Here is a 72,089-nt window from a genome sequence, read left to right on the forward strand (position 1 = left end):
AACTTTGATAACATGATTGGATGTAGAGTATAGGTGTCACACATTCGTCTATATGATAATGACCAAAAATGACACCTGACTGGAAAAAGAAACAGATATGTCGCAACGAATAGTTGTGTGCGGCGTGCTCGATCATTTTGTCCAAGTATTCGTTCTTAAAAACTAGCTCCATTGTAATCCGCAGTACACACACACACACACACACACACACACACACACACACACACACACCGTACGATAAATTAATTACGACGCAATCTATTTGTTTTCGGTGTTGTCTTGTGAAAACTGGCAGCTCATCAGGTATATAGCTTCCCAAATCTAGGCTCATAGGCGATGGATCACAACAGAAGTACATTGAAACGTTGGTTCGAATGAATATTTACTTTTATAGACGCCTGCGAAGTACACGCTATAACAATCTATCGTCATAGCAACTTTTAGATACGACAGATTGCGACTGACAGGTCTGAATATAGATTAAAAGTAATATGGCTCCAATTGACTGCACACATTGTTTAGGAAAGGATTGATATCGTTGCTACACCAGTAAGAGCTACATTATAATTTCTTCATGCGCATGTGACGGGCAAGTTCACATTGTTTGTTAATGGATCTTCTTTTACACGGTCCAAGAGCGTTTCCTGCAATAGTACTCAGCGCAGAATTCTTTCTCGAAAACCTTGACCAACTCTCTGCGACAACAGGGTTAGTTTTCTTCCACAACGATATTTTTTTCCAATTAGGACGACACCAACTTCAAACTGGTTTCTGTACATTTATACTGATTTAAAGTCGCTTCATCATGCTGCACCGTACATTAAATTCGTCATAATGCAGCTTTAAACTCTGTTCCCGTCTTTGCAAAAAAATGGTTCAAATGGCTCTGAGCACTATGGGACTTAACTTCTGAGGTCATCAGTCCCCTAGAACTTAGAACTACGTAAACCTAAGTAACCTAAGGACATCACACACATCCATGACCGAGGCAGGATTCGAACCTGCGACAGTAGCGGTCGCGCGGTTCCAGACTGAAGCGCCAAGAACCGCTTGGCCACTCTGGCCGGCCTCCCGTCTTTGCACAAAATAGCTAAAAATAATTGGATAGAGCACGTCTTGTTGCAAGAACTTATTTTATTGTTTTGTTTAAACCACCTTAAGTTTTTTTGTTTTATTGCTTCTGAAATATCGTAGCCATGCATGAAAATTTTAAGTAGAAGCATCAGATTTTGTTGTTGTTTATATGACGTATGTACCTTACTTCCTATTAAATTGTGTGTGCACTATGGCTACAAAAACAAGTAATGCAATCCATAAATAGAAAAGCACGCCAAATAGTTTTCCAAACCCAAACCTTAGTTCATCAATCTCCACAGGTCATTTTAAACACAAAAAGAAAAACAAGACCACATTTAGCAGGCAAATGAAAACTAAGTACTGCTCAGAATGGGTCAGCTGCACTAACTGTAAGGACCGGAATATATAATTAAGAGGTTATAGTATTAATAAAAATTTAGTTCAGATGTTGCCCCAACACCACTGTGTAACATATGACATGCTTTATTAATTTAGACTTTCAGGCCTGATTTCTGTTGACACACGCATACAAACGTTATCACATGTAATATATAAATGTGACCTAAAAAACAAAATCTTATGTTAACATATTTCTCATCTACATAAAATTTATAAGCGTATATTTCGGAAACAGAAAAAAACTTGAATATGCCACATGTGTGTTGAAATATGTTTAGGGGTTAAACAAAGCAAAAGAATTTCTTATTGTAAGGATCGTGCCACACACACAAGTCGGTGAAGCAGGCCGCTGCTTGTTACGAAACGTAAGTTAGATTTACGTTCCATAGATCATTTCTACAATTAAATCTAACGACGTGGACGAATTTTAAATTCATATTACGCATTCATATATAAATAAGGCTACATGCTGACCATTTATATTCATTTTTTTACGGAACAGTAGTTAAAGAGAAACGTTTTCATTTTTTTTCCAATAAAACTTTCCTGTCTGTCAGACGTTTTATATAAGTGATCAGAAATATCGGTCGCAACAGTGTGCATCCCTTTTGCGGATAAAGAAAACCATTACGTGGAATAATGAATGTAATTTTTCCTTTTTTTGGGTCATCTGTCTTCTGATTGGTTTGATGCGGCCCGCCACGAATTCCTCCCCTGCGCCAACCTCTTCATCTCAGAGTAGCACTTGCAACCTACTTCCTTAAAATAATTTCTTAATACGTCCCATTTTTCAGCCATTTCGTATTTAAATTCCCTTCAGTTTCCTTAAATATTGCAAGTACATGTACTTATGTCATATTTTCTGGCCTTAAATACCGATCGTAATGTGATCAACTCTAATAAGAGAAATATATCAAATGGTTTTGCTTTACACTGTTAAAAAACCCCTGTTGTCAATCTTACCTTTAGAACTGCCTGTGTTTTTATTGGTGCAAAAGTGTATACTGAGATACAGCGAAGGTAACCAGTACATCTCAGTCATGAATCATTACACAACACGTGTTTCCCATATAACGTGATTGATAGTTTTTAATATCTGTTTTACGGATTTAAAAGAAATAACTGCACCTTCATCCAAGAATTACAACCTAATGGCAATAGTTTGTAGAGAAGCATCAGTACAAACTGCATGACGGTCTCAAGTGAGGGATCAGGTCTATAGGAATTCACCAGAGACTAACAGCACCAGAATTCAACCAGGTACGGTGTCTCCGCGCCAGTTACGTTTTGGTGTATGTGAGTTATATCTTCTCATTACTGGAATATTGCAACTATTATTATTACAGTAATTATTAAAAAGATTAAGATTTGTGGCATTTTGTGCTGTACGCAAACAAACAGTAGTAAAGTTCTATGTACTGACTTGGCAGAAAATACTAAGAAATTTTGGTCTTATGTCAAAGCGGTAGGTGGATCAAAACAAAATGTCCAGACACTCTGTGACCAAAATGGTACTGAAACAGAGGATGACAGACTAAAGGCCGAAATACTAAACGTCTTTTTCCAAAGTTGTTTCACAGAGGAAGATTGCACTGTAGTTCCTTCTCTAGATTGTCGCACAGATGACAAAATGGTAGATATCGAAATAGATGACAGAGGGATAGAGAAACAATTAAAATCGCTCAAAAGAGGAAAGGCCTCTGGACCTGATGGGGTACCAGTTCAATTTTACACAGAGTACGCGAAGGAACTTGCCCCCCTTCTTGCAGCGGTGTACCGTAGGTCATCCCCGTTTTCAAGAAGGGACGTCGAGCAGATGTGCAGAACTATAGACCTATATCTCTAACGTCGATCAGTTATAGAATTTTGGAACACGTATTGTGTTCGAGTATAATGACTTTTCTGGAGACTAGAAATCTACTCTGTAGGAATCAGCATGGGTTTCGAAAAAGACGGTCATGTGAAACCCAGCTCGCGCTATTCGTCCACGAGACTCAGAGGGCCATAGATACGGGTTCACAGGTAGATGCCGTGTTTCCTGACTTCCGCAAGGCGTTCGATGCAGTTCCCCACAGTCGTTTAATGAACAAAGTAAGAGCATATGGACTATCAGACCAATTGTGTGATGGGATTGAGGAGTTCCTAGATAACAGGACGCAGCATGTCATTCTCAATGGAGAGAAGTCTTCCGAAGTAAGAGTGATTTCAGGTGTGCCGCAGGGGAGTGTCGTAGGACCGTTGCTATTCACAATATACATAAATGACCTTGTGGATGACATCGGAAGTTCACTGAGGCTTTTTGCGGATGATGCTGTGGTGTATCGAGAGGTTGTAACAATGGAAAATTGTACTGAAATGCAGGAGTATCTGCAACGAATTGACGCATGATGCAGGGCATGGCAATTGAATCTCAATGTAGACAAGTGTAATGTGCTGCGAATACACAGAAAGATAGATCCTTTATCATTTAGCTACAAAATAGCAGGTCAGCAACTGGAAGCAGTTAATACCATAAATTATCTGGGAGTACGCATTAGGAGTGATTTAAAATGGAATGATCATATAATGTTGATCGTCGGTAAAGCAGATGCCAGACTGAGATTCAGTGGAAGAATCCTAAGGAAATGCAATCCGAAAACAAAGGAAGTAGGTTACAGTACGCTTGTTCGCCCACTGCTTGAATACTGCTCAGCAGTGTGGGATCCGTACCAGATAGGGTTGATAGAAGATATAGAGAAGATCCAACGGAGAGCAGCGCGCTTCGTTACAGGATCATTTAGTAATCGCGAAAGCGTTACGGAGATGATAGATAAACTCCAGTGGAAGACTCTGCAGGAGAGACGCTCAGTAGCTCGGTACGGGCTTTTGTCAAAGTTTCGAGAACATACCTTCACCGAAGAGTCAAGCAGTATATTGCTCCCTCCTACGTATATCTCGCGAAGAGACCATGAGGATAAAATCAGAGAGATTAGAGGCCACACAGAGCCATACCGACAATCCTTCTTTCCACGAACAATACGAGAATGGAATAGAAGGGAGAACCGATAGAGGTACTCAAGGTACCCTCCGCCACACACCGTCAGGTGGCTTGCGGAGTATGGATGTAGATGTAGATGTAGATGTAGATTTCTTCTTATTATATGTTACCTCAAGATCACCACAGTGGCTAAATCGGCGCTAGCTGGATACAATAAATATGCCTGTGGCTGAGAATAAAGGTTCAATAGATTTTTAAGAATATCCTCATCTATTTTACAGGGAAAGGAAATGCAACGACCTTGACACTGTATTCGTATTCGGGAAGAGCGGAGTTCAAATACACCAATGTCCAAAATTAAAGCAACAGACCGCTGTTTACCCGTACTGTGTCTAATTCACGAGATAATCATACAAACTATCAACAGGTGTTATGCACGGAAGATGGCATTCAGGTTAATAGCCAGCCACGCCAATGACGACGTCGGTGCACCTATTATACGGGATAGTGTTTGCCGGGTGGTTCCACATTAACAATCGCCGTTTACACAGTCACAGACGTTGCAGAATGGCACAGAGAACGTTCCTACCAGACACTCTGTAGAAGAGGGCCATAGGTAGAATGAAAGCGCGACAGTCGCAACCTGATGTGGCCCGATGGCTTAATGTGAATCGTTCTGTTGTTTCTCGGATGTGGCGACAGTTTGTAGAGACCGAAACTGTATTCCGAAGACCAGAACAGGGCCGACTATGTGTGATATCAGAAAGAAAGGACCGTTATGTGGCTGTAAAAGCGCGACGGTACCGCCTTAGAACCGCACGGCAACTGGCATCTAACCTCGCAACATCCACTGGACGAGTTTTATCGACGCAAACGCTGAACAAAAGGCTTCCACAGAGTGCCCTTCACGTCTGAAACCTGCTGTATGTGTACCTCTGATGCGTCTTCACAGAAGGGAAGTCTATATTGGAGTCGTCAACATGCCACCTGGACTGTGGAACAGTGAGCCAATGTTATTTTCACAAATGAGTCCCGATTTGGCCTTGAGAGCAATTCTCGACGGATTCGCTTCTGGAGAGAACATGGAACACGATTTTGGGACCCGAACATTGTGCAAAGAGACCGATATAGAGGAGGATCCCTAGTGGTGTGGACAGGGATTATGTTGACCACAAGAACGCCTCTTCATGATATTGTACGAGTGAATCGTAAGGTTTAGCTTGTCAGGTATCGTGAAGAGATCCTGGGATTTCATGTGTGACTGCTGCGATGTGCTATGCCACTATGGGCTCCGTGTTGCTGGGCGATAATGCTCGACCTTACACGGCACGGGTGGTTAATGTTTTCTTGGAAACCGAAGATATTGCAAGCATGCCGGTGGGCTCCTCGCTCTCCCGATTTAAATACCATAGAGTATATCTGGGATGCACTAGGAAGACGGATTGCATCACATCAGCATCCACCAACCACACACCAAAATTTGCGAGCAGCTCTGCAGGAAGAATAGGTGCTATTGCCTCAACTTGAGATTGATGACATCGTTCACAGCATGCACCATCGTTGTCAGGCCTGTTTTGCTGCTAGAATTGTTCACACCCTTTACTGAACACATTAACCGGTTGTTGGAATGTGTGTGCAAATCTCTTAATTTGGAAAAAACGAAGAGCATTTTTGTCTGTCATTGCAAGTTGCAGTTGTTTACGTTCTATATTCTTTACATTGTTTCTTCTTTACTATCACCTGTTTATACTATTTTGTGGAAAAATAAACGCTAACTGGCAAAATTTCCGTTTGTTGCTTTGATTTTGGACACCAGTGTAATTCTCCTATCATCCAGACTTAAGCTTTTTGTAGATCCACGCAAGCCGAGGTGCTTCCTTTAAAAACAGAACCAGTGGAAAAAGACAGCAAAGCACACAGCATATTGCTCGTCTAGCCCTTACCACTTTCTGCAACATGTTTCGTCTCTAACAATCTCGTTGCGAATGGAATGTTATATCATAATCTTACTTTCCAGATTTCGGTATAAACTCCGGCATTTTTGCGCAAAATTCTATTCTAAAGAAAAGTAGATTTCAAACCTCTCTTGCTAAGTTGTCAATTAACTTGTCTGTTAGGACGAGGACTTCCTTTTTTCCCCTTCTATTTGACGTCGGGGTAACTCAGACTTCATTAAGGTCGGTTCCCAGTCTTGCGCCCGGAATGCGTGAAGTGCCAGGAATAGGGACCACAGCACGTTGCTGGGTAATGGATTGTCCTCCGTTGTAACGATGATACTCCCCAGCGGCAGGTGTGTGATCCACGGCTTAGCGTCGGCTGCGCTCGCTAATTACACTAATTGCTGCGCATAATGTAATGGGAAGTGCGTCACACTCACGCATGCCGGTCCTCCTGCCGCACAAAAGCCTGCGAACCGCACAGTCGTTAATGCCAGCAGGTTCGTCCTTGTCGGGTTGACAGCTCTCACGGTCTAATGGGGCAGCGGAAAGACGCGAAACAAGCGGACCACATTACCGAACCTGCCAGCTGGGATTTACACCAGTCACCCTCTAGTTTGTTACGGACCACATTAAATTCTGTGTCACCTTATTCGACACAATACACTACGACACAGTTTTTCTTGACTCTAGTATCAAGCAAAATATTGAATCAAAAATGGACTTTTGGAATGATATACATTTGAACGGCATTCGAAATTCCTTAAAAGCACAAGACAGTGATAACACTTGTTAATGTCGCCGTCTAAACTTTTAATAAAAAATCCGAAAAAGTCAAAGTGGTCAGAATCAGAAATAGTGGTGTAAGCACGACCAAGTACCAGGCTCCGTTGTTAGATGCTGCCAAATTCGCTCAGTGGAAGATGGGTCAAAGTAAGCGAGCACATGTCTCAGCTTACTCTTAGATAAACAGTCTGGAACCGCGCGACCGCTACGGTCTCAGGTTCGAATCCTGCCTCGGGCATGGATGTGTGTGATGTCCTTAGGTTAGTTAGGTTCAAGTAGTTCTAAGTTTTAGGGGACTTATGACCTCAGCAGTTGAGTCCCATAGTGCTCGGAGCCATTTTTTACTCTTAGATACTTGGCCGCTCTATGAAGAGAGTTTTCACCGCAATTTATATGCCTTTTAGCGCTTTTGCAGTTGAATTGAAGCGGCCGCGAAGTGTCCAGCGTCGAGATTTTGCACTTCTCCGCCCCGTGTTCGAAACCCGATTCCTTTTATTTCGTTTATCTACACTTTTTCGCAGGAAGTTACTTCACAAATGTTTCATATCAAAATAGGGGATACAATGGCGTTATATTAAAGGTAAAATTACAACTAGGCTTCACAAGAAGTGACATACATGTGTGTGTTGTATTTTCAGGGGTCACAATCTTTTTAAATTCTCATAATCTTGTACTTCATTCTTATATCAATACTTACGTCCGTTCTTATATTTTTCAATACTTACGTTCAAACTTATATTTTTTTCTTACGTTCATTCTTCAGGAAGATTTGGTGCATTCCCGTGGATGCTATCGATCGTAGAAACATTCGAAACACATAAACTCCAAATATCACGAGCACCACACGAAGGCAAGTTTGTCACAGTGACATATCTTGATATGAATGTCAGTTGGGAAAGAAACGTCGTCAACATTGCTGAAAATTTCACGCATTTCACAAATGATGTCGGGGAAAACCACACATAATGAGTCATTTTTTCCGAAAATTGGCCCTTGCAGTTGGTTATGGATCAAGATACACCATAGGAATTTCACCGGAAGCTGTTTTAAATAATTTTCTCGTTCTGTTATTTATTTATTTTTAAATTCATTCTCCAGGAAGACAATTTAGACGAATAAGGACAACTTGATTTCAACGTACACTGGAAAACATTCGTGTAGTAACCTTCCACGGACATGGGCAGATAATGAAAAACAAAAACGTAAATAAAAGCAATAATCGGGTTTCCAACACGAGTGTAAAACAGCGAGACCGTGACTCTATCCACTGTGTCAACACTTCCGTACAAAGCATCATGAGCTAAAAAGCACATTGAGTAACCCGAAAACTATAACCTCCGCACCATATATGTTTCTGTACGAGATTGTAGCCCTTTTTTACTTCCCACCCTATAGAAAGTCTACGTAAAGCAAAAACTATGTACTCACAAACTCGTCTGCCAACCTTTGGATGGACAAAACTTAATTTGAATTGAACTAATCAAAATGTCCACTTACCTCGCGTCTTGACAACATTGTTGCAGATGTCTCAAAAACACAACAACATTAGCAAGCAAGCTGCGACTATGTTAGATTTCTATTTCAGAATAAAATTTCTGAACCATACACAAACTGTTGCATACCACATGGTGCAGTGTGGCAATGCCACGTCGCATTTAAGCTGTAGCAGTGGCCTCAAACGGAAAGTTTATATCGCGCTTCACGGAATGAATCTTCCAGAAAATCGACACTCTGCGGCATATGTAAGCACTAATCTTTTCATTCTTCATAAATCCGAAAAAAGAATTTATATAAATACCTTAGAGGAAATAGAAATCTACAGAGATTTGTTAAAAAATCCAAACAACTTTTGAAACGGAAGAAATAGAACTCACAAATAAATATATTGAGGACGACAAAATTCTTATCAGTGGTAGATATGACAATCTTATGTTTTACATACGATCTGAAATGATTTTCATCAAAGATATAAATTTCATAACAAACTACGTCTTTGACAAATAAATCGATAATCTAAATGTCATGCCACCGTCTAACACACGCACAAATAAAATAACTAGATTATAATTGATAAATAAGATTTTACAACGTAAGTAAAGATTATAGATACAGCCAAAAATTGTATGTATGCTGAAAATAAGTAATAGACTAAAATTCACCAAAGGTTTATAACTATGAAGAACTTTTGTACAAAACCATTCTGAGAATATTTGTTTCACATGCAACTTGAAATGCCATATCTACATGCAGTATTCGCTCCTGGACGAATGACGATAGAAAAATTCCTCGACTGGTGTTTGACTTTTACCATCGCGACATAATCAGCCTGAATGCAGAACTACTGATTGTTTTAATTTCAAGTTTAACATCAGGTAACAAATTACAAAACCACTCCGTATACAGGCCACAAGTGGCCCATCGGGACCATCCGACCGCCGTGTCACCCTCAAGGGTCGATGCGGTTAGGAGGGTTGTGGGGTCAGCACACCGCTCTCCCGGTCGTTATGATGGTATTCTTGACCTAAGCCGCTACTATTCGGTCGAGTAGCTCCTCAATTGGCATCACGAGGCTGAGTGCACCCCGAAAAATGGCAACAGCGCAAGGTGGCCTGGATTGTCGCCCATCCAAGCGCCGACCACGCCCGACAGCGCTTAACTTCGGTGATCTCACGGCAACCGGTGTATCCACTGCGGCAAGGCCGTTGCCTAACAAATTACAAACGAAATATTTTTTCATGTGATATGATCACAAATTAACAGCTTCCGGATTTTTTCCTTTACTTGTACTGTGAAACCTTACCTCTTTGCAAATTTCATCATTGTAGATCAATGGAAAATATCATACAGGCTCCGATGAGTGAGTTTGCGAGTATTAAAGTATGTGACGTAAACGGCCGTAGATCTCAGTATGCGACATAAATTTCACCTTAATACGTGTACTCGTTCCTGGGAGAAAGAGTTTTCAACAGTTGGACAAACAGACAGACGGATTACAAAGCGATTCTTTAAGGGTTCTGTTTTTATCGAATGAGACAGAGGACCCCAAGAAGCAGTCTCTGGTGGACTGTTGTTAGAATAGCATCCACTCCATACAACGACTGAGAAAAACTTCTGTGTGAAGTTTCGTGGTAAGGTCGATTTTGCCCGAGGCCAGTGTCTTCATCGAATTTGAACTTGAAGGCCTTGATCTTTCTGTCTCAAGAAGCGCCCATTGTGCAAAATAGCTCAGCCACGCAACGGAACACGCGTCACCAAATGCACGCCAAACTATTTCTGCGTCACTTCCCCCGCTCATATCATTGACTGGTTTAAAACTATCTCTGTAAATACCTAGTATTGCTTCATTAGCTCACTTCCAGCTTCTTAGTAATGGATCAAACTCTATGATCACTACAATTCTGTACAGAGTAAACCCTAACACGGAGGCTTGAGGAACTTATTTACTTAGTGCTACCCCCGTACTTGGCAGCTGCGTTTAACACAGTTTCGCGCCACCGTGTACCAGTATTATGCGTGGGAGGTGGCGGTCCTTCACAAATCACGAGACGCCCCCTCCCAGGCGTGTATAAATCAGCCGCAAGACCACACGGGCGTCCCTGCTCTCTCCCTGATTGCTCCCTACCGTTCCAGAGGCAACAGCCATGGACAATGCGCGCTCCTTCTTGTGTGTTTGACTAGCATTCCTCTACGTCCACTGTATCGAAAGGGCAGGGATGTGGCCGTAAATTCTGCTTCGTTACCATTATGTCCTAGCCTTTTCTGCCCCGCCACTGTATGTTTAGAAGCCGCCTGTGGGAAGCCACGTGCATCGTCAGCTCTTTCTGAGAGCCGTCGAGCATTAGCCACAATATTTACTGCTTTCGTACTATAATATTTTCCAGTATCTTTTTAGATCCGTAGCAGAACGCGTTTCGAGGGTTCATTCACTAACAATGCAGGCTTTAAAGACCGGTATTTGCGTCCTCGGTCAATTTTCTTTTGAGAGGATTAGGCCATGATCCAACGCACACATATATGCCTAACGTTTCGTCTACATCAATATCTACATAGATACTCCGCAATACACAGCAGGGAGGCGACCCTGTACCACCACTTGTCATTTCCTTTCCTGTTCCACTCGCAAACAGAACTAGCGGAAAACGTCTATATGCGTCCGTATGAGCCCTAATTTCTCGTATCTTATACACTATTGGCCATTAAAATTGCTACACCAAGAAGAAATGCAGATGATAAACGGGTATTCGTTGGACAAATATATTATACTAGAACTGACATGTGATTACATTTTCACCCAATTTGGTTGCATAGATCCTGAGAAATCAGTACCCAGAACAACCACCTCTGGCCGTAATAACGGCCTTGATACGCATGGGCATCGAGTCAAACAGAGCTTGGATGGCGTGTACAGGTACAGCTGCCAATGCAGCTTCAACACGATGTCACAGTTTATCAATAGTAGTGACTGGCGTATTGTGACGAGCCAGTTGCACGGCCACCGTTGATCAGACGTTTTCAATTGGTGAGAGATCTGGAAAATGTGCTGGCCAGGTCAGCAGTCGAACATTTTCTGTAGCCAGAAAAGGACCTGCAACATGGGGTCGTGCATTATCCTGCTGAAATGTAGCGTTTCGCAGGGATCGAATGAAGGATAGAGCCACGGGTCGTAACACATCTGAAATGTAACGTCCACTGTTCAAAGTGCCGTCAATGCGAACAAGAGGTGACCGAGATGTGTAACCAATGGCACCCCATACCATCACGCCAGTATGGCGATGACGAATATACGCTTCCAATGTGCGTTCACCACGATGTCGCCAGATACGGATACCACCATCATGATACTGTAAACAGAACCTGGATTCATCCGAAAAAATGACGTTTTGCCATTCGTCGTTAAGTACACCATCGCAGGCGCTTCTGCCTGTGATGCCGCGTCAGGGATAACCGCAGCCATGGTCTCCGAACTGATAGTCCATGCTGCTGCAAACGTCGTCAAGCTGTTCGTGCAGACGGTTGTTGTCTTGCAAACGTCCCCATCTGTTGACTCAGGGATCGAGACGTGGCTGCACGATCCGTTACAGTCATGCGGGTAAGATGCCTGTCATCTCGACTGCTAGTGATACGAGGCCGTTGGGACCCAGCACGGCGTTCCGTATTACCCTCATGAACCCACCGATTCCATATTCTGCTAACAGTCATTGGATCTCCACCAATGCGAGCAGCAATGTCGCGATACGATAAACCGCAATCGCGATAGGCTACAATCCGACCTTTATCAAAGTCGGAAACGTGATGGTATGCATTCCTCCTCCTTACACGAGGCATCACAACAACGTTTCACCAGGCAACGCCTGTCAACTGCTGTTTGTGTACGAGAAATCGGTTGGAAACTTTCCTCGAATCAGCACGTTGTAGGTGTCGCCACCGGCGCCAACTTTATGTGAATGCTCTGAAAAGCTAATCACTTGCATATCACAGCATCTTCTTCCTGTCGGTTAAATTTCTCGTCTGTAGCACGTCAACTTCGTGGTGTATTAGTGGTCCTTACGCGCAATGTATGTTGGCGGTAATAGAATCGTTTGGTATTCAGCCTCAAATGTCGGTTCTCTAAATTTTCTGAAAAGTGTTTCTCGAAAAGAGCGTCGTCTTCCTTTGAGTTCGCAAAACATCTCTATAACATTTACGTGTTGCTTGAACCTACCTGTGACAAATCTAGCAGCCCGCCTCGTAATTCCATGTCTTCCTTCAGTCCGACCTGGAAGAGATCCCAAACACTCCAACGGTATTCAAGAATATGTCGCACCAGCGTCCTACGTGCGGTATCGTTTACAGGTGAACCATTGTCTCCTAAAATTCTCCCAATGAATCGAAGTCGACCATTCGCCTTTCCTACAACACTTCTCATGTGCTCGTTCCATTTCATATCGTTTTGCAACGTTACGCCCAGATATTTAAACAATCTGACTGCGTCAAGCAGAACACTAGTAATACGTATCCGAAGAGTAAAAGTTTGTTCTTTCTACTCATACGCTTTAACGTACATTTTTACACATTTAGAGCTAGTTGCCATTTGTCACAGAAAACTAAAATTTTGTGTAAGTCCTCTTGTATCTTCCTACAGTCACTCAACTTCGACACCTTACCGTAAATCACAGCATCATTAGCAAACAACCGCAGATTGCTGTCCACCCTGTCCGCCAAATCATTTATGTATATATCGAGAAACAGCGGTCCTACCACACTTCCCTGGGGCACTCCTGACGGTACCCTAGTTTCTGGCTCATAGTGCTGGAGACATCATCGGGAGCTATAAAGACATACATAGCAATTTCAGAGTAAACATGCTAAGCAAGTCGAAAATTGACAAAGTGACACCGTGGCTGTGTAAAAATAAAGGTTTAACCTCAGAAAAGAAACTAAAAACAGCAAGCTGATACTTTTAATAATGCTCTTTGTTAGGAGAAATTAACATTTTGGCCGGTTTCGGACTGACAGGTTTATGTTTAATGCTACATTTAGCTTATGCCGTTCACGTTTGTGACGATTTTTCACGGCGGAGAAAATTTTTAGGATCGGGACGTTGGTGCTACATCATACTGATAAGTTGGAAGATCTTCCGGTTCTCTGTAAACTTGGCTTGATTTTGTAATCACTGTAATAAAATCACACACACTCTGAGTCTATGAAGTTTCATTTCGTTTCCTCCATCTCGTCTGAGTGTTTCATTTTCTTTTTTGTCAGGTAGCGGTACATTACAACTTCTTTTAATGATAACATTACAGGGACTGAGATTGGTAAATGATGTCTCATATGCAAATTTTTTTTAGTAAGTCTGTTGACATTTTCTTCCTGTGTATGCAGCCAAAGAAATTGTGATTTCTTTTCTCGTTTTCGCTGTACTTGCATGAAGATCGTATGACGTTGATGTGATGGAGTGCAGACGCTGTTTCAAACGTCGCCGTCTCCAGGCTTGAACCGACCACCTGCCAATCGAGCGCCCCAACAAAAATGGTTCAAATGGCTCTGAGTACTATGGGACTTAACAACTGAGGTCATCAGTCCCCTAGACTTAGAACTACTTAAACCTAACTAACCTAAGGACATGACACACATCTATGCCCGAGGCAGGATTCGAACCTGCGACAGTAGCAGCCGCGCTGTTCCGGACTGAAGCTCCTAGAACCGCTCGGCCACTACGCCCGGCTGAGCGCCCCAACACCGACATGCGTTAGCAACTTCTGCTACAAGAGCGAGAATCACCGTTCACGCCCAACAATCATGATACACTCTGGAGATAAGCATTCAACGCATTTTCGCGTACTTCGCGTCGTGTCACAGAAGCACCAGACTATAGAAACGAGGAGGAAAAGGGAATTCATCGAGGCTGTTGGCGCGAAGCCAGTGGTTGAATGGGGTTGCCAGGAGGGGGTGGGGGGGAGGGGGGAGAGTAGGGAATGGAGGGGGCACCGCACGCTTCTCACTTCTCCCTCTCCCCCACACCAGCCACAAGTATTTGCATGCAAACGATGCCGGCATGCTTCAAACAACGAACACGACTTTGCGGAAGGCACTGGAGGATTTTTTTATATATTTTTTCGTGACAGAAATTATGCAACTCTGTGTTGGGAAGTCAAAACGCAGGAGTTGCATATCTGCAAATGAAAAACAGAAATGTATTCAAGGCAAAAAGTATTTGGTAGAAAAAAAATATGAAAAGCAAATAAGAAACAAAATTGTATATTTTTGCATAAACGGAACGTGTTCTGATGCTGTTTACTGCAGCGGAGGCTTCCTCTTGGAAAATATTGTAAAGGGAGTATCGCAGTGGGAGAACACTGTTTCGCTGTTCATCCTCGAGTGATATTTCTTACATATTCATTATTAAGCTTCTTTATTGCGACTTTTTGTGGTGGAACACATTTTTGTACAATAAGGAGGTGAGATATTGGTATTACCAGCACAAAAACTTCTTTTATAACCTCTTAAGTTCATGGGAAAAAAATGGCTCTGAGCACTATGGGAATCAACTTCTGAGGTCATTAGTCCCCTAGAACTTAGAACTACTTAAACCTAACTAACCTAAGGACATCACAAACATCCATGCCCGAGGCAGGATTCGAACCTGCGACCGTAGCGGTCTTGCGGTTCCAGACTGCAGCGCCTTTAACCGCACGGCCACTCCGGCCGGCTAAGTTCATGGAACCATGGCATACCTCCATGATGAAACATTTTATGTGACCTCAGAGTTTTCTTCAAATTCTGATTCATAAAATGGCAAGTGTTTTGCTTTGTGGTTAATAAGTGACAGTACTAACTGCCAGGATACAGGATATGAAAGTAATTACGTTATCCGTCCGAAATCTAGCGACGTAATTTACACATAATTCGGTAGCCATAAAGGAGCGTTATAGTTCTGTGACGTTTGATAAAGATCTTAGTGAAACCTTTCGCAAAACGTAGTACGTGTGCTCTGTTCCCTGTTGTTTACGCGGCTGGGGCAACACATCTGCTTGAATCAGCTGTACTATATATAATAGTTTTGGTGAAAAATTTCGCCGGAAACTCTCAGTGTCAAAGTTAAGAGTAATTTCACACTGCTGATTTTGTAGTGTGATTCTACTGTTCCACATGTGGTACACAGCTCGAATGGTTCCTCATACTATAGCGGTTTTGTCGAGGAACCAGTTACGTAGCGACCAAACAGCAGTTTTTACCATGAAAAGAGCATTCCTCTCTAAAAGTGACTCTCATAGTATCAAAAATTGACCTTAAGTTGAACAAGAAGTTTCAATGTACGTTCAGAGTACAGCATTGTACGGAAGTGAATCATGTCCGATTGCAAAACCGGAAAAGGAGAGAATCAAAGTGTTTGAGGTATGGTGCCGTGTAAAGGATGTTAGACATAAAGAGAACTGTTAAGAAATTAGAGAGTTCTCTGAAGAATTATGAAGGAGAGGAAAATATGGTAAGCATGAAAAAGAAAGGACAGTATAACAGGATATGTGTTAAGACAACAGCGAATAATTTTCAAGGCACTTGAAGGAGCTGTAGAGGATAGAAACTGTAGCATAAGAGAGAGATTTGGATATATAGAACAAATCATCGAGGACGTGCAAGTGCTACTCAAAAATGAAGTGAAGGTGCAGGACAAGATATCGCCACAGCCGGTGTCAAAATAAATAGGAAGGCTGATGACACCCAGAACATGAGTTGTGGACAAATCATCTACATTGATTCATATTTCATCACCGGCTTGGTAATAATCGATCGCAAATAATGGATGTTGTTTAACATCGAGGTTGAAAGATCAGTGGCTTAAAAAGCACTAAATGACCATCGTATATTGCGTGTACCGTATTTACGAATCATTAAGTACAGGAATAACAGCATTACGAATTACAAAATTTTTGTCTGCGATTGTGAAAGTTAAATTTTTTAAAGAAGTTTCCCTTTCAATCAAAGTACATCCCACAGTACTGCAGTGCCTGTGTTATTCTGACGAAGATGCACTGTGGCGACCACAGCCGCTACGAAACGTATCAGATGAGTTCGCATAAATTGTAGATGGCATGATGACAATGAAAATTTGTGCCGAACACTGAAGAGCCAAAGAAACGGGCACACCTGCCTAATATCGTGTAGGCGAGCACGCAGAAGTGCCACAACACGACGTGGAATGGACTCGACTAATGTTTGAAGTAGTGCTGGAGGGAATTGACACTATGAATCCTTCAGGGTTGTCCGTAAATCCGTAAGAGTACAAGGGGGTCGAGATCTCTTCTCAACATTGGAAGGCATCCCAGATATGCTCCATAATGTTCACGTCAGGGGAGTTTGGTGAACAGCGGGAGTGTTTAAACACAGTGAAATGTTCCTGGAGGCACTCTGCAGCAATTCTGTACGTGTGGGGTGTCGCATTATGCTACTGGAATTGCAAAAGTCTGTTGCAATCCACAATGGACATGAATGGATGCAGGTGATCAGACAGGATACTAACGTACGTGTCTCCTGTCAGAGTCGTATCTAGACGTATCAGGGGTCCTATATCACTCCAACTGCACACGCCCCACGCCATTACAGAGCCTTCACCAGCTTGAACAGTCCCCTGTTGGCATGCAGGGTGCACGGATTCGTGAGGTTGTCTCCATACCCGTTCACGTCCATCCGCTCGACACAATTTGAAATGAGACTCGTTCGACCAAGCAACATGTTTCCAGTCATCAACAGTTCAATGTCGGTGTTAACGAGCAAAGGCAAGGCGTAAGGCTTTGTGCCGTGTTGTCATCAAGAATATACGAGTGGGCTTTAGGCTCCGAAAGCCCTTGTCGATGATGTTTCGTTGAACGGTTCGCACGTTGACACTTGTTGATGGCCCAGCATTTGCGGAAGGGTTGCACTTCTGTAAGTTTGAAAGATTCCCTTCAGTCGTCGTTGTTCCCGTTTTTGCAGGATCTATTTTCGGCCGTAGTGATGTTGTAGATTTGATGTTTTACCGCATTCCTCATATTCACGGTACACTCGTGAAATGGGCGTACGGGAAAATTCCCAGTTTATCGCTACCTCGAAGATGCTGTGTCCCATCGCTCGTGCGCCGACTATAAAAACCACGTTAAAACTCACTTAAATCCTGATAACCTGCCATTGTAGCAACAGTAACCGATCTAACAACTGCGCCGGACACTTGTCTTACTCAGGCGTTGCCGACTAAGCGCCGTATTCTGCCTGTTTACATGTCTGTATTTGAATACGCATGCCTATACCAGTTTCATCTGCGCTTCAGTGCAGTACCAAAATGTTATTCTTGTCTAACGTAACTGTTCTGCAAGAGGAGTGGTCAAGGACATCTAAAATTAATGACAGTCACTACGTGCTAATCCACCGTACGATTCTGTGAGTACCATCCATAAGGCATAAACATCACCGAGATTCACGAGTGTTACAGAGTGGCTGAAATTTAATCATTGGAAGTTCGTCAAACACTTACATTGGCTCAACCTTAAGCAAACCATATATTTGTACAAAGTATTTGGGACACGTATCACATAAACGTCCTTGCAAGTTATCTTCGGGCTCTTGATCATCACTTCCAAAGCAGCTTCCAAACCTTGTTAGTATCCAACGACGTAGCAACGTATAAGCTTACTGTACGAGTTCGTAAACAGTGCCAACATCAAAATATAGCTCCCTGCACTGCTAATCTAATGTTCTGATGCCAACCATAAGCCAAAACTGTGACCTGGGGCTTTGTATCGATTCGAATTCATATCCCTTGAAGGTGGACACTAGCCAGAACATAAAGGAGAAGTGAGCTAATAACAAATATTTACGGTCATGGTAGGGGAAGACCAAAAGCTCAATTACCTGACTATATTCCCACATGCTGCTCTGCAGAAGATGCTGGAACGCACAGCCGCTAAATGTATGTCACTATGTACCTCGTATACGTACCTGTCTGAATGCTGGTGTATCTATCCTTGTGGCTGTAATAAACAACTCAAGTTCTTGTAAACCGTCTTAGTGGCCTATAGACTTGCAAAAATATTCAGTTCTGTATCCGCAGCTTTTGTAACAATTCTCATAGCACATACAAAGAACATTTTATGGTTAATTTAGACATGTAGTCATTAATACAGCCTGAACTGGGAATGTCCCAAATGCGTACCAATTGGGATTTACCATTTCTTATTGTGTTACCTGTAGGATTTTTATACTACACTACCACTGCGTATGCTGTGTTCCATTTTCGTCTTGTTTACTCGTTTTAATAGATTCTGATTGTAAATGTTGCTTTATGTTGACTGAGTCCTATGTCACTTCTTACCAGGGTATTACTCAAAATAATATCTACCATGAATTGTCAAAAAAATGTAACATTTCCTGTGTTGAGATGGCTATACGGGTAAGATCCGGAAGCCAACAAATTTTTAAAAAGTTTTCTTATCCTGACCATAAGTATTTGTTATTGGCTCACTTCTCCTTATGTGGTCCGGCTATGTCCGCCTTCGAGGGACATGAATACGAATCGAGACAAAGTCCCTCGTCACAGTTTTGGTTTATGGTTGATATTAGTAACTTTCATATCTTTGGATATCTGCATGTGGTGCGGGAGCACGGTGAAGCGAGTGTTATTTGCCTGGTCCCCCATTTCCGAGGGTTTTGCTTCAAGTACCCATCTGGCCATATAGATTTAGTTTATGCGTGGCTTTTCTAAATCCATTAATGCAAATGGCTGCATCGATCCACGGAAAAGGGGAAGGATGATCTCGTTCCTCATCGTTCCTAATCCGAGCTTGTGTTCCACTTCTACGAGGTGCATTCAAGTTCTAAGGCCTCCGATTTTTGTTCTGCGGACTGGAAAGAGATAGAAACATGCGCATTGTTTTAAAATGAGGCCGCGTTCATTGTCAATACGTCCCAGAGATGGCAGCACCGTATGGCAGATGGAATTTTACCGCCAGCGGCGAGAATGAGAACTGTTTTAAATACTTAAAATGGCGACGTTTTCCTTACTTGAACAGCGTGCAATCATTCGTTTTCTGAATTTGCGCGGTGTGAAACCAATTGAAATTCATCGACAGTTGAAGGAGACATGTGGTGATGGAGTTATGGATGTGTCAAAAGTGCGTTCGTGGGTGCGACAGTTTAATGAAGGCAGAACATCGTGTGACAACAAACCGAAACAACCTCGGGCTTGCACAAGCTGGTCTGACGACATGATCGAGAAAGTGGAGAGAATTGTTTTGGGGGATCGCCGAATGACTGTTGAACAGATGGCCTCCAGAGTTGGCATTTCTGTGAGTTCTGTGCACACAATCCTGCATGACGACCTGAAAATGCGAAAAGTGTCATCCAGGTGGGTGCCAGGAATGCTGACGGACGACCACACGGCTGCCCGTGTGGCATGTTGCCAAGCAATGTTGACGCGCAACGACAGCACGAATGGGAATTTCTTTTCGTCGGTTGTGACAATGATGAGACGTGGATGCCATTTTTCAATCCAGAAACAAAGCGCCAGTCAGCTCAATGGAAGCACACAGATTCACCGCCACCAAAAAAATTTCGGGTAACCGCCAGTGCTGAAAAAATGATGGTATCCATGTTCTGGGACAGCGAGGGCGTAATCCTTACCCATTGCGTTCCAAAGGGCACTACGGTAGCAGGTGCATCCTACGAAAATGTTTTGAAGAACAAATTCCTTCCTGCACTGCAACAAAAACGTCCGGGAAGGGCTGCGCATGTGCTGTTTCACCAAGACAGCGCACCCGCACATCGAGCTAACGTTACGCAACAGTTTCTTCGTGATAACAACTTTGAAGTGATTCCTCATGCTCCCTACTCACCTGACCTGGCTCCTAGTGACTTTTGGCTTTTTCCAACAATGAAAGACACTCTCCGTGGCCGCACATTCACCAGCCGTGCTGCTATTGCCTCAGCGATTTTCCAGTGGTCAAAACAGACTCCTATAGAAGCCTTCGCCGCTGCCATGGAATCATGGCGTCAGCGTTGTGAAAAATGTGTACGTCTGCAGGACGATTACGTCGAGAAGTAACGCCAGTTTCATCGGTTTCGGGTGAGTAGTTAATTAGAAAAAAAATCGGAGGCCTTAGAACTTGAATGCACCTCGTAATAACCTCTTCCTTGACGTCAGCCTGAATAAACTAACTCCGTGACTGACAGACTGCTGTGGCTTGGGGCAGGATAGGGGGCGGACGGCGGTTCTGTTAGCGTGCAGTGAGTCACGCTTTGCATGGCTCTACACGAACCTATAAAAACACGGAACACAGGCAGCAAATAGCGTTGGATAAAGAATTAAGTTTGGCTGGCGACTGATATTTGCCATTCCACTCGCTAAAACGTCAATCACATAGTTATTTGAATAAAAATTTAATCTTCTTTTCTTCCTTTGCTTCTTCTGGTGGCCGTACGGACTGGCCGCCCAGTTAGAGGCGCCATGTCACTGATTGCGCGGCCCCTCCCGCCAGAGGTTCGAGTCCTCCCTCGGGCATATATATATATATATGTGTGTGTGTGTGTGTGTGTGTGTGTGTGTGTGTGTGTGTTGTTGTTCTTAGCATAAGTTACTTTAAGTAGTTTGTAAGTCTAGGGACCGATGCCCTCAGCAGTTTGGTCCCTTAGTAATTCACACCCATATGAACATTTTTGAACATTCTTCTGGTGATAGATGACGAATCTTGTGTATTAGAACACAGCACAGTCGGCCAGAGACCTAGTTGCACAAGTCATGTGCACAGCAGAAATCAGTGAAACAGTGTAACAAAAGTTTCTGGCTATACACATTTTGCGTAACGAAAACAATATGGGGCGTATCAAGCACCTTTTGTAGTTAACTGCACGTGAAATATTAATTTTAGTACTAAAGTTAAAAAGTAGTGCCTCTGATTTCTTTTACTCTGTTATCAATATTGGTTGAGGATTTACATGTCATGCGTATTACTCGGTCGACTTTTCTGCTCCGCTGACAAAGTTGCAACCCCCTACCGCTAGAGGTCTCCGAATTGTAATTTACAGTATGGCCGTGTGTTATGTAACTACACCAATGGAAAACAAGAGTTGTGCGGCATAAACGAAAGTTGGTAGGCTTGTTTCTAGATCGAAAGATGATGTCTATTCAGATTTCGTGCCAATCGCATAAGATTGGCGCCAGTAGTGCCACTATAACTTTGCAAATCAGATTTGCTGTAGATATACACTGAAATGGTCGTGAGCGGTAGATTTTTTGGAAATTTGCGTTAAGGTCCTATGGGACCAAACTGCTGAGGTCATGGGTCCCTAGGCTTACACACTACTTAATCTAACTTACGCTAAGGACAAAACAGACACCCCTGCCCGAGGGAGCACTCGAACCTCCAACAGTGGGAGCCGCACGGACAGTGACAAGGCTCCCAAGATCGCTCGGCTACCCCGCGCAGCGAGCATTAGTTGCCTTTGAGATTTGACGTATGAGTTGATCCTCGTCAAAAATCCCTTTGAGGCACAAAGATTTGGCTGGAATGTTGCTACTCTCGTACATGAATGCTGTCGGTGGTGGTCTTGAGAAAGTACAGTTGGTAGAAGACCGGGCTCCGGATGGTCATCTGACACTGCCGAGAGGGAAGACCATCGTGTTAGGCGCATGGCTCTGGCGCATCGTATTGCACCAGCAATATGAGCGGCAGTTGGCACCACAGTGCCACAACGAACTGTTACAAATCGGTTACTTCACGGACAGGTCCGAGCCGGGTGCCCTGTAGCATGCATTCCACTAACCCCAAACCACTGCCATATGCAACTTCAGTGGCATCAAGCGAGAGCTCATTGTGTGACAGTCTGCTGCATTTTTTGATGAAAGCTGGATCTGCCTCGGAGCCAGTGATGGCCAAGTGTTGGTTAGGAAGAGGCTGGTTGAGAGCCTGCAAGCAACCTGTCTCCTATCTGATTAATTCTTCTCGGGTTATCCACCGAGTGGTGGCGTCGTCTTGTCGCAGCGTTTCAATGAGTTTCATACCCATCATCTTCTGGCGACGTTGAATACACCGAGAAAGACTGCAATCGCGTAAGTCTCCTACCTGCGTGCTAGACACACTGGACCTGACCTGAAGTTATGGTCAGGGTTGCGACTTGGTATAACAGTGGGAGCAGTCTCATGGTTAGCCCAGCATTCTGACTGGAGAGTTGTGCGTCGGTCTGGTGATTCGACCTGTTGTGCTGACATTTGTGAACAGTATACCAGGAGGCGTTTTCCAACACGATAACACTCGCCCACATACCACTGGTGTAGTCCGACGTGCTTTACAGAGTGCAGAAATGCAGAAAAATGCCACATATCAGCGGATAGAGTGTGTCTCCAAGTTTCCATTCTTAATACAGGCCGTGATGTAGTCGCACAAGAGAGAGACTCGTCAGAACTTGTAGACCAATCATCTGCTCCGTGTTGTTGCATCGAAATAATTCGCGCCTGCGTGAAAGCAACCCCATGGACAGATTTCCAAACCGGGCTGCTGCCGTTGCGTCTTCCAGGGCAGCAATGAATCTCACGTACGTGATCTTCCGCCTGCACTGACGTTTGCTGCATCACAAAAATATGTCTTGTCGAACACCTGTAACGTGAGTTAGAAAACGTGGTGGGATTCACCATCCATTGCTATGTTTCTATTTTCTGTAGATTTCGCGCAGTTTTCTTCTTCGTTGCGGCGGAATCTTCTCACGAAATTTCAGTCAGCAACTTTCTCCTCCGAATGCGAAAATATTTAATGTAAATAAGTTATACAAAACTGCATCCACTCACTTTTTTGAATAATTATGTTTTATTCGATGAACCGGTTTTCGAACCTTTTCAGTTGCATCATTATGCTAGCAATAATGATGTAACTTCCTGAAACCATCTGAAGATGAACCTGAAAAGGTTCGAATCAGGAAGTTACATCATTATGTTAGCAATAATGATGTAACTTCCTGAAACCATCTGAAGATGAACCTGAAAAGGTTCGAAAACCGGTTCATGGAATAAAACATAATTATTCAAAAAAGTGACTGGTTGCAGTTTTATGTAACTTATTTACACTCAATATTCAGTCACGGTTCTAAAATATCCGTAATGAATAAGCATAAGCGAAAATATTTTGTTGACGCCGACCTACATAGGAAGAAACGATCGCGATAATAAGGGAAATCAGCGCTCGCAAGGAAAGATACAGGTGGTCGCTTTTTCGCACGCTGTACGAGATTGGAATAATAAAGAACTGTGAAGGTGTTTCAATGAACCCACTGCCAGGTACTTAAATGTGATTTGCAGAGTATCCATGTAGATGTACATGTACTTGTGAACCACCCTGTACATCTACGAATATACCCTGTCTTCCCCTGCAATGTTTTCCTACTGCGGCTACTTCTAGGACCATGGAAGTTATTTCCGCCTTTCGTAATACAAGCTCAATCATCCTATCTTCTTCTTGTTATTGTTACGCACATAGTTCTTTCCGTCTCAATTCTATGCTGAATCTCCTCATTTATTACCTTTTCAGTTCATTTAATTTTCAGCCTACTTCTGTAACGCTATACTCCAGTACTTCCCCGGTTTCCTTAATTCCATTACGTCAGATGAATTGCTCAACATGATCTACATCTACATCTACATCCATACTCCGCAAGCCTCCTGACGGTGTGTGGCTGAGGGTACCCTGAGTACCTGTATCGGTTCTCCCTTCTATTCCAGTCTCGTATTGTTCGTGGAAAGAAGGATTGTCGGTATGCCTCTGTGTGGGCTCTAATCTCTCTGATTTTATCCTCGTGGTAGGAGGGAGCAATATACAGCTTAACTCCTCGGTGAAGGTATCTTCTCGAAACTTCAACAAAAGCCCGTACCGAGCTTCTGAGCGTCTCTCCTGCAGAGTCTTCCACTGGAGTTTATCTATCATCTCCGTAACGCTTTCGCGATTACTAAATGATCCTATAACGAAGCGTGCTGCTCTCCGTTGGATCTTCTCTATTTCTCCTATCAACCCTATCTGGTACGGATCCCACACTGCTGAGCAGTATTCAAGCAGTGGGCGAACAAGCGTACTGTAACCTACTTCCTTTGTTTTCGGATTGCATTTCCTTAGGATTCTTCCAATGAATCTCAGTCTGGCATCTGCTTTACCGACGATCAACTTTATATGATCATTCCATTTTAAATCACTCCTAATGCGTACTCCCAGATAATTTATGGAATTAATTGCTTCCAGTTGCTGACCTGCTATATTGTAGCTAAATGATAAAGGATCTTTCTTTCTATGTATTCGCAGCACATTAAACTTGTCAACATTGAGATTCAATTGCCATTCCCTGCACCATGCGTCAATTTGCTGCAGATCCTCCTGCATTTCAGTACAATTTTCCATTGTTACAACCTCTCGATATACCACAGCATCATCCGCAAAAAGCCAGAAGGAATTTCCGATGTCATCCACAAGGTCATTTATGTATATTGTGAATAGCAACGGTTCTACGACACTCCCCTGCGGCACACCTGAAATCACTCTTACTTCGGAAGACTTCTCTCCATTGAGAATGACATGCTGCGTTCTGTTATCTAGGAACTCTTCAATCCAATCACACAATGATCAAGGTTGTATCTTGTCGGTTTTTGTTTCGGTAATGGTTTCATGTTCTTAGTGACTTCATCCTCTTGTTCTTCCTAAGACTCGTACCGCCACTATATTGATGATGTCATCGGTCTATCGACACGGTATCGCGTGGTTTACTAGTTCCGTTTAGTTGCATGGAAAACCAGTCAGGTGCGAGAGTCGTTTATCACAACTTCTCCGGGGCATGAGTTAAGCGACACACCTCCTTCTAGATGTTGTGTAAAGTTGGTGGCGCAAGTTTTAGCTGGAGTCTGCAAAGAGAAGCAAAGCAGAACTGGAGCCGCCTGGTGTAAGTGGAGAGTGCGAAGGCCCCGAAACAGGCCGTTTCTCAGGGCCAGAGAACTCCGACATGGGAGTGCCTTGTTTTGTCAGGGTCCGTAGGCGGAGTTCTCTCTACACAGTGCGCGCTTTGCGCTCCATCTTATCCTCGCCCCAGCTACGCCGATCACTTACGCAGTTTATGGTAAGTTTGCAGTGTACGCTATTTACTTAAGCACTACCCGCGTTTCTGACCTATATTGCTTGAGAATTACTAAAAAAGAACGGGATTTCTGCGTGCGTCGCCGTATACACAGAAGAAACGCGATAGAGACGAAAACGCAGGCGGATGACGCTAGCGAGGGTAAATTACTCACCGCCGGTCTGTAGCACTCGTCCCGGGAATCTATTGATATTGTTCTACTACCGCGCTGGAGGGCTGCCGCAAAGAACTATCAGAGTTGTTTCTTTCGTTGAAGATTGTTCCTCCATGAGCTGTAGTCTCACCAATGTTGCGATGGCAGTGGAGAAAAATACACAGCAAAAAACCGATGAACTCGGAGCAAGATACAGGACGCTGAACTGGACAAAATTTTGCAGATAAGCATAGCGCAGAACTACAGCCTTATGTAGTTTCATCCATAAAACGGCAAATAATCGGTGAGGAGAGAGCAAAGGTGTATGCATCAAACCAAGCTTGTCCCAAGATAATATTTGTTTTTCCAAAGAGCGCAGTTATTGTTTAAACTGTTTCAAGACAATTACTTAAAATGAAGAGACAGACCTAGGCAAACTTTAAAATCCTAATAATGTCTTGTTGCGTTGGAAGCGATTTTTCGGTAATGCTTACTGGGTAAGGATTTACCATTAAAAAAACTGCACTAGATGCGGTGTCACCGCCAGACACAACACTTGCTAGGTGGTAGCCTTTAAATCGGCCGCGGTCCGTTAGTATACGTCGGACCCGCGTGTCGCCACTATCAGTGATTACAGACGGAGCGCCGCCACACGGCAGGTCTAGAGAGACTCCCTAGCACTCGCCCCAGTTGGACAGCCGACTTTGGTAGCGATGCCGAGACGACAGTTTAGCATAGCCTTCAGCTACGTCATTTGCTACAACCTAGCAAGGCGCCATATTCAGTTGCTATGTATCCTGAACAGAAAACATTGTGAATCATGTACCGTCAAGAGCGACGTTCATCATTAATGGATTAAAGTTAAGTATCAAACTAATTACGTCCGATTTCTGAATTCTAATTCCTTGTCATGTTCAAGACATCACGTCAGTGTAGTCCTTCCCTCCTCACGCCAGCCTGCGTGAGCCGGCCTCCACTAGTAACACGGTGTTGGCTCTTCTGCCAACACAACACTAGAAGTACTGCATTTCGGGTAATTTGGTAAGATAATAAACTGTAATACAGAAAAAACCCTGTAATAAGGCAGGCGGCATGTGGTAATCTGAGTTGCAATACTTTTTAAATTACGGTAACGAAAACGCAGTGAGTTGTAGTTTTCAATAGTGTAGGAAGAGTAAGTATGAACTGTTATTCCAACAAGTAGATCGGTAACTGGAAATAAATACTCTGAAAAGACAGAAAAGGAAACACAAATAGAATTTTAAACAGCCTTGCTCTTTTAAATATCTGTTTTCAGGAAATGATTCAAAATTCTGTCTCCACTATCACCACAAAGTTGTCATTGTCGAAGAAATAATTGGCGCACTCCTTGCAAATTTCTTGCGACGCTCTCTTCACAGGCGTGGACTTCTGCACAATTGCGACTGTTTGTTGTACTACAGCTGCAGCTACTCGCTGTGCTTTTTAGACATAAGGCTTGATTCAGTGGACCCGAGACTGATACAACCTTAAATCAGATTTTCTTCAACAATTTGCAAACACAGCGTGCCCAAAATCTTTAAGGCCAAGCTCATGCATTTTGTAGAGAGTTATAAACTGAGTATTTTGAAATTACAAACCAGTGATCCGAAATTCGCATTTAAAGCACTCTTCAATGATCAGTGTGTAGGAGGTTCATGTTTCCAAAATGTACAAGGGTAGTTCGGAAAATGAATTCCGTTTGGTAATCAAAAAGGAATCGAGTATTCCACAAAAATCTATAACCCTTACACAACCTTCCAACATGTTGTTGTTGTGGCCTTCAGTCCTGAGACTGGTTTGATGCAGCTCTCCATGCTACTCTATCCTGTGCAAGCTTCTTCATCTCCCAGTATCTACTGCAACCGTCTGAATCTGTTTACTGAATTCATCTCTTGGTCTCCCTCTACGATTTTTACCTTCCACGCTGCTCTCCAATACTAAATTGGTGATCCCTTGATACCTTAGAACATGTTCTACCAACCAATCCCTTCTTCTAGTCAAGTTGTGCCACAAATTTCTCTTCTCCCCAGTTCTATTCAATACCTCCTCATTAGTTATTGATCTACCCACCTAATCTTCAGCATTCTTCTGTAGGACCTCATTTCGAAAGCTTCTATTCTCTTCTTGCCCAAACCACACTCCTGGAAATTGAAATAAGAACACCGTGAATTCATTGTCCCAGGAAGGGGAAACTTTATTGACACATTCCTGGGGTCAGATACATCACATGATCACACTGACAGAACCACAGGCACATAGACACAGGCAACAGAGCATGCACAATGTCGGCACTAGTACAGTGTATATCCACCTTTCACAGCAATGCAGGCTGCTATTCTCCCATGGAGACGATCGTAGAGATGCTGGATGTAGTCCTGTGGAACGGCTTGCCATGCCATTTCCACCTGGCGCCTCAGTTGGACCAGCGTTCGTGCTGGACGTGCAGACCGCGTGAGACGACGCTTCATCCAGTCCCAAACATGCTCAATGGGGGACAGATCCGGAGATCTTGCTGGCCAGGATAGTTGACGTACACCTTCTAGAGCACGTTGGGCGGCACGGGATATATGCGGACGTGCATTGTCCTGTTGGAACAGCAAGTTCCCTTGCCGGTCTAGGAATGGTAGAACGATGGGTTCGATGACGGTTTGGATGTACCGTGCACTATTCAGTGTCCCCTCGACGATCACCAGTGGTGTACGGCCAGTGTAGGAGATCGCTCCCCACACCATGATGCCGGGTGTTGGCCCTGTGTGCCTCGGTCGTATGCAGTCCTGATTGTGGCGCTCACCTGCACGGCGCCAAACACGCATACGACCATCATTGGCACCAAGGCAGAACCGACTCTCATCGCTGAAGACGACACGTCTCCATTCGTCCCTCCATTCACGCCTGTCGCGACACCACTGGAGGCGGGCTGCACGATGTTGGGGCGTGAGCGGAAGACGGCCTAACGGTGTGCGGGACCGTAGCCCAGCTTCATGGAGACGGTTGCGAATGGTCCTCGCCGATACCCCAGGAGCAACAGTGTCCCTAATTTGCTGGGAAGTGGCGGTGCGGTCCCCTATGGCACTGCGTAGGATCCTACGGTCTTGGCGTGCATCCGTGCGTCGCTGCGGTCCGGTCCCAGGTCGACGGGCACGTGCACCTTCCGCCGACCACTGGCGACAACATCGATGTACTGTGGAGACCTCACGCCCCACGTGTTGAGCAATTCGGCGGTACGTCCACCCGGCCTCCCGCATGCCCACTATACGCCCTCGCTCAAAGTCCGTCAACTGCACATACGGTTCACGTCCACGCTGTCGCGGCATGCTACCAGTGTTAAAGACTGCGATGGAGCTCCGTATGCCATGGCAAACTGGCTGACACTGACGGCGGCGGTGCACAAATGCTGCGCAGCTAGCGCCATTCGACGGCCAACACCGCGGTTCCTGGTGTGTCCGCTGTGCCGTGCGTGTGATCATTGCTTGTACAGCCCTCTCGCAGTGTCCGGAGCAAGTATGGTGGGTCTGACACACCGGTGTCAATGTGTTCTTTTTTCCATTTCCAGGAGTGTATTTATCGTCCATGTCTCACTTCCATACGTGGCTACACTCCACACAAATACTTTCAGAAATTACTTCCTGACACTTAAATCTATACTCGATGTTAACAAATTTCTCTTCTTCAGAAACGCTTTCCTTGCCATTGCCAGTCTGCATTTTATATCCTCTCTACTTCGACCATCATCAGTTATTTTGCTCCCCAAATAGCAAAATTCATTTACTACTTTAAGTGTCCCATTTCCTAATATAATTCCCTCAGCATCACCCAACTTAATTCGGCTACATTCCATTATCCTCGTTTTGCTTTTGTTGATGTTCATTTTATACCCTCCTTTCAACACACTATCCATTCCATTCAACTGTTCTTCCAAGTCCTTTGCTGTCTCTGACAGAATTACAATGTCATCGGCGAACCTCAAAGTTTTTATTTCTTCTCCATGGATTTTAATACCTACTCCGAATTTTTCTTTTGTTTCCTTCACTGCTTGCTCAATATACAGACTGAAAAACATCGGGGAGAGGCTACAACCCTGTCTCACTCCCTTCCCAACCACTGCTTCCCTTTGATGTCCCTCAACTCTTATGACTGCCATCTGGTTTCTGTACAAATTGTAAATAGCCTTTCGCTCCCTGTATTTTACCCCTGCCACCTTCAGAATTTGAAAGAGCGTATTCCAATCAACATTGTCAAAAGCTTTCTCCAAGTCTACAAATGCTAGAAACGTAGGTTTGCCTTTTCTTAATCTAGTTTCTAAGATAAGTCGTAGGGTCAGTATTGCCTCACGTGTTCCAACATTTCTACGTAATCCAAACTGATCTTCCCCAAGGTCGGCTTCTACTAGTTTCTCCATTCGTCTGTAAAGAATCCACGTTAGTATTTTGCAGCTGTGACTTATTAAACTGACAGTTCGGTAATTTTCACATTTGTCAACACCTGCTTTCTTTGGGATTGGAATTATTATATTCTTCTTGAAGTCTGAGGGTATTTCGCCTGTTTCATACATCTTGCTCACCAGATGGTAGAGTTTCGTCAGGACTGGCTCTCCCAAGGCTGTCAGTAGTTCTAATGGAGTGTTGTCTACTCCCGGGGCCTTGTTTCGACTCAGGTCTTTCAGTGCTCTGTCAAACTCTTCACGCAGTATTGTATCTCCCATTTCATCTTCATCTACATCCTCTTCCATTTCCATAATATTGTCCTGAAGTACATCGCCCTTGTATAGACCCTCTATATACTCATTCCACCTTTCTGCTTTCGCTTCTTTGCTTAGAACTGGGTTTCCATCTGAGCTTTTGATATTCATACAAGTGGTTCTCTTTTCTCCAAAGGTCTCTCTAATTTTCCTGTAGGCTGTATCTATCTTACCCCCAGTGAGATAAGCCTCTACATCCTTACATTTGTCCTCTAGCCATGCCTGCTTAGCCATTTTGCACTTCCTGTCGATCTCTATTTTGAGACGTTTGTATTCCTTTTTGCCTGCTTCATTTACTGCATTTTTATATTTTCTCCTTTCATCAATTAAATTCAGTATTTCTTCTGTCACCCAAGGATTTCTACTAGCCCTCGTCTTTTTACCTACTTGATCCTCTGCTGCCGTCACTACTTCATCCCTCAAAGCTACCCATTCTTCTTCTACTGTATTTCTTTCCCCCATTCCTGTCAATTGTTCCCTTATGCTCTCCCTGAAACTCTGTACAACCTTTGGTTTAGTCAGTTTATCCAGATCCCATCTTCTTAAATTCCCACCTTTTTGCAGTTTCCTCAATTTTAATCTACAGGTCATAACCAATAGATTGTGGTCAGAATCCACATCTGCCCCTGGAAATGTCTTACAATTTAAATCCTGGTCCCTAAATCTCTGTCTTACCATTATATAATCTATCTGAAACCTGTCAGTATCTCCAGGCTTCTTCCATGTATACAACCTTCTTTTATGATTCTTGAACCAAGTGTTAGCTATGATTAAGTTGTGCTCTGTGCAAAATTCTACCAGGCGGCTTTCTCTTTCATTTCTTACCCCCAACCCATATTCACCTACTACGTTTCCTTCTCTCCCTTTTCCTACTGCCGAATTCAAGTCACCCATGACTATTAACTTTTCGTCTCCCTTCACAATCTGAATAATTTCTTTTATTTCATCATACATTTCTTCAATTTCTTCGTCATCTGCAGAGCTAGTTGGCATATAAACTTGTACTACTGTAGCAGGCGTGGGCTTCGTATCTATCTTGGCCACAACAATGCGTTCACTATGCTGTTTGTAGTAGCTTACCCGCATTCCTATTTTACTATTCATTATTAAACCTACTCCTGCATTACCTCTTTTTGATTTTGTGTTTATAACCCTGTATTCACCTTACCAAAAGTCTTGTTCCTCCTGCCACCGAACTGACTCCAAGAATTCTCTTGCAGAAGTTGGTTTTTATGTTCCGATCACAATCAAATAGCGTCAGTCAGTGCAGCCATTTGATTTTAATGCTAGACATGTGTTAGATTACTGATAGATTTAAAAAGATATTGAGCCGTGGCGGCTGGCGCTAGGGTGTTCGACTTGCATCGCTGATATCGATATTCGGCTGTCCTGCTGTCTTTGTGTTGTGTACATAGTTCCGCGTAGTCAGCGCGTACACAACTTTCCCACTAGAGCGCGCCCCGCTAAGCACAACAGCGCAGGCGCAGCGCTCGTCCGTCTCCGCACTACGAGATGGTGCTGTCTTAGAGACGGACCAAATTCTGCTTCTGCCGATCCGCGTATTAATATGAGATTGCTGCTAACGTAGGACCTTTTCTCCTCACGGATCACACTCGCGCAGTGATACCTGAACGCGCGAGGTTTTATAACGAGTGTACAGACCTCCGATTAGTCAGTCTCCATTTGTCTGCACCAGTCTGTACCAGTGTGCATTTATCTGCATTAGTCTGTACCAGTCTATAGTGAAGTTTCAATCTGCACCTAACAAGATTATCATATTCCTGTACATAGCCATGAAGATAAATGTATAGACACTTTGTCAAGTATCAGAGACATGTGAGAATAAAATTAACGTACCAAGACCAAAGGAACTTCAGATTGTCAATTGTAAATAGCACCCAGAATCAAATTACATAATGTCTATGCTTTTTATTATTTTAATAAATGTGTGTGAAAATTAATCATGTTCTGTTTAAAGTTGGTCACCGTCAATCTGCTACTCTAAGCGTCTGACCTAACGGCAGAAGATAAATACGCCACGATAAGACCACGAGACATATTGCTGACACTCGCCTACTCGCCTACTTCGTTAGAGCGACAAGTCAAATAATCTGATGGTGTGTGTACCGAAGGTCTTACAGTACGCACACCACACTTTGACTGCTCCCCCGGCGGGTTTCCCGGGTGAACGTGTGACGAGTCTCCGGCCGGCTTTCAACGAGACAACTCGTGTTGGAAACAAGCCCGCGTCCCTTACCGTGGTGCATGGGCCTCGCCGTGCTCGCCGTCCTTGTCTTTTGGCGCGCGTCGGATGTTCGGTGCCGATCATTTGGCGCCTTGACGTGCAAAATTGTGGTGGGTTTGTCGTCTCACGCAGAACAGCTTCCCAGCTCGTAATTTGCAAGCTCCAAGATACGCATGACTTTTATTCTGTGTTTAACTAAGAAGATTGTGGAAACTTATTCTGGCATGGGTAGCTGCCGGAAATGATTCTGAACTTGATTCCACAGTGGCTAATTTAAGGAGGCTGATGTTCTTCGTTCCGCTTTTGATCATCCGTGGAATGTATGTTTTAAATGGTTTTTATGCAGATTTTAACTTGTTTTAGGACATATTGTCCGCCTTGGGACTGGCTGCGGTTGTGTACGTGCCCGGCAGCCGTAGAGTTAATGGTTTAATCATTTGACACGGCATTTGTTATGCTTATTTAATGTTGAAAGTGTCTTAGTGCAACTGTAAGTGATCTCTAAGTTTCCTGCTCAATTACTGGGAGACGGCTAATGTTAGAGTATTGCTCCTTACGAATTTGGGGGCGTGCTTATTATATATTCCAGTGTGGCTGCAATTTGACCTTGTTTTCATTGCAATATATTTGTGCTACAGGCCATTTGGTAAGATTGCTCGTTCCCTGGCGTCGACGTGGTTATGGATTCTTGTCAGGACCGCCCATTGTGGGGCTGGTCGGATTATATAGAAATATATACCGCCGACTATGTGACCCAGTGCACAAGCCGTGGGGAGTGAACGCTCGTATTGCCTCCCGGCCGCAGCGTTATTACTACCCAAATACTGTTACGGGCCTTAACACTGTTCTCTGAAGTGCAAGCGGCGTTTTTGTAAGTCATTTGACTGCTTGAGTTATTACTATCTCTTCTTATTTGAGACTTATGTTAATCATCTGTGTATCTTTAATGAATGTGTAACTTGTTATTATTTCTGTGTGCAAGTTTTGCGACCTTGGTTGGCTCACTTTGTATTTTTAGTATAAGCATGTTTCACTGTGGACCTGTATGTGGGCAGTTCAGTTTTAATAAGCTTTAAGATCTCTTTGTTCTTTATGAAGTAGTGGTATTATGTGGCTGTGTAACAATGGTTGCTGGCCGGTGTGGTCGAGCGGTTCTAGGCGCTTCAGTCTGGAACCGCGCGACCGCTACGGTTGCAGCTTCGAATCCTGCCTCGGGCATGGATGTGTGTGTTGTCCTTAGGTTAGTTAGGCTTAAGTAGTTCTAAGTTCTAGGGGACCGATGACCTCAGATGTTAAGTCCCATAGTGCTCAGAGCCATTTTTTGTAACGTTGGTTGGAATTGTATAGTGTTGTTAGTCTGTTGTGACATGGTTAAACAAGAACGATTGTTTGTGATTGATTATTCACCGTGCCTACCATCAATGATTTTGCTTGCGGATGCAAAATAATATGATTCTCATTCGTGTTTATGTAATTCAGTCAAAGTGAAGATTTCTATACTGCATCAGTAAGAGGGCAAATGACTGAATTGTAGTTTATAATGGCTCTGAGCACTATGGGACTTCTGAGGTCATCAATCCCTTAGAACTTTGAACTAGTTAAACCTAACTAAGCTAAGGATATCACACACATCCATGCCCGAAGCAGGATTCGAACGTGCGACCGTAGCGGTCGCGCGGTTCCAGACTGTAGCGCCTAGGACCGCTCGGCCACTTTGACCGGCTGAATTTTATAATAAAGTCTGTTTTGAGTCAATTTATAACTGTAAAGCAATCACAATCTTGTCCATCACCAGTGATCCCGGGCTTCCTCCTTCTTTTAAATAACTGTGGTGAGATTACAATTTCGATTTTCTAAAGAATTGGGTAGTACCACGGTTCAGATATATTAAATGAAAAGTTGCAATAAAGCACACAACAGAAGCAGCACGTATTCCTGTGGAAATAGCATTAGGCTGCTATGCGAACCACCAGCAGCCGCGCTTCACACACGATCCGCCGTTGTTAAACCAAACAGAAGTGGCTCCCGGAAAACTCATTTCTGTTGCAATGACGCTAATTCGCGACCCTGGAACGGCTGCAGCTGAGGACTCGCAGACGAGAGCCGATAATTCGGAATAAAACAGTGGCGGCACCAGCGACCCGGGGCTGCATATTTGCATAATTATGCGCGCGTGCCCCAAATAGCGCGCATGTTTGGCCGCCTGACGAGCGAAATGTGGTTACCGCTGATTTGCCGGCGTCAGCGGCCGCTGCATACCCAACTACGGCCGCACTGGGGCAGCGCCCTCTACACCTTGAGCAGCGCAGACGTTGGGGGTCGTCGTGAACCCCAGTGCTCGGCAGTCGGCGACGGAGAGTGCGGATGAACTTCTCGCAGCTTGCCGGCAGTTGCCGTAGACGACCATAGTGCGTAGAGGTAAATAGAGAGGCCTTCGGGTCGCGCAAGTTGTGTCAAGCTAACCCTCTCTCTGGGTACCCACAACCGCAGAGGTGTTGATCGATACCACCAGACCCCTATCGCGCGGTTCACGGAGAATCAAATTTCAAGAATCCGATTTGCCTGAAAAAAAAAATGGTTAACATCTAAATCTACATCTACACTGATGAGACCTGAGTTGGAGTCGGCGCCTTTAAAACCCGCCTGTTTCTTTAGATACGTTGACGATACCTTCGTTGTTTGGCCTCACGGTAGGGAGAATTTGAATGTCTTTCTAGAACAACTGAACTCGATCCACCCGAACATTCGTTTTACGATGGAGGTGGAAGAGGATGGTTGCCTTCCCTTTCTCGACGTGTTGGTTAGGAGGAAGGATGATGGATCATTGGGACATGCAGTCTACAGGAAACGAACTCACACCGACTTGTACTTACAAGCTAATAGTTGTCACCATTCGGCTCAGCGTGAAGGGGTACTTCGTACCTTGGTACACAGGGCACATGTCGTTTCTGACGCTGAGACTTTGCCACCTGAGCTGTCCCATCTTGAAGTTACATTTCGTCATAATGGTTATAGTGATAGACAGATTGAACGTGCGTTGCGCTATCGACCAACTGTACATCGGGTGATTGATGATAATTCTGAGTCAACACCTAAGTCTACTGCCTTTTTGCCTTACGTAGGAAACACGTCCAATAATATCGGTCGTATTTTACGGAAATACGATGTGAAATGTGTGTTCCGACCTCCATCTAAAATTAGAGCACTTTTGAGTTCCGTTAAGGATGATCTTGGACTGCGTAAGGCGGGTGTATATCGTATTCCTTGTAGCTGCGGCATGGCATATATTGGTCAAACTATCAGGACCGTGGAGGACAGATGTACTGAGCATAAACGGCACACACGATTCCAGCAGCTAAATAGATCTGCTATTGCCGAACATTGCTTGGATACTGGTCACCCCATGTTATATAATAACACCGAGATATTGGCATGCACGTCCAGCTATTGGGACAGTGTTATTAGGGAGGCAGTTGAGATTAAATTAGCGAGCAACCTCGTTAACAGCGATGGAGGTTTCTGTTTAAACTCTGTTTGGAATCCGGCTCTCTCCCTTGTCAAAAAACAGAGGAACAGAGTCAATGCTGCCTCACCTGCGAATTCATAGTCTCACTATCGATAGCTCTGACTTTGGTCATCTTTGGTGGCACCAGTGTTCAGTGTGTGTGTGTTATCTTTCCTGTTTCTGTCCGAGAACCGAGGTATTAAATTTGCATGTACGCCGCCTGTCCGTTGCAGTTTGCCTTGAAAATGGCGGGGTGTTCTCCCGCCGAAATATCGGCGGTCGCTGAAAGTGTTACCTGGCTGAATTCCCGGAAGTTATTTGAAAAAAAAAAATCTACACTGATACTCCGCAAGCCACCGCACGATTTATGGCGGAGGATACCTTGTACCACTGCTAGTCATTTTCTTTCCAGCTCCACATGCAAATAGAGTGAGGGAAAAACGACCCTCTATAAGCAAAAAATGGTTCAAATGGCTCTGAGCACTATGGGACTCAACTGCTGAGGTCATTAGTCCCCCAGAACTTAGAACTACTTAAACCTAACTAACCTAAGGACATCACAAACATCCATGCCCGAGGCAGGATTCGAACCTGCGACCGTAGCGGTCTCGCGGTTCCAGACTGCAGCGCCTTTAACCATACGGCCACTTCGGCTGGCCCCTCTATAAGCCTCCATATGAACGTTTGTAAGAGGTCCATGACTACGGAATTTATATATATACTAAGATAGTATCTGTTCTTTCGAACATGTCCGAAAGAACAGATATCATCGGTGACCAAGCAGCTCGTTAGAATGAAATTACGATGAAATGAACAACACCCTTAGCTGCTTACAGGCGTTGACATACGTCAGCGGGGACAGATGAAAATGTGTGCCCCGACCGGGACTCGAAGCCGGGATCTCCTGCTTACATGGCCAGACACTCTATCCATCTGAGCCACCGAGGACACAGAGGATAGCGCGACTGCAGGGATTTCTCACTGGCACGCCTCCCGTGAAACCCACATTCTCAACGTATTGTCCCGCACTACATTCGTAGAAGCTTTCGTAGAAGCTTCCGAAATGTGGTGCTACAGAAGAATGCTGAAGATTAGATGGGTAGATCACATAACTAATGAGGAGGTATTGAATAGAATTGGGGAGGAGTTTGTGGCACAACTTGACTAGAAGAAGGGATCGGTTGGTAGGACATGTTCTGAGGCACCAAGGGATCACCAATTTGGTACTGGAGGGCAGCGTGGAGGGTAAAAATCGTAGAGGGAGACCAAGAGATGAATACACTAAGCAGATTCGGAAGGATGTAAGCTGCAGTAGGTACTGGGAGATGAAGAAGCTTGCACAGGATAGAGTAGCATGGAGAGCTGCATCAAACCAGTCTCATGACTGACAACAACAACAACAACACATTCGTAGTGCCCCCGCCGGTGCGTTGCCGATTCCCGTAGGAGTTCGGGCACTGTTTGTGCATTCGCACAGAAGAAGAAGATGGTCAAGTGGCTGGTGAGCCTTAACTATATATATATATATATATATATATATATATATATATATATACACTAAGATGGTATCTGTTCTTTCGTACATGTCCGAAAGAACAGATACAATCGGTGACCATCCAGCTCGTTAGAATGAAATTACAATGAAATGAACACCCTTAGCTGCTTACAGGTGTTCTTTCGGACATACGATACCATCTTAATATATATATATATATATATATATATATATATATATATATATATATATATATATATAGTTAAGGCTCACCGGCCACTTGACCATCTTCTTCTTCTGTGCGAATGCACGAACAGTGCCCGAACTCTTACGGGAATCGGCAAAGCGCCGCGAGAAATGAGTATAATGGGCGGGGGCACTATGAATGTAGTGCGGGACAATACGTTGAGAATGTGGGTTTCGCGGGAGGCGTGCCAGAGATAAATCCCTGCAGTCGCGCTATCCTATGTGTCCTCGGTGGCTCAGACGGATAGAGCGTCTGCCATGTAAGTAGGAGATCCCGGCCTCGAGTCCCGGTCGGGGCACACATTTTCATCTATCCCCGCTGACGTATGTCAACGCCTGTAAGAAGCTAAAGGTGTTCATTTCATTGTAATTTCATACTAAGGAATTTAATGCTAGCGCACTCGAGCAGATGTAACATCGATGGTTTGCTCATGCGTTGCCTGCGATATGTAAGCTGTAAGCTGCAATAGAATCGCAGACCAGAGAGCAGTGTTGGCAGCAGCAGCATTAGTAGTAGGTCGCAGTCGGGCGGTTGGGTCAGGTCGCTCTTAGAGAGCAGTTGTCTAGTTGTATAGCTCACAGAGACCACTTATATCCTATATGGAATTTCCATGGCCGGTCGTGGAGAACGATGGCAGTGCCTCAGCTATGTAGTATAAGGTAAAAGCAAAAATTATTATTATTTATTGCCGCGCGCATATGTAATTTGCAACAACTCATTTTGTACTATTGTTATATGAAAGTCACATGTAAATAATTTTCAATAAATTTTCAATACTAATCTTTCTTATAAAGATAACTTTTGACAGTCATTCATCTGAATAGAAGTTTTTACTAATTTCTTCTATTCATAGTCATGCTAATTATCGTAAATAAAGTCAATTGTTTTTTACGCGTAACAAAATCTAGTGGCCAGCATTGCACTGGACTGCGCCAGAAAAATTTCTTATAGGAGCAAACATATACGCGTTATCTGGCCACGTAATTGAGGTAAGAATTTTCAGTTTATTCAGAATGACTTTTCAGGGCCATGACGCAGCATTGCTGACGTCCAGATTTACCAGTTTAGATTCACAGTCAGTTAATTATTGAAAGGTTATATATCAGTCACATTTATATTCCGAAGCTACAGAAATAAACTGTTGGGAGGTTACACGCTAATTTCCCGGATCTTATCTTCGCGGTCCTTACGCACAATGTATGTTCGTTACAGTACAAGGGTTCGACAGTCAGCTTCAAATGCCGCTTCTCTAAATTTTCTCAGCAGTGTTTCTCGAAAAGAACGCCTCCTGCCCTGCGCTTGCAAGTCAGCACGTTCAGGAGAAGCCATCGCCATCCCCACATAAGCGGAAGCTGTCGATTCAGCCACCAGGGCATCGCCCGACCGGCTCACGTGTTTCTCAATTGTCACATGTGATCAGAGGCCCTCGCCTACATTCCAAGAGCCAATGGCCGACGTTAAGAAGATTCTTCGAGAAGCTTTTCAACGTGACGGAAGAGGCAATGACCATGAGGTTGTTCCCCTCCAGTGAACTGAAGTAAATAAATATGCAAGATGCAGTGGGCCCGACAATAGTTTTGAGGTCCGCCCCCGGTAGCTGAGTGGTCAGCGTGACAGACTGTCAATTCTAAGGGCCCGGGTTCGATTCCCGGCTGGGTCGGAGATTTTCTCCGCTCAGGGACTGGGTGTTGTGTTGTCCTAATCATGATCATTTCATCCCCATCGACGCGCAGGTCGCCGAAGTGGCGTCAAATCGAAAGACCTGCACCAGGCGAACGGTCTAGCCGACGGGAGGCCCTAGCCACACGACCTTTCATTTCAGTAGTTTTGAGTTCCAGTACAGTGCAGTCGGTGCTGAAGACCGTCATACAGGAATAGACTACATTGTACACAGAAGCACCAAGTCCGCCACTGTAATGGAATAGCAAGCAGCAGCCTCGCCGCCAGAAGGCAGAAGTTAGAAGGTATTTGAAGACTGATCTTTACATACCCGGGTGACTCGTGAGGACGGGAAGGAGATGGCCTCACATCAGCAGTCACCTGTGAGCTGGTGATGAAGATCTGACAGCCGGAGACTGGCAAGCTGGAGTCCGTTGTTCGAGTCCGGGACACTGGCCTTCCCCCGCCGCGCCACTCCGCTGCCCGACGCACAACACACGCGGCCGCATAGAGAAGAGAAACACTGGGACGCCACATCCAAAGTATCACCATCCGATTCACGATTTTGTTCTCAATAATTAAACGGGCCATCTCACGATGCGCGTCTCCAGTCAACTGGGCGAAACAGCGACACGAGATATACACCACCAGGCGTAATCAGACGCCGCCACTCACGCAGCAGATGCTTCGCAAACGACACAGCTGCCGCTCTCCCAGACAGAACAATCCAGCAAGGAAACCATTGTACAAATCTTTCAATAAAAGTTATCTTATGTAAAATGCTGTTTCATTCTACCTCATACCCGAGCCAAGGAAGAACCCACCTTGCCCACATGTTGTTAAGAGAGAAAAAGTAATTTATTTAGTGTTTTTCATCCTGACATAATGCTTTTAGAATCAAATGCCCTTTGCAGTAATGCTCATCCTGACAATTGACTAGCATCATAAGAGGTTACCCAGTTACAATATCGTTTGCAACGCAACGCCGAGATATTTAAACGACCTGACTGTGTCAAGCGGAAGATTAGAAATACTGTATCCGAACATTACAGATTTGTTCCTTCTACTCATCAGCATTAATTTAGTTTTCTACATTTAGGGCTAGCTGCCATTCTTCACAGTAACAAACAATTTTGTCTAAGGCGTCTTTTATCTTCCTACAGTCACCCAACTTCGACACCTTACCGTGCACCACTGAGGCGTGCAAGGCTCCTGCTTATCCCATTTATTGTTTGTCATCTTCTGTTACAGTACTGCCGCCTCATTTTCTTATTCTAATTACTGGCGTCACCAACTTCCTGCGTTATTTGCCCCTTGAGCAGCAGCAGCAGCAGCAGCAGCTTGTATCGGTAAGTGCACTGTCGTACCATCTCTGGAGCTGCCGACAGTATTTCCGGGTCGTCGTGTGTCTGGCAGTCAGTTGGAGACGGACCAGCAATGCAGTCGCGACGCAGCAGCAGTGAAGTCTGGGACGGAGCTCCGGTGAGGCGCCGACAGTCAGTACTAGCCGACCATTGCCGACACACATAAACTGTCCGACGGAGGGAGACTGGAACGGGACGACCGTTGGTTGGTCGGTTGGTCGTCTCATCGGCTGACGCATATTTGGTCCTTTCACCGTTTCTGGGCCTGGGAGTTGGTCGGTTGGCGTGGAGCAGTGAGGAAATCTCTGTGGCGCATGGTTTGGCCGGGCCTGCTGGCAGCCTTTATGCGGTGTCGGAGTTTGTGGTGCTGTTCCCATTGCTACTTTTACTTTCAAATGGTAACTTATTATGAAAGTGGTTTCATTATATGAGGGCCTAGGAATATGTTCTCAGTCACTTCACAGTGTGTGCCTATCTTAACATGTAGCTCAATTTCCATAAATTCATTAGTTGTGACTGAGTCCTTGTCAACTGACAAACTGAACTTTACAGTTATTCTGTACCACTTGATTCATATATTTTATTTTTATCTGCATGATAACATCGAGCCGGCCGCTATGGCCGAGCAGTTCTAGGCGCTTCAGTCGGCAACCGCGCTGCTGCTATGGTAGCAGGTTCGAATTCTGCCTCGGGCATGGATGTGTGTAATATCCTTAGGTTAGTTAGGTTTAAGTAGTTCTAAGTTCTAGGGGACTGATGACCGAAGATGTTGTCCCATGGTGCTTAGACACATTTGAACCATTTGATAACATCAAACATACACTGCCTGACGGAAAAGTGTCTCTACAGTGAGAGGAGGAAACGAAATGAAACTTCGCGGGTGGGGAGGGTGTGTGATATTATTTCAGTGATTACAAAGAACTTGGCAGTATTAACCAACAAGACAGTATCACATTACACCGCTTCTGGTCTGGGTATATGCAATACATCGGTTATGAAGGAAGACGCAAAGCATTTGTATTCTCTCCTGAGGCAAAATGGCTCACCACAATTGTTGTAAGACATCGTGGTCTCCTGACCTTCATTGCTTTCATATTCCGCCCTCACAATCATATTCCGCACATCAAGACGCTTCATTCGAACCCAAACTCGATAAGATAAAGTCAATGTTGCATGTAAACGATATGCAGATAACAAGTAAGTGCACCGTGGTTGAAATACTCGCGGCTGGCGTACACACATACATTTTAGACACGACGGTCGCAGGGGCTTTTAGTTTGGGAGAGCAACCGCACACCAGGAGGCCAGTCCCAACCTATCTATGTCGGCCGGTGACCGCCCGTAGAGCAGACAGCGTTTGCCCGAGTGAAAGGACGACCCGTGTTCGGCTTAAAAGCAAATTCTGCTACATTGTGTGGGAGCGACCAGCCTACGCATTCTTTAGACATAGCACACAGTTTGAGATTTTCACAGGAAGACAGCAAACGCCAAACGCCGATGCTACAGATTTCCGGATTGGTCGCCTTAAACGAAACGTCATTCTCCTGTTTTAGAAGAGCAATGCTGATTGGCAGACGATATTTCTGACGCCTTGAGCTGAAGGAGTAATGGAAGAGACCAAAAGATATACCCCTTCATGTCTGGCGTGGAGAGGGGCTGTTCTGTTGGCCGGGAACACGTAACAAGAACCTGCACGCTTATACATGTACTCAAAGAGCGAGGAACAAGTGTCTCCTCAGTACTTCACTGGGAGAGCACCTCAATCGAGAGCGAATCGGAGTGCGACTCTATATTGAGTCATTGCATTTAAGTGTTGTTCACTGTGTTGGCCGCCACACTTATTGTGCGATGTGAACGGACAGAGTTATAGTTAAACGCCTGCACGCGAATTTTTTAGTGGCATCGCAGTGGACAGGTTATAGTTAGTTATAGTTAGACTAGGGGCGAATAGGAATCCTTGACTTCATCAAGGCATAGGGAGATTTTGATTGGCGAAGGTCAATCTACATAGAACGAGAGTTATCTTATTTGTCTGCAGCGAGCGGCGCAGACAGCAGTCATCGCAGCTTATGGTATTGTGTGCTACAGCTCTTGCGACCCCATATTTCCTCCACACAGTACACTTCACTGCATTTCACATGCGACAGCCTTGACCATACCTAGCAACATTCTAATGGATAATTATTCAAACTGAGTAGGCGCGGCTCTCAGCCATTCTGCCAAGTCAGTAACAAATGGTTCAAATGGCTCTGAGCACTATGGGACTTAACTTCTGAGGTCATCAGCCCCCTAGAACTTAGAACTACTTCAACCTAACTAACCTAAGGACATCACACACATCCATCCCTGAGGCAGGATTTGAACCTGCGATCATAGCGGTCGTTCGGTTCCGGACTGTAGCGCCGAGAATCGCTCGGCCATCCCGGCCGGCCAGTCAATAACAAAAACTTTGTACAGAAATTTCATTAGCGAATCCTACCCTTAATAGGTAACTTCACATTCCGAAAAGAACCCAGAAATAACGTGTTCAGTTCATAACTAAAAGTGCCATTGAGTTTATCAGAATTTTTGCAAAATAAATAAAAATTATCGTTAGTTTCATGTTTTTCTTACACTAATTAGCACTACTCCAGTACACAAGTATCCCACTAGTTACGTAAGAAATTTTGTGAATTTTTGTGTCATTTCCTTACAGTGGATGACTCCAGAAGATATTTATTGCTGGAAGTTCTTCAGGCATTTCTCTTTAGAACGTTAGGAGCGTCTGTCTGACTTGTATAGTAGTGTGGGGGTGGAAATTGCATCTTGCAGGGGCCACAGGGTAAAGGGTATATCTCAGATTAATCCGTTGCGCAGAATGACAGAATAGCACCCACACGTTCATCACATATTGTAACTGGGCCTAAATGCCCCGTTGTGGCCGAGCGGTTCTAGGCGCTTCAGTTTGGAACCGCGCGACCGCTACGGTCGCAAGTTCGAATCCTGCCTCGGGCATGGATATGTGTGATGTCCTTAGGTTAGTAAGGTTTAAGTAGTTCTACGTTCTAGGGGACTGATGACCTCAGATGTTAAGTCCCACAGTGCTCAGAGCCATTTTTTAACCTAAATGTCCTGGATACTAATACTGGAACGGAAATGAGATCTGAGCTGGTCCAGCACACAACTGGGGACAGAACAGGGGATCTTGCTGCTACACCAGAAGCTCGGCGTTATGCAGGCAGTTGATAGAGCCCTGAGCCATATGTAAACAATTATCGTCCTGTTGAAAAATGGCATCTCGACACTGTCGCATCAAAGTTAACACAGGAGGACACAGTTTGTCCATGACGTACCATTGTGTTCTCGGAGTTTCCTCACTCACTACTAGAAGATATCTGAAATCAAATCCGATGATTTACCACGCCTGATGCCAGGTGTAACATCATTGTACCTTTCCAAAACATTGGAAGAATGGGTAGCCATCATAATTGTCGACGATGGTCATCGCTCAACGCAGTGCGACGGCATTCTTCAGCAGTCCACGACTATGAGTCGCGACACCATTCCAAAAGCACCCGGTTGTGTTGTGGTGTTAACGGCAGCCCACGCATGTGACGGTAGTGGAAATTTGGAAATTTGTGGTAAGGTCTTATGGGACAAAACTGCGGAGGTCATTGATCCCTAAGCTTACACACTACTTAATCTAACTTTAACTAACTTACGCTTAGGACAACACACACAGTCACGCCCGAGGGAAGACTCGAACCTCCGACGGGGGGAGCCTCACAGACCATGACAAGACGCTGAAGATCGCGCTGCTATCCCGCGCGGTTGTGACGGTACTGACCTAGTCCAATTTCTGCTAGTCTCCGACCTATGGTGCGCCATGACACATAACACGGGACGCTGCAGGGAGTCCATTGCTTTTTGTCGTACGGTACGTGCAGATATGGTGTTACAATCTGCTCGGTACACAATACGACGCTCCTCCCTCGTGACAGTCGACCAGAACCTTGACGACAAGTATTCGTGCCTTCATGTTCCCATGCTGTCAAATATCAGGCCATTGTCACATCCGAATGCCACATAAATTGCACGATTCTACCAGCTGGCTAAATAGAGATCCACAGTGACGCCACTTTCAAACTCAGGTGCTGATAGCGCTGTCTCACAAGTGTACGCGGTATCTCCATATCCTCCACAGTGATCGGACAACGTCTGTTTACGCCCCTTGTATACTGTTCTAGGCTTTTTAACAACAGTGAACACGAACGACACTAATGCACTGCTGTAGCTGTTCCACAAGTCAGTGAGAATTGCAACTCTGCGAGGTGCCGGGGCTAGTAGTGTATTTAACACTAAATTCTTCTAGAATCTTCATATGTAAATGATGCTCTAAGCCCCCCCCCCCACCCTTTTTTCAACTCCGACTTTTGCTGTTGCACATGGATTAAGAATGAACGCGAACTGACTGTAATCGACCCTGCAAGTGGAGTAGGAAAGAGTTTGGCACCTGCAATAATTTAATTTGATAGAAACTAATTAAATAAAGGAAAGTTTCATTAACATAGTGAGAAATGAAAGGATTGGTCTACCGATTAACAGAATGAAAGTTCTGTCCAAAATAACAATATGATTTATTATGACTAAACTCAAAATAATAAACAAAACACATGGAACATTTACAATGCATCAAATTGGCTCAAATTGGATACTCAAATAAATGCTGTGAAGGTGAAATTGTCCCGAAACTAGATTGTGACATTTATGACGATGTGGTTTGTGGAGCCAATTCCTTGCAACTCAAATTTTAAGAGAAACACACAGCTAACCCAACATTAATTGCTGCTACAGTAGTGAGAACTCAGACAATGAACACCCAAGACAGAACAAAGTTAGAAAATGCGAACAGGAGCGTTCTGCTGAGCTCTGATTATCACCTAGCAAAATCCCTAATCTGCCGGTGCTGTGGACATACATTACCAAGCTGTCTTCTTAACTGCAAGAACACGATCTGGCGTACCAGAGGCGATGTCTGGTTGCTTCGACGTCCCGTTGTGGTGATAATAATGTCGCGAGTATAGCCCGAAACAAATTTTCCTGGTCTGGTTGTTCCAGACTAAAGACTTCCTAACAATACAAATGCGCCTCTGAGGGAGACGAAGAAGGCCTGCCACACAATCACTGACGGTACAGTGATTGATTTTAACAAGCGAAGTCACACAGTAACTCTGATACAGTCAACTTTAGCCAAAACTGCTCAAGACATACAACATAGGCCGCTTGTACGCAGAACGCTCAATTGGCAACTGTACTCGGAAAGTTACGTTGAAGTCGAAACTTCAGCAACTTCGTCAGATAGCTACAATTAAGTAAAAGTAAATTAGACAGCCAACGGAAGGCAGTCTGTCCAGAGCAGCGAGAACTCAATTTTGTAGCCTACTTTGACCGAAAGGCGAGAGCCAACTCTCTCAAGAGCACCCTTACAAACTGAACACAGAACATTCCCGCCCCCACGACAGTGGCCGTGGTTAAACGTTCCAATCAGCAACTCGAAAACCGGCGGAAAATTCCACTCTATTGCTGAAGCACTACCATTCCACCAATGGAGATTCTTGGCGCCAGTTTCTGCGTCGATTTTTCTACGTCACGGAGCTATGCTCTGAGCAAGCCAATCACAGTTACGATTTTGCAGAAAACGCGGGAATTTGCCCGCCAAGACTGTCTGGGAACACAAGTCATTCCCACGCCTCGCTGGTAGCCCGCCAGAAAGTGTTTTCACTAAGTTTCTGCGAAGTAACGGAATCTCTAGCCCAGCCGTTCCATCAGGCCCCTCTGGGTGTGTCGCTCCCGCTCTTATGACAATGTCGGCATCTGGAAAGCATCCAATCGACTCCTCACACCTGTCGGCTTAACCCTTTCAAGATCAGCAGAACTCGCCTGTCACCGGACCACCCGGGTGACGAGAGACGCTGCATGGGAAGTCCACGTGTGAAGAAATAGCAACTTTTCACCGTATGCAATTAGAGAAGAAAATCGAATTAGAGTAAGATAGAAATATGAGAGTGGGCTCATTCCACCTCTTAACTCTAATCATTTACATACTTGCCAATGGTGAATATCTGTGAGAAGTTACTCAGATATCCGAACATGTCTTCTGGGTGCTTCAGCTTTTTTGTCAGGCAGTGTATTTCTAGAGGTATCGCGCCTCCATTTCTTTCCTTTTTAGTGATCAATGGATCTGAGGATGATCTAAAAAAATGGTCGGAACCTTTTATGCAGAGAAATAAAGAAGTTACACAGACGTTGTTTGTCTTTCTGTACTAAGAGGATTAGGCATTCTGAAAACATTAATTATAAACTAGCATTGATAAACAGCTTTTAAATTGACTCAGTCTGCTCAAAGTTTTCTCCAAATATGAACAGTAGTTTATGTAGGCACGAACGTCGAAAGACAACAAATCGCGATTGTTTGCTATGTTCTCCATTTACCTGAATACTATTAGAAGCTTACTTTTCGCTCATTCTTACTTCACTCATTCTGTTCCCTTGTACGCTTATTATCCTGTAGATTGCTTACGTATTCCACCGTTTTGATGGAAGATCCGCTGAAAGTGTGTCAACAGCGTCGTATTTTCGCATATAAAAAAGGCGACGCGCAAAATATGTAGCCCCGAGCACCGTAACGGGAAACGACATATTCGTGTGACACGAGGAAGTACTACTAAAGAAATTTCCGAATGAAAGGCGCGCGGGTGAGAATAAAGCACCTTATAGTCGGCTAGAGTGCAGCATTAGATAAAATGAGGAGCGTTTCTCGGGAGAAAAGCCCTAAAGGAGACGGTGGGTGGGCTTTTGTGGGATTTGCTCGTATTTAGTTTACGACGGAGGCGGCGGCAGCAGAGGCAGGTACCGAATCGATTGAGAGTGGATGGGACCGTAAAGCGGCAGCGCTGAGAGGACGCGAGCCACAACACACAGCCGCACGGCCGGAGCGCTTCTTCGCGGAACGCGAGCAGACACGGTCCCTGCAGCCCACGTCTGCTTCCGTCTGTGCAACTACTCGATTGATACTTCCGATGGCAAGTCAAAAATGTTCAATGGAGAGTTTTTAGTGTTTATCTCTGAACTAAACTGAACCGCCAAGCGCCAAATAAACTGGTATAGGTATGCGTATCTAAACACAGAGATATGTCAACAGGCAGACTAAGGCGCTGCCGTCGGCAACGCCTATATAGAATAAAACGTGGCTGTCGCAGTTGTTAGATCAGTTACTGCAGCTACAATCGCAGGTTATCAATATTTAAGTTGCAAGCTCCCAACGACTGGTATTTAGAGCGTAAATGTCGTTAATTCTCCCTGTCTGTGGCAGGCTGAGAAGGGACTTTGCTTAATTTTATCAGCAGGGATTACTTTTATTCATTTTTATATAAGTCTGCTGTGGGGAAGGATCTTACGCACACTTTTTCTCTCTCAGCAGCGTAACCTTCCCTGACCATTCTGCCCGCTTTAGAAATGATGTTTAGGCCCATCAAAGTTCAGAATACAATCTTATCGATTGAAGTTGAAGTCGCAACGGATAACGCAATTGTAATTATGGGGATGGTCAGAGAAAACTACATCCTGCACGAATCTAGTCTTGTGCCAATAATTTTAGTAAAGGAGCAGCGTTATTCATATGATTCTCTTTTCTTAGTTATGGTTTAAATGAGCAAGCCGAGAACGGAAATTACTTCGAAAAACAAAATTAATTTTATTTTAACCCACATTAGACAAATTTACGAAGCTACTTCTTAACAATCTTTTGAATACAGATTTCACTAATTCTGCTTTGAATTTTCATTTAACTATGGATAAAGATTATTTACCTATGCACATAGATTATTTCTCCTTTGAATTACAAGCCGTGTTGCCTTTGATTTGCATCGTCCTGTGGGGGGAATGAAAATATTGGAGAGCGCGTGGTCACTACTACTATGCTGATACATGCATATGCACTAAGTTATCACTGAAATGCAAATATCGTAATTATTTCTCTATGCAGATTTTCTATGTACAGTGGCTGGCATCGAGCAGGACTCGTGGCTGGTATCTCCAGCGCGAAGTGCTTGAATACGAAACAATTCATCTTAGAAAAGCTACACTCGTAACTAAATTTTCAATAAGTTGTTAAACATCGACACACGCTAGCATAAATGTTCAGCAATCGCAAAAAACTGGCTACAACTCCATCTATTAGCTTTCTCGGCGGCTGCAGTTTGAAACTATGCACCACGTGGCGGGTCGTAACGGAAATCTCGAACGGAGAAGATTATTCTTATATCGGATAAATTGAACAAATATCAATAAATGGTTCTTAATTAATCAACCACAAAAAAGCCACTGATAAATAAATTGTTAACATCAAACATATTTAAACATTAAAATACCTTTGTCCTGATTTCGACGGAGCATTCTGAAGGAACGTCTGGTCGCTTACCTGTCTTCCAAAAAACTCCCCGTAACCATTGTGCGGCTCTTTCTCGCGAGGTGGTGGGGGAGGCCCATGACCAACCTCTGGTAAGAAAACGTTTTTTTTTTTTTTTTTTTTTTTTTTTAAGACTTTCGCTCTTTTGGTCGAACCATTCTGTTCCTGCTCTTGGCCTTCCACTGACTATGTTAAAGTTGGTAGAAGATTCTGAGACCCACTACATCTCTGGTTTGTCTGCTGCCACACTCAAAACATTCACATCTGACCACGTACTTTAACGAGAGGTGGGGAAATGTAAATAGGGACACAGGACGTGCATATTGTAATGAGATAAAAGACTTTGATCCATAATTGTTTCTATATGCATGTAATTTGGGGCTGAGATTATTTCACTGTTCATTAATTATGTAAAGTAATTGAATTTACGCCGATAATGTCTATCAGCTGATAGCAACGTAACAGTGATTTTAACTATGCAACGAAACCTATTGTGATGTTACAAAGTGAGTTTGAACTTGGTGTTACAGTCGGCGCACGAACGGTCGGATACAGCATCTCCGCGGTAGTGATGAAGTGGGTATTCTCCCATATGACGATTTCACGAGTATACCATGAATATTAGGAATGCGGTAAAACATCAGATCTCCGACATTACTGAGGTCGGAAAAAGGTCCTGCAAAATCGGGACCAAAGACGACTGAAGTGAATCGTTCAACGTGACAAAGTGCAACCCTTCCGCAAAGTACTTCACATTTCAATGCTGGGCCATCAACAAGTGTCAGCGTGCGAACCATTCAACGTAATATCACCGATATGGGCTTTCGCAGCCGAAGGCCCGCTCGCGTATCCTTGATGACTGCACGGCAGAAAGCTTTACGCCTCGCCTGGACTCGTCAACACCCGCATTGGACTGTTCATGACTGGAAATATGTTGCCTGATTAAAAAAAATGGCTCTGAGCACTATGGGACTTAACATCTGAGGTCATCAGTCCCCTAGAACTTAGAACTACTTCAACCTAACTAACCTAAGGACATCACACACATCCATGCCCGAGGCAGGATTCGAACCTGCGACCGTCGCGGTAGCGCGGTTCCAGACTGAAGCGCCTAGAACCGCTCGGCCACACCGGCCGGCTGTTGTCTGGTCCGACAGGTTTCGTTTCAAATTTTATCGAGCCGATCGACGAGTACGAGTATGGAGAAAACCTCATGAGTCCATGGACCCTTAATGTCAGCAGGGACTGTTGAAGATGGTGGACTCTCTGTGCCGGCCGCAGTGGCCCAGTGGTTCTAGGCGCTTCAGTCCGGAACCGCGCGACTGCTACGGTCACAGGGTCGAATCCTGCCTCGGGCATGGATGTGTGTGATGTCCTTAGGTTAGTTAGGTTTAAGTAGTTCTAAGTTCTAGGGGACTAATGACCTAAGATCTTAAGTCCCATAGTTCTCAGAGCCGTTTGAACCATTTTTTTGGACTCTCTGTAATGATGTGGGGCGTGTGCAACTGGAGTGATATTGGTCCACTGATAGGTGCAGATACTACTCTGACAGGTGACACGTGCGTAAGCATCCTGTCTAATCACCTGCATTCATTCACGTCCATTCTGCATTCCAACAGCAATGCCAGCACGACAATGCGTCCGTAATTGCTACAGAGTGGCTCCAGGAACACTCTTCTGAGTTGAAACACTTCCGCTGGCCACCAGACTCCCCAGATATGGACATTATTGACCATATGTGGGATGCCTTGCAACGTGCTCTCCAGACATCTCCATCCACTCGTACCTTTACGGATTTATGGATAGCCCTGCAGGATTCATGATGTCCGTTCCCTTCAGCACTACTTCAGACACTAGTCGAATCATGCCACGTCGTGTTGCGGCACTTCTGCGTGCTCGCGGGGTCCATACACAATATTCGGCAGTTGTTACAGTTTCTTTGGCTCTTCAGTGTGTATCGTAGTGGTAAATATGATTCTCGGGTGAGACGTCGTATGCCTTTGTGAAATTTCCCAATATTTCCACCAACAAGGACTTAAGAAGGCTACCATCTGTCACGATTCTGCACAACGAAGTGGCGTGTTTACCACCAGCCATATCAGATTCAGATAGCTTATCTCATGAGGTAGACCACTTCCATACCGTATTTTTAAAGAGTGGATGTTCTGAATGAGAGATGCAGCGTAAACAAAGTTGGGAGCTGGAAGAAAGTGAAGAACGAAGAGGAATTTTCGTCTTGCCTTACGCCAGACGGAGTTTCTTCTAAAATACGAGGATTACTGAATAAACAGAAAGATAAATGCGTCTTTCGTCTGCCAAAGAAACTCAGAGCTTATTTAGGCTCAATGAAAGATCATAGAGGTTTAAGATGATGTTGAATCTTGTGGTGCAAGGAAGCAACGGAGAGGATGTTGTTTTGGGTGGCCGGTATCCTCTTTCTACAACACAAATGCAGAGACGTATTATTATAGTTGTTTATTTACATGAACTGGCAACTTAACTTGAGTAGAGTCCATGTGGTGTGGTACAAGCTCATCAGTTACACTCATCTTGCAAACTGATGTAATGTAAATCGCGGTTATCTTATAAGCCGGCCGGGGTGGCCGAGCGGTTCTAGTCGCTACAGTCTGGAGCCGCCAGACCGCTACGGTCGCAGTTTCGAATCCTGCCTCGGGCATGGATGTGTGTGATGTCCTTAGGTTAGTTAGGTTGAAGTAGCTCTAAGTTATAGGGGACTGATGACCTTAGAAGTTAAGTCCCATAGTGCTCAGAGCCATCGACCTTCGCGCTTCATCTTTGCCGTCCGCTGTGCTGGCGACAGTTTACGCCAGTGCAGAAGATCTGGTGTGTGTAAAATTTCTTGAGGCTGCGGGACGTCATACGTTGGACGCTCCGTGGAGGAGAGACACGTCTGGACCAGGCATAGAAATCTGCAGTGGCAGAGCAAAAATTCTCTCGTCGACGCCTTCGTATAGGGTTGAGTTCGGTTTTTTGAGGGGGGAGACCAGACAGCGAGGTCATCGGTCTCATAGGAATAGGGAAGGATGGGGAGGGAATTCGGCCGTGCCATTTCAAAGGAACCATCCCGGCATTTGCCTGAAGGGGTTTAGGGAAATCACGGAAAACCTAAATCTGGATGGCCGGACGCAGGCCTGAACCGTCGCCCTCCCGAATGCTCTCATTAATAAACGGTCACAACGCCCATATAGTACTAGGGAAAGAAATTTGGCTGAAACCACACGTGAACAGTAATGAAATCCTAAACTCACATTGGAATGTATACCGCAGAGACAGGCTGGAATGTGAAGGGGGAGGCGTGTTTATAGCGATAAGAAGTGCAGTAATATCGAAGGACATGGACGGAGGTCCGAAATGTGAAATAATTTGGGTGAAGGTCACGGTTAAAGCAGGCTCAGACATGGTAATTGGATGTCTCTGTAGGCCCCCTGGCTCAGCAGCTGTTGTGGCTGAGCACCTGAAGGATAATTTGGATAATATTTCGAGTAGATTTCCCCACCATGTTATAGTTCTGGGTGGAGATTTTAATTTGCCGGATATAAACTGGGAGACTCAAACGTTCATAACGGGTGGCAGGGACAAAGAATCCAGTGAAATTTTTTTAAGTGCTTTATCTGAAAACGATCTTGAGCAGTAAAACAGAGAACCGACTCGTGGCGATAACATATTAGACCTTCTGGTGACAAACAGACCCGAACTATTTGAAACAGTTAACGCAGAACAAGAATTCAGCGATGATAAAGCGGTTACTGCATCGATGATTTCAGCCGTAAATAGAAATATTAAAAAAGGTAGGAAGATTTTTCTGTTTAGCAAAAGTGACAAAAAGCAGATTACAGAGTACCTGGCGGCTCAACACAAAAGTTTTGTCTCAAGTACAGATAGTGTTGAGGATCAGTGGACAAAGTTCAAAACCATCGTACAGTATGCATTAGATGAGTATGTGCCAAGCAAGATCGTAAGAGATGGAAAAGAGCCACCGTGGTACAACAACCGAGTTAGGAAACTGTTGCGGAAGCGAAAGAGAACTTCACAGCAAACATAAACATAGCCAAAGCCTTGCAGACAAACAAAAATTACACGAGGCGAAATGTAGTGTGAGGAGGGCTATGCGAGAGGCGTTCAATGAATTCGAAAGTGAAGTTCTATGTACTGACTTGGCAGAAAATCTTAAGAAATTTTGGTCTTATGTCAAAGCGGTAGGTGGATCAAAACAAAATGTCCAGACACTCTGTGACCAAAATGGTACTGAAACAGAGGATGACAGACTAAAGGCCGAAATACTAAATGTCTTTTTCCAAAGCTGTTTCACAGAGGAAGACTGCACTGTAGTTCCTTCTCTAGATTGTCGCACAGATGACAAAATGGTAGATATCGAAATAGACGACAGAGGGATAGAGAAACAATTAAAATCGCTCAAAAGAGGAAAGGCCGCTGGACCTGATGGGATACCAGTTCGATTTTACACAGCGTACGCGAAGGAACTTTACCCCCTTCTTGCAGCGGTGTACCGTAGGTCTCTAGAAGAGCGTAGCGTTCCAAAGGATTGGAAAAGGGCACAGTTCATCCCCGTTTCCAAGAAGGGACGTCGAACAGATGTGCAGAACTATAGACCTATATCTCTAACTTCGATCAGTTGTAGAATTTTGGAACACGTATTATGTTCGAGTATAATGACTTTTCTGGAGACTAGAAATCTACTCTGTGGGAATCAGCATGGGTTTCGAAAAAGACGGTCATGTCCACGAGACTCAGAGGGCCATAGACACGGGTTCACAGGTAGATGCCGTGTTTCTTGACTTCCGCAACGTGTTCGATACAATTCCCCACAGTCGTTTAATGAACAATGAGTAAGAGCATATGGACTATCAGACCAATTGTGTGATTGGATTGAAGAGTTCCTAGATAGCAGAACGCAGCATGTCATTCACAATGGAGAGAAGTCTTCCCAAGTAAGAGTGATTTCAGGTGTGCCGCAGGGGAGTGTCATAGGACCGTTGCTATTCACAATACACATAAATGACCTTGTGGATGACATCGGAAGTTCACTGAGGCTTTTTGCAGATGACGCTGTGGTGTATCGAGAGGTTGTAACAATGAAAAATTGTACTGAAATGCAGGAGGATCTGCAGCGAATTCACGCATGGTGCAGGGAATGGCAATTGAATCTCAATGTAGACAAGTGTAATGTGCTGCGAATACATAGAAAGATAGTTCCCTTTTCATTTAGCTACAAAATATCAGGTCAGCAACTGGAAACAGTTAATTCCATAAATTATCTGGGAGTAGGCATTAGGAGTGATTTAAAATGGAATGATCATATAAAGTTGATAGTCGGTAAAGCAGATGCCAGACTGAGATTCATTGGAAGAATCCTAAGGAAATGCAATCCGAAAACAAAGGAAGTAGGTTACAGTACGCTTGTTCGCCCACTGCTTGAATACTACTCAACAGTGTGGGATCCGTACCAGATAGGGTTGATAGAAGAGATAGAGAAGATTCAACGGAGAGCACCGCGCTTCGTTACAGGATCATTTAGTAATCACGAAAGCGTTACGGAGATTACAGATAAACTCCAGTGGAAGACTATGCAGGAGAAACGATCAGTAGCTCGGTACGGGCTTTTGTTAAAGTTTCGAGAACATACCTTCACCGAAGAGTCAAGCAGTATATTGCTCCCTCCTACGTATATCTCGCGAAGAGACCATGAGGATAAAATCAGAGAGATTAGAGCCCACAGAGAGCCATACCGACAATCCTTCTTTCCACGAACAATACGAGACTGGAATAGAGGGGAGAACCGATAGAGGTACTCAGGGTAGCCTCCGCCACACACCGTCAGATGGCTTGCGGAGTATGGATGTAGATGTAGATGTAGAATGCGAGTCCAGTGTGCTAGCCACTGCTCCACCTCGCTCGCTTTCGTACTGGGACAGCGCTATTAAAGCAGCAACGGAAATCCACAGCTCGATTAAACTGCTGAACTGAGACACAGAATACCAGCTTAGCACAGCATGGGATCCCGTGTCGGCCGTGTTAAAATCACAGTGACCACAAAGAAGAGCTGTTGCTCGTACAAGGGATGACGCTGCTGTGGCGACATTAATACTCGGATGACAACAGTGAGAATGGGCACACGCCAGCGCGGCCCGCACATCGGCAGGCGGCTTCCGACAGAGGGCGCTCGGGCGTCCGACGGTAGCGCACACTATGACTGACAGCCTCTGCGCGTGCGTCGAAGCTGTTACTTCATCAATGAGGAGATCTGCGCTATTAGTCACCGTATTTGGCGCGTTCACACCTGCGCTGATCTTTACAGACTGGCATAAATGCAGTATGTGATCAAAAGTATCCGGACACCTGCGTGAAAATGACTTACAAGTTCGTGGCAACCTCCATCGGTAATGCTGGAATTCAATGTGGTGTTGGCCCACCCTTAGCCTTGAAGACAGCTTCCACTCTCGCAGGCATACGTTCAGTCATGTGCAGGAAGGTTTCTTGACAAATAAAATGGTTCAAATGACTCGAAGCACTATGGGACTTTGGTCATCAGTCCCCTAGAACTTAGAACTACTTAAACCTAACTAACCTAATGACATCACAAACATCCATGCCCGAGGCAGGACTCGAACCTGCGACCGTAGCGGTCGCGCGGTTCCAGACTGTAGCGCCTAGAACCGCTCGACCACCACGGCCGGCTCTTTGCAAATAGCAGCCCATTCTTCATGGAGTACTGCACTGAATAGACGTATCGATGTCGGTCGTTCAGGCCTGGCACGAAGTCGGCGTTCCAAAACATCCCAAAGGTGTTCTGTGCAGGCCAGCCCATTAGAGGGATGTTATTGTCGCGTAACCACTCCGCCACAGGTTGCGCATTATGAGCAGGTGCTCGATCGTGTTGAAAGATGCAATCGCCATCCCCGAATTGCTCTTCGACAAGAAGGTGCTTAGAACATCAATGTAGGCTTGTGCTGTGATAGTGCCACGCATAACAAGGGGTGCAAGACTCCCTCGATGAAAAACTCGACCGCACCATAACACCACCGCCTCCGAATTTTACTGTTGGCACTCAACACGCTGGCAGATGACGTTCACCGGGCATTCGCCATACGCACATCCTTCCATCGGATCAGCACATTGTGTATTGTGATTCGTCACTCTACACAACGTTTCTACACTGTTCAGTCGGCCAATGTTTACGCTTCTTACACGAAACGAGGCGTCGTATGGCATTTACTGGCGTGATGTGTGGCTTATGAGCAGCCGCTCGACCATGTAATCCAAGTTTTCTCACCTCTCACCTAACTGTCATAGTACTTGCTACGGATCCTGATGCAGTTTGGAATTCCTGTGTGATGGTCTGGATAGATGTCTGCCTATTACACATTACGACCCTCTTCAACTGTCGGCGGTCTCTGTCAGCCAACAGACGAGGTCGGCCTGTACGCTTTTGTACTGTACGTGTCCCTTCACGTTTCCACTTCATTACCACATCGGAAACAATGGACATAGGGATGTTAAGTAATGTGGAAATCTTGCGTACAGTATGACACAACTGGCACCCAATCACTTGATCACGTTGGAAGTCCGTGAGGTCCGCGGAACGCCCTATTCTGCTCTCTCACTATATCTAATAACTACTGAGGTCGGTGAATATGGATTACCTGGCGGTAGGTGGCAGCACAATGCACCTAATATGTTTTGGGGGGTGTCCGGATACTTTTGATCACATAGTGTACGAGGCGCCTGTCACAGCCTCAGTTTGAAGTCCCACCTCCCGAGAGTGGTACGGGACTTAAAGTCACACCACCACACCTTCAACGTGCAATACAATGATGTGATTGTTAAAAAGGAAAACTTTACTCCTACTCCTACACGCAGACAGACCGATCTACAACGGTGACGCTGTACCGCAACCTACGAAAATAACATCAGCAGTGTATTTGCCACATCTGAAGCTGCCGGTCAGTTGTACCGACGAGATAGTGTGGGAATTTCACATCATCCGACGTCTCGCCCGAGAACGACATTTACAACTAATCCGTCGGGAAAGCCTCAAGAAACACATAATATCGACGTTTTAGGAAACTGATCTCAAGACAATGGCCCTCAAGACCTATTAGCAGATTAGAATGCAAACATAATGAGGAGGGTAACTTCGCATGATGTGTCACTGTCGAGTGACTACCAAGTAATAAGTCGATGAAACTTCTACGGTATTGTAGAGAAGGTAACTGAAAGAAATACGCAATGAGACGAACAGAAATGACGCTTTTATTCAAAGGAGATAATTACAGTGAAGTCGCAGCGGGTTTGATTGTTCCTTGCACATTACGAAGGGTGAGACATGGTTCTTAATAGAGTATGTGATCACTACGGACAGCAGCGCATGCTCTGCAGGGTTCTCCCATGCTGGTCACAAGATAGGTAAGGAGTTCTTGTGGTAGAGCATTCCATTCCTCAACCAGCTGGATGGTCTCTGGTGAACGTGAATGTGCTTCAATACGTCTCCCTAACGCATCCCCCTCGTACTCGATGGAATTAAAGTCGAAAGAACGGCCAAGCCAGTCCAGTCCATTCACCAAATTTCCTCTCGTTGCAACAGCTCTTCCAGAAGCGCTGTCCGATGCGGCTGTGCACTGTAACCCATAAAAATGACGTCAGGGCTGAATGCACCCATGAAAAGACGAACATGGGAAGGGAGTACAATGTCACAATAATGTTGACCGATGAATGTACCGGTTCGAAGGTTTGGAGGTCAGTACGACCATGCAACATTACCCCTCGCAACAGCATGACACATTGACCGCCAGAAAAATCATGATCGACAATGCATGAGCCCTCACGTGCCGTGAGGTGTAAACATGTAATGCACCCAGAAACATTTCCAACGTTATCGCTTTGGTGCTCCAGGCGTTTTGTTGTGGAGGCATAAAGTTGTGTGGGAGTATTTACCTATAAATCTCCGAACACCATACACTTGCCGATCAACGTTATTGTGACGTTGTACTCCTTCCTCCTGTACGTCTTTTCGCGGTTGCATTCGGCCCTTCCATTACTTTTTATGGATATCAATGGGCGACAGCATCGAACTACGCAGGTGGAGGAGTTCTTGGAAAGAGAGGAAATTTGGCCGCAAGAAAATTGCAAAGAAAGAAGTGTTGTCAGAAGGACTGGTTCAGCATGCAGGACCGCCGGAGCAATCTACGGTGAAATTAAAAACAGTGGCGTCGATATTAAGAATACAGGAGTAACTCCACTGTTAAACGCAAGGGATAGAGTGGATAGACGGAAAGAGTACATTTTGAGGCCTCTGCAAAGGAGAGGAACTGACTGATTGCGTAGTAGAAGAAAAAAGTGGGAATCAACATGGAAAACATTGGGTACCCAGTATCAGAGTTCTGGAAGACTGGTGATCAAATCGGAAATTTGGAAATTTGTTGTAAGGACTTAAGGGACCAAACTGCTGAGGACATCGTTCCCTAAGCTTACGCACTGCTTAATCTAATTTAAGCTAACTTACGCTAAGGACAATTCTTCGGAATTCCTAAAATTATTGGGAATTTAAAACGTAACAATTGTATAAATTGGCTTGTAGAATCTATCAATCTGGAGACGTACGGTTGGGCTGTAGGCAGTCGGAGAAATATGATCTACACCATACAGAATAAAGGAAGAGGATATAAGTGCTAGAACTATCGCAAAATCAATTTAACAGGTCATGCATTCTAATTACTGATAATAATGTACAGAAAAATGGAAAAGAAAACTTAGGATCTGTTAGGTGACGGTCAGATTTGTTTCCGGAAAGGTAAAGACAACAGAGAGGCATTTCTGACGTTACCTTTGATAATGGAAGCAAGTCTTAAGAAAATCGAGACACATTCTTCAGGTGTGTCGACCTTGAAAAATGATTCCACAGTGTAAAATCATGTCAGATGCTCTAAATTCTCAAGAAAATAAGTTTACGTTGTAGGGAAAGACGGATAATATAGAATGTGTATAACAACCAAGAAGGGATAGAAAGAACGAAATGCACTCAGTAAAAAGTGTGTAACACAGAGTTGGGGGCTTCTTCCCGTTTTCTTCAACCTCTTCGCCGAAAGACTATCACTGGCAAACACAGAGTTCCTGGCCAACGAAAGCCTACTACACCAAAAATCATCCTTAACTTGAGGAACAAATTTCTGAGAATGTATGTATTGAGGTGAATCATGGACTGTGGGAAGACAAGAAAAAAAGATAATCAAAGCTTTCGAGATGTGGTAATATAGAAGAATGTTGAAAATTAGGTGGTCTGATAAAATGAGAAATATTTGAGGAGGTTCTCTGTAGAAATGTTGAGGAAAGCATTGAAAAGGAAGAGGGACAGTGAATTATTTCCTTAATATTAGACGGAGATGTGGAGCGTGAAACTGTAGTGGAAGGCAGAGATTGGAATGTACCCAGCAACTAATTGAGAACCTTGTGTTTAAGTAGATGTAGACATAAGTACTATTATAACATAAAGAGATTGGCACAGAAGAGGAATTTGTGGCTGTCTGCAACAAACAAGACAGAATACTGATAAGCCAAAAAAGTCAGAAAAAATTGAAATCAGAATATATACAGGGTGGTCCATTGATCGTGACCGGGCCAAATATCTCACGAAATAAGCGTCGAAAGAAAAAACTACAAAGACGACACTTGTCTAGCTTGGTCCGCTAGATGGCAATGCCATAGGTCAAACGGGTATCATCTGCGTTTTTTTCAGTAGGAACCCTCATTTTTTATTACATATTCGTGTAGTACGTAAAGAAGTATGAATGTTTTAGTTGGACCACTTTTTACGCTTTGTCATAGATGGCGCTGTAATAGTCACAAACATATGGCTCACAATTCTAGACGAACAGCTGGTAACAGGTAGGTTTTTTAAATTAAAATACAGAACGTAGGTACGTTTGAACATTTTATTTCGGTTGTTCCAATGTGATACATGTACCTTTGTGAACTTATCATTTTCTGAGAACTCATGCTGTTACAGCGTGATTACCTGTAAATACCACATTAATGCAATCAATGCTCAAAATTATGTCCGTCAACCTCAATGCATTTGGCAATACGTGTAACGACATTCCTCTCAACAGCGAGTAGTTCGCCTTCCGTAATGTTCGCACATGCATTGAGAATGCGCTGACGCATGTTGTCAGGCGTTGTCGGTGGATCACGATAGCAAATATCCTTCAACTTTCCCCACAGAAAGAAATCCGGGGACGTCAGATCCGGTGAACATGCTTCGACGACCAATCCACCTGTCATGAAATATGCTTTTCAATACCGCTCCAACTGCACGCGATCTATGTGCCGGACATCCATCATGTTGGAAGTATGTCGCCATTCTGTCATGCAGTGAAACATCTTGTAGTAACATCGGTAGAACATTACGTAGGGAATCAGCATACATTGCACCATTTAGATCGCCATCGATAAATGAGGGATAATTCTCCTTCCTCCCATAATGCCGCACCATACATTAACCCGCCAAGGTCGCTGATGTTCCACTTGTCGCAGCCATTGTGGATTTTCCGTTGCCTAATAGCGCATATTATACCGGTTCACGTTACTGCTATTGGTGGATGACGCTTCGTCGCTAAATAAAACACGTGCACAAAATCTGTCATCGCCCCGTAATTTCTGTTGTGCCCAGTGGCAGGACTGTACAAGACGTTCAAAGTAGCCGCCATGCAATTCCTGGTGCATAGAAATACGGTACGGGAGCAATCGATGTTGATGTAGCATTCTCAACACCGACGTTTTTGAGACTCCCGATTCTCGCGCAATTTGTCTGCTACTGATGTGCGAATTGGCTGCAACAGCAGCTAAAACACCTACTTTGACATCATCATTGCATCATCATTTGTTGCAGGTCGTGTTTAACGTTTCACACGTTGGCTGAACACTTCGTGTTTCTTTAAATAACGTAACTATCCGGTGAACGGTGAGGACATTTGGATGATGTCCAGGATACCGAGCAGCATACATGGCACACGCCCATTGGGTATTTTGATCACAATAGCCATACATCAGCACGGTATAGACCTTTTCCGCAATTGGTAAACGGCCCATTTTAACACGAGTAATGTGTCACGAAGCAAATACCGTTCGCACTGGCGGCATGTTGCGTGATACCTCGTCCTTATATGTTTGCGACTATTACAGCGCCATCTAACACAAAGCGAAAAAAGTGGTCCAACTAAAACATTCATATTTCTTTACGTACTACACGAATATGTAATAAAAATGGGGGTTGCTATTTTAAAAAACGCAGTTGATATCCGTTTGACCTATGGCAGCTCCATCTAGTGGGCCAACCATAACGCCATTTGGTTTCCCCCTTGAAGCTAGAAGAGTTTCGTTCTTTGTAGTTTTTTCGTTTGATGCTTATTTCGTGAGATATTTGGCGCGGTCACTATCAATGGACCACCCTGTATATTGGTACTAAACAATAAAAATTAAATAATTTAAAACGTTATTTTTTCGGCAGCAACGTAGTGTACAAGCCAGGCTCTTTCGATGTGAAATCGTCTGACACTGAAAACCTTCCCTTCCTATTGTAGAAGCATGTTTCTCAGGTAGTCAGCTTTTTCTTGGGCGAGCATTTCTTTCTGACGCGAGGTCAGAATAACCGATCGCGTGCTGTGTTCCCCTGCGTCGCTTTGCGTGAGATAGCTGCCTCCTGCCAGATTTCTTGATACAGCAGAAGGTCACCATTACAGGTACCGGAGCCAAAGAAAGTTGCAGGAATCGGGATAACGCTGAGCGCATTTCGTAAGGTTCACGATTACGGAATTTCAGTTACTGAAACATTGTTAATTACCCCTAGTGATTTACATAGAAACTATAAATTAGTTTTGTACGAAACCAGTAATTTTCAATTCTCTTCAAATACTGGTATAAAGATGATAATCAGGGTTATGGAAACATGAACTTTCGCGGAAAATAGAGTGTGTAGAAGCGCTTATTTATGGGCAGTGTGTTTACATATCCTTCCATACCCTTGGCTTGCACTGTTTATTGAATTCCCTGTTATTGTTTCGTTCACCCTGGAACTGAGCACCTTTTTACTGTCGTGAGGTTACAACACTTTGAAGTGCCAGCAGTGCAACAGTGTTTCCTGGAAGAATCCAGCGTCTGCAACAGTGAATGTCTAAACTCAGAAATTGTGGTAAATCGTTTCCGTACATTCCCTTTCGGATCATCTGCTGGTTAGCGGTGAACAAATTCTGCTAACGAGTTCGGTGCTCGCTACCTCCGTGTAAACATTCGCCGCATACGGAGAGGGAAAGCTGGTATTACCCCATAACGAGCCGGCCGACCAGTTTCTCTGTCTCTCACAGCCGGCACACTTCATTAGCGTCGCTCATAATTACTTTTTAATCGTAATATGAACGGTGCCGCCCAGCGAGGCCAACTCCACCGCCCACCCCCTCTACTCTAATTGGCCCAGCACATTGAGTCGCCGATGCACCTGATTAGCCAGATGTAGGTTAATCGCTTATTGACGATCGATTTAAGCGACGCCGAGGGGGCCGTGATTTGCGAGCGCTTCGGTCGACGGGGAAGCGAGAGCGTCGCCTATCCCGTGGCGTAGCGCGTGCGGCGGTGAATCCTGCCCTGCCCCAACCAGGCGGCAGGAGTAACGCTGTGAGCGTAATCAGGTTCTACTAGCAGCGACCCGGCGATGGCTACACAGCGCCGTATTAAGTGGATTACGGCACGCGTCTGGGTAGAACCGAGTTACACCGCCGGTGCATATCTTAAACCGGAAATTAACAGCTGCGCTTAGGGGTATATCGACAGCGTTTTGAGCTACGCTGATGATCTAAAACATTACGACCACCGGCTCAATAACGAACTGATCCACTGAGACCTGGTACCCAGGAAGGCAGCATTGGGTTAAGATTGTGGACGGGACCGTAATCAATTGCTGTTGGTTAGTTTATTTTTCAATCACGTACACTTTATTTGGAAACATCAACAAATAAAAGGTGACAATAAATTAAGAAGTAGTCCACGGCTGAAGACCTTAATGACAACAAATTCAAAACTATTTCTCGGCTGTAGGCCCCAATAGTGATAATTTAAAGCTGTTTCACTGCTGAAGGTCTGAAGAGCAATCTTAAGAACCAGTTAAACTACTTCATCCTGCAACTACAATTATTAAAATATTTTTAAAAGAACAATCATCCAAATGTCACTGCTAGAATACAATTGTCTAATTAAAATTTTTAAGACAAGTAACACCCGCGCCTGAAGGCCTTAATGAACTTCGAGGACATACCTTCACCGAGGAGTCAAGCAGTATATTGCTCCCTCCAACTTATATCTCGCGAAGAGGCCATGAGGATAAAATCAGAGAGATTAGAGCCCACACAGAGGCATACCGACAATCCTTCTTTCCAAGAACAATACGAGACTGGAATAGAAGGGAGAACGGATAGAGGTACTCAAGGTACCCTCCGCCACACACCGTCAGCTGGCTTGCGGAGTGTGGATGTAGATGTAGGTGTAGATGACAACAAATTCAAATTATTCCTCGGCTGAAGGCCCCAATAGTAATAATTTAAAAACTGTTTCACGGCTGAAGGCCTGACTACCAATCCTTTAAGAACCAGTTAAACATCTTCAGACTTGAAATTACAGTTATTAAATTTTTTTTTAAAAAATCATCAAATTTGACCAAACCAAGGAGAGGGGAGGGAGGGAAGGAGGGGGGGGCGCAGACGTTACTCCAAGGATAGACCTGGGAAAGTCCCTCAAAACTTCGCAAGCGATGAGACAGGCAGCCAAGAGTCGCATTCACTTCACGAGATAGTGACTCAGACTAGTGGCAGTTTAAACGAATGACCAATTATCATTTGCCGAATCCACCTAACGTCCGATGACCAGTGCAATGATAGAATAACATACCCAAGGCGGAACCGGCAGTCAACACTACGTCTTCAGACTTCGGTGTTTAGAGCATCCGGAAGCAGAAGGAACCACTACTATCAGAGTAGGAAAAGAAAAAAAACAAGAAACACACCACCCGGCCCACAAATCAAGGAAGCTGTCGAACTACACGCCTTATTGGACAGCACCGGCAAGGCGAGGAAAAGTACACTGCCGTAACATACACTAAGCTCCAGGGCAAGTAACTGGGGCTTTAGCAGCCACTAGGCAGGTTAAATACCACGGGTTGAACTTCACAAATAATAACATACAGAATGCAATAATTCATAATAAGAAGTGGAGGAAGGATAATTAGGTTCGCCTTCCCAAAACGCTCCATTCGCTGCTCTTCCTCTCGGCGACACTGCGAGCAGCAACACGCAAGCAAATGGCGAGATCTCGCAATGGTGGAGGTTTCACTATTTGAATTAAGGGCCACTCAACTTAAACTTCCTGGGGCCGGATGACAACGAAGTTGTACCCCTCAGGACTGCAGCCCTTCCACCCCGCAGTGCATGCGTGCCGCCAGTGGTCCTGCGGACCTGGCTGCTCGTCCGTCCCCAACCGAACTCCGACTCACCACACGGAAACACCACAACGTTGCCCCAAAGATAGAACCACCGTTACTAGATATCGATAACCGCCGCTGCTGCCACTGGCGAACAGGCAACGCTCGCAAACAGAGTGGCGCCAATGAACACAAGAAGAAGACGACAACTGTAACTATACCAACTAAACGATGCCAACCTAGCAACGGCACCAACGCGAGCCGCAGCATTGCTCATCCACGTTTGGAACGCACTACACAGCGATTCTGCATGGTATTCATTCGACAAGTCCTTCGCAGGTTTCCGGAGGTATCTGCCGACAGATGTTTACGCACATGTCACGCAGTTCCCGTAAATTACGCGCCGATGGCTTGCAGGCAAGGATCTGTTACCCGAAAACGTCCCAGATGTTTTCCCTCGCGTTCAAATCTGCGGAATATCGTGGCCAAGACATGAACGTGCATTGATAAATATGCTGCTCAAACGACTGAAACCGATTCTGGTCTTGTGATAAGGACAGTTATCCTGCTGGAAGATACGGATGGTTATAATTAAGGTGCATCTACTCACAGAGTTTAAGCGTGAGCTGTAATTATCGTACGGCAAAGAACCTTGGTAGATATTCAGGTCTGTTAATGCGGAACCGATTTACACTTAAAACAAGATTAGTTCCAGTTTTGGCCACCAGGTACGGATCAGGTGCTGTGAATGCAAGAAAGACGTGTAGAAATGTTTCCATATGTAACAGATTACGAACAGGAGGTGAACAGAAAACGTCAAACAAGCGATTGGTTGGGTGAGTGGGGGAGGGAACCAAACAGCGAGGTCATTGGCCATATCGGATTAGGGAAGGATTGGGAAGGAAGTCGGCCGTGCCCTTTCAAAGAAACTATCTCGCCATTTGCCTGAAGCGATTTAGGGAAATTACGGAAAACCTAAATCAGGATGGCCAGACGTAAGTGTGAACTATTGTCCTCCAGAATGCGAGTCCAGTGTGCTAACCACTGCGCCCAAACAAGTGAGAAAGCCATAATGTTGATTTTATTATTATCCACCGCTTACACAATTCGTATAGTACGAGCGCCAGAGATGTCAACGAGATACTGCTTTCCCAAAACGATAACAGTTCGGGTAGAATCTGAGGATAGGGTTCCTGTATTCTGGCCTTCTTATCAGGGAGAGACCGAACATGTTCCTTGTCAACACGTTCTATTAGATATCCCCAGATTCAGATCAAGTGTTCTTGCTGGCCACGAATCTGGAAAACCTCTAGAGACATGTTCTGGAAGGTTTTATTATGCACATCTATCACATGAGGCGTTGCTCCATCTTGCATGAAAACAGTGGCTCCCATAAAGTTGAGCAGGAATCATCTGCTGTACAAGGAGGTCTCGATAGCGTGCTGACGTCACAGTACACCTGACAGAGTGAAAAGATGCCTGTGAATCCACACAACATAGCACCACACAGTCATATACGGCAAGTCACTGGTAGTGTTCAGCAGTACGTCAAATTCGGCAGTTATATGTATCCTCTGCACCCTGTAGTGTGAAATGTGTCTCCTAACTCCATACAATATTGTCCTGCCATATATTATCAACTTTGAACCGAACAGTAAATTCAAAACGGTGCTGCGGATCATGAGGATCCAGTTGCAGCACCGTCTCGATCTTGTACGGGTACGAGTGCAACTTAAACAGCAAAACTTCCCGTACTGTTGATGATAGGATATACAAATCTCGTGTCAGTGTGCGAGCAATAGCTCTATCCGGGCACATGTTGCTTGTTCGTCAATAACTTGCGTAGAAAGCCTCCCTCTTCCAGGTTCCAAACCAAGCTCACCCATGTGTTCGAATTTCACTATCATTTTCTTTAAACCTTTTAACGACATCGCGCCTCTCCCCAGACCTTTCAGTCTGCGATACTCTCTCAACGCAGCACTGCAACTGCTGTCGTTCACATAAAACAGTTTGACTAAGAGCCCATAGTCTCTTCTCGAGAGCCAAACTGCTCACTCACGTTATGGCTTGTGAAATGACAGCATGCATGTCATACCGTCAAACAGCATAGAGCGCCAGAATTGGACCTGGTATCCAAAATTGGAACTAATTTTTTTCCATCGTAAATCGGTTCTGCATTAACGCATTAGCGAATCTTTCACGTTTCGCTGACACACGATAATTTCAGCCCACACTGGTCCTCTGTGAGTAGATACACTTTAATTATAACCACCGGTGCCCCTTCCGTCTGTGCAGACGTGAAGCGTAAAGAAATGAAGGGTTCCATAATAATGTGCATGTAGTCCGTAGCTGTCATCGAGAGCGCTAATGCGCTGCCTCCTGGACTCGGGTAGGCGCGCCGGCCCCGGATCGAATCCGCCCGGCGGACAAACGACGAGGGCCGGTATGCCAGCCAGCCTGGATGTAGTTTTTAGGCGGTTTTCCATATCCCGCTAGGTGAATACCGGGCTGGTCCCCACGTTCCGCCTCAGTTACAGGGCTCGCAGACATTTGAAACAGGGTCACAGTATTTCACGATTTACACTAGACGCAGACAGTTGGGGTACACTGATTCCATCCCGGGGGGTACAGGGAGGCGACAGGAATGGCATCCATCCACCCCTTAAACATTAACATGCCAAATCCGGTTAACCACAACAGCAGACCCCGCTAAGTCGGGATTCATGCTGGGAAAGAGAGAGAGTCTGCAGCTGTCATGGTACCTTCGATTAATTGCGTCACATGAAATACTTTTTTTACACCTATTTACTACAGTATTACTGGTTTTGGCAATTTATTCTTATCTTCAGGTTTGATAATTAACCCACAAAAAGACACTCAAGTTATATGCACCTTCAGCACGGTTTTCTCCACATCCCTTATGACCGCACCAGCACTGTAGTCTGTAGTCCAGGGCTTAACAACTGGCCAGTTTTGAGCGCTCAGGCCCGTGCTCGCGAGCAGGTACAAGGTCGCGGAGTAGGGAGGGAGGGGAGGGAGGGGAAATAAGCGCGCACGTTTGAATAGGGCCGCAGCGTGCCTATTGAATTCACGCCGACTGTGTAACGTTTAAAGTACTACTATCAGCTCTAACAGTCACTTCGCTGGTTAAGAATCATGTCAAGTCGCCGTTGTGCAACCCCTTCGACCATAGATATTGGTAGACTGGTCATGACGTATATTTCGTGGCACCAACATCTCTACTGCTATACCACGTGACTATTGGCAAAACAATGGTGGTATCCTGTTGTGCTTATGGTTGTACCGAGCGTTTTGTGAAGGGAAGTAACATTAAATTTCACGTGTAAGTATTATTAGTTTAATTTAGCGGCATTTCTTGAATACTGATAAGCTATTGTGTGTATCATATCCTTACCCAGAACGCCACAGTTACGTAAATTGGCGGTTTGAAGTGCTGTGTGTGTTTCCAGGCGCACATTGCAATCGTATATATTTCTTGAAATGGTAAGCTACAAAGCTGCTTTTTCTCTTTCGTATAGGTTTCCAAAGGATGAAGGGCGCAGGTAGATGTGGATACAGGCAGTGAAACGAAAAGATTTCAAGCCTACTGCGCACACACGCATCTGTTCGAAGCACTTTGAAGAATATATATATATATATATATATATATATATATATATATATATATATATATATATATATATTGTGTGTGTGTGTGTGTGAGAGAGAGAGAGAGAGAGAGAGAGAGAGAGAGAGAGAGAGAGAGAGAGAGAGATTTATTACCAATAACCCTTCCCACTCCAAAAGCAATGGCAATGTGCATTGCTACTACATAAGAAGAAAGGATGATTGTTACTATCCTGGATTATATCTGACTTTGGTACAAAAAGGGGTGAATTATGCTGGTATTATTTTAAAGAACAATTTGCAAAAACAAGTTAGGGGTTTGATTTCTCATCAGAGTTTAGTTTTATTTTCTACTTCCCAGTTACAAAACATACGAATATCAGAAACAGATACTGAATACCATTTGCAAAAAGGTAGTTGTATGGCCTATGTTAGTTTCCAGATAATAAGCTGTAATGTATGGGATAAATAATATGCTGCTACAAAAATCTTTGGTCATTTACCAAAAAGCATTAAAAGCCTGACAGGTAGCCAACCAGCATTTAAAATCAAACTAAAAGAATCTATGAATGACAGCTCCTACTCAGTAGACGATTTTTTAGGTATAAATAAGTGATTGGAAGAATTGTCATGTAATGATAGGTCTACCTTTCATTAAACTGACACATCATTGCGAAGTATCGTATTCATGATCTGTGGAACAAGTATTCATGTAAGTAGGTACTGATTTTGTAGATATCTTATTTGATACATCTACGAAACAAACTGTTTAAACCAAAAAAGAGCTTTCAAATGAAACTGCTTTACATATTGTGGGTGAACGACACAATTGAGTTCGTTACATTCGATGTGAACACATGTGTTTACGTTACAGGCTTCGTTGTTTATGCCGATTTATGAAGTCTATAACACTTTCTACAACCAAGGCACAAAACACACACACGCAATATTTACATTTTATGCAGTGCATAACGCGTATTGTTAGTAGAGAATGCATCTCATAATTGGTAACACTGAAATATTCGAGGCGAATATATTGCCGAACATCGAAAGTGTTTCAGCAGTTCACAAAGTTCATTGTGAAGTAATGGCTGTAAAACTAAATTTGTACAGTGGTTACGCATTAATTTATCACTTCTAGCTGTGTTTACATAAGCTACATTTAATGTGGTGAAGTTAGCAGGAAATCAACTGAAAAATACTGGAAGTGAAATCAGGAATCAGAATGCTGCCTTGAACTCCCGCCGACGTTCTGCCAACAGTCACGTGATTCTATGTTGCAGCCAATCCTATGTATAGCCGCTGCACTGCTTGCCCAGTCTATTAGTATCTATGGTCGAAGTGCAACCCCAACCATGCTTTCGCAGTTCAACCCCCACTGGGAGGAATTGTATCTGTTTACAGGAAAAGATGGTGTTGCAAAATGTTTAGTATGTCACAAAACGCTGAATTCTTTTAGGAAATTTAATTTGCAGCGACATTATATGTCGTACCACGCGAAAGACTACGGAAGTGAAAAATGTGATGGACCAGATCGTGCACAGGAAGTTATTAAACTTAAAAGAAAGCTATCCGAAGAAGATCTGGACGACGAAGAAAAATCAACTGAGGCAGCTCTCAGAGTGAGTTACAAAATTGCTCTTTTAGCAAAATCCCTGCACCCCTTCACTATGGCGATTTAATAAAAGTATGTTTGGTAGTTGCAGCGGAATATTTGAGTCCATCTCAAGTTGAACAGTTTCGGATTGTGCCATTATCTAACATGACCATTATGCGTCGCATACAGGACATGGCAGACGACGTCCAGAGCCAGCTTGCAAATATCTGTAAAGATTTTATGGCGTATTGTCTAGCTCTGGACGAAAGTGTTGATATCACTGGAACAGTGCAGCTTGCCATATTTATTAGACGTGTTAATAGAGATCTTCAGATGAGGAAGGAGCTCCTCGATGTAGTAGCCATGAAGAACACTACAACCGGAGGTCATATTTTAAGTAGTGTTGAAGAAAGTATTGAAAATATAGGATTGTAGTGGAATTCTTTAGTTTCAGTGTCTACAGACGGTGCACCAGCGATGACAGGGAAAAAGTCAGGTTTCGTTGCGCTGATGAAGGAGAAAATGCAAAAACTGACCGTGCCGAATGAAATAAGGGGCGTTCACTTTGTGATCCACCAGGAAAACGTATGTGCAAAGAGTATCACTCTAAAAAATGTGATGAGTGTTGTTGTTCGTAGAACCAATTATATAAGGAAGCATGGGCTACAACACAGGCAATTTAAAAGCTTTCTTGAGCATGGAAGCCAGTATGGTAGCCTGCCTTATTACAGCGAGGTCCGCTGGCTTAGTCGTGGCGAATTATTAAATCGATTTTTTTGCCTATTAGATGGGATAAATATGTTCATGGAAATAAATAACATGTGTGTTCCTGAATTGAAAGAGCCTTCATGGAAATGTGATCTCGCGTTCTTAGCAGATTTAACTAGCCATCTGAATGCTTTGAACATTTCACTACAAGGTAAAGATCTGCTAATTACTCATTTCATAGATCGAACACGATCTTTTAAAATGAAATTGACGCTTTGGGTGAGTCAACTGGAAACAGGAAATCTAGCTCATTTTCCTAAATTATCATCCGTGCAAGATGTTCACAAAGACTGTGAACGTTATTCACATAGTTTAGTTGCCCTTAAGGAAGAATTTGATCAACGCTTTCAAGATCTGACAGCACTAGACAGTGATTTTGATCTGTTCTCCTCTCCATATTCAGCGAATATTGAAGAGATTCGTCCTGAGCTGCAACTAGAAATTACTGACCTCCAGTGTGACAGAGAATACAGAGACAAATTTCAGAACGAGAAAAACATTTTGGAATTCTACAGACACTCCTTTCAGGATAGATTTCCTCGTTTGCACAAATTGGCGGCTACAATAATATCAATGTTCGGTTCCACGTATGTTAGTGAACAACTGTTCTCTGCAATGAAATGTAACAAGACGAGCCTGAGAATCGCATTGTCTGATGGAAATTTAAACTGCACGCAGCGCCTACAATGCACAAGAACAATTACTCCGAACATAGACGCAATTTTAAAGAGCAAAAAGTACAAGATAACCGAGAATCCCACACTCCAGTGACATCTTTTATGGTGTAACAGTTCACAAATTAATACGAATATAGAGGCATACACTAAGCTAATAAAATTATGTGGCACGTGTACATTCTCCTTTATTTGTTTCATTTGTCGCAGTAATAATTCGTGAGTGATATCCCTGCAGGTGGCCGCAGATTTACATTGACTGGCGGCAGCTGTTGTGTGCCCCACGTGACTC

This window comes from Schistocerca piceifrons, chromosome 5 (genome assembly GCF_021461385.2).
Source record: "Schistocerca piceifrons isolate TAMUIC-IGC-003096 chromosome 5, iqSchPice1.1, whole genome shotgun sequence".
NCBI lineage: Eukaryota > Metazoa > Arthropoda > Insecta > Orthoptera > Acrididae > Schistocerca > Schistocerca piceifrons.